Genomic DNA, 72,089 nt, shown 5'->3' with positions numbered 1-72,089 from the left:
GGGTTGGGTGCTCTGGGGCAGGGGGGCGCACTGCGGGCCCCCCCACCCCAGAGCACCCTGTCCCCATGTTGATGAGGACAGGACCTCTTCCCGACAACCCTTGCCATTGGTTGTCGGGGTCTGCGGGAGGGGACTTATCGGAATCTGGGAGTCCCCTTTAATAAGGGGGCCCCCAGATACCGGCCCCCCACCCTAAGTGAATGGATATGGGGTACATCGTACCCCTATCCATTCACCTGGAGGCAAAAAGTAAAATTTAGTAAACACACAACACAAGGCTTTTTAAAATAATTTATTATTCTGCTCCGGATGCCCCCCCTGTCTTCGTTATTAGCTCAATTAGCAGGGGGGGCTTCTTCTTCCACTCTCCGGGGGTCTTCCGCTCTCTGGGGGTCTTCCGCTCTCCGGGGGTCTTCTCCGCTCTCCGGGGGGGGCTTCTCCGGACTCCGGGGGGCTTCTTCCATCTTCTCCCCTCTTCCGCTGTTGACTCGGCGAACCCCGGTTCTTCTGCAGCTCTCCGGTGCCTTCTTCTTCAGCGCTGGCTGCCTGCTATGTTTGTGTGTTAGCTCGATTTCAAACAGGCAGCCGGCGCGGTCTTCTGTGACGTCAGGGTCTTGTCTTCTGTTCTTCCGATGTTGCCTCGTCGCCTGTTGTCGCTGTAATGATGGAAGCGCGCCTTGCATCACATTTATATAGGCATCACCGTCCCATCATGCTCCGGTAGGTACCCACGTGGTGGGTTCCTACCCATGTGCACCCACCACGTGGGTACCTGCCGGAGCATGATGGGACGGTGATGCCTATATAAATGTGATGCAAGGCGCGCTTCCATCATTACAGCGACAACAGGCGACGAGGCAACATCGGAAGAGGGGAGAAGACCAGAAGACCCTGACGTCACAGAAGACCGCGCCGGCTGCCTGTTTGAAATTGAGCTAACACACAAACATATCAGGCAGCCAGCGCTGAAGAAGAAGGCACCGGACATCTGCAGAAGAACCGGGGTTCGCCGAGTCAACAGCGGAAGAGGGGAGAAGATGGAAGAAGCCCCCCGGAGTCCGGAGAAGCCCCCCCCGGAGAGCGGAGAAGACCCCCGGAGAGCGGAAGACCCCCGGAGAGTGGAAGAAGAAGCCCCCCCTGCTAATTGAGCTAATAACGAAGACAGGGGGGGCATCCGGAGCAGAATAATAAATTATTTTAAAAAGCCTTGTGTTGTGTGTTTACTAAATTTTACTTTTTGCCTCCAGGTGAATGGATAGGGGTACGATGTACCCCATATCCATTCACTTAGGGTGGGGGGGCCGGTATCTGGGGGCCCCCTTATTAAAGGGGACTCCCAGATTCCGATAAGTCCCCTCCCGCAGACCCCGACAACCAATGGCAAGGGTTGTCGGGAAGAGGTCCTGTCCTCATCAACATGGGGACAGGGTGCTCTGGGGTGGGGGGGCCCGCAGTGTGCCCCCCTGCCCCAGAGCACCCAACCCCCCCATGTTGAGGGCATGCGGCCTGGCACGGCTCAGGAGGGGGGGGGACGCTCGCTCGTCCCCACTCCCATTCCTGACCGGCCGGGTAGCGTGCTTTGGATACGGGTCTGGTATGGATTGTAGGGGGACCCCCTACGTCGAATTTTCGGCGGAGGGGGGTCTCCTTACAACCCATACCAGACCTAAGGGCCTGGTATGCTCCTGGGGGGGAACCCATGCCGGTTTTGAATTTAAAAATTGCCGTGGAGTTCTCCCTCAGGAATGCATACCAAATGCCATCGCTGGAATGGGCCTTTACAAGGTTTGGCTAACTTTCCACATTATAAAACCAGCCCTAGTTTTGCGCCGGCAAATTCGGAACTTAGGCAGAAATCAAAGTGCTGAAATGCTTTGAAAATCTGCTTAAGTCCTCATTTGCATACGCAAAGCTGCATTTCAATGAGAAATGCCCCCAGTGGCGGATGCGGTACTGCATCCTAAAATCTGACCGTGTAAGTGTCTTACACATGTCAGATTTTCTGCCTAACTTTGGAAAAAGCCTTTTGAGAATCGTTTCCAAAGTTAGGCACAGGGATACGCAGGCTGAACAGCAGTTAAGTCTGCGTATCTCTTTTGAGAATTTGGCCCAATGGAAACTAAAATAGAAAAGAATAGAAAAACAATAGAACAAAATAGAATAAAATATAATATATATTATATTTTACTCTATTCTGTTCTATTGTTTTTCTTTACTATCCTTTTTTATTCTATTCTAATCTTTTCTATTCAAATTAGAATTCATTCCATACAAAGTTCAAATTTCTTATAGCATGAAATAGAAAAGATTATAATACATTAGTTTTGTATTCAAATTTAAAAATTTGAAATTGTAAACTATATATAACCATTTTCCAAAATTCAAATTTTGTAAAGAATGAAATCGAATTAGAATAGAAAAGATTAGAATAGAATAGAAAATAATATGAAAGAATAAACTGGAAAAACAATAGAACAAAATAGATAAAATATAATATAGATAGTATTTTATTCTATTTTGTTCTATTGTTTTTCTAGTCTATTCTTTTCTATTATTTTCTATTCAAATCTTTTCTATTCAAATGTATTCTATTCGAAATTCAAACTTCTGAAGCCATCTTCCGAAATTTGAATTTTGTATAGAATGAATTCAAGTTCGAATAGAAAAGATTACAATAGAATACAAAAGAAAATAATAGAAAAGGATAGCACAGAAAAACAATAGAACAGACTAAAAAAAAAATATGTTATATATATATATATATATATATATATATATATATATATATATATATATATATATATATATATATAAAAATTATTGTTTTTCTATGCTATTCTTTTCTATTCTATTTTAATCTTTTCTATCCAAAATTCTAATTTCGGAAGATGGCCTCTGAAGTTTGAATTTCTTATAGAATGAATTTGAATTTGAATAGAACATATTTGAATAGAAAATAATAGACTAGAAAAACACTAGAACAGAATAGAAAAATATATAATAAATATATTTATAAATAAACATCTGCCGAAATTTGAATTTTATATAGGATGAAATCAAAATTGAATAGAAATGATTAGAGTAGAAAATAATAGAAAATAATAAACTAGAAAAGCATATATTATATTTTATTCTATTGTTTTTCTATTCTTTTCTATCATTTTCTATTCTATATTAATCTTTTCTATTCTAATTCAAATAAAAATTGATTGAAAACAAATTCATTCTATACGAAATCCGAATTTTGGAAAATGTTTTTATATAAATATATATATATATATATATATATATATATATATATATATATATATATATATCATTTTTTTTACATTTTCCGAATTTCGTATAGAATGAATTTGTTTTCAATCCATTTTTAGTTGTTTTAATACATACATACAAATGTTCAAATTGTATCATTAACCACTTGGGATCCACGCTATGGACGAAAGACGGCCACAGCGTGGCTCCCAAGTGCCGAGTGGACGTCTTTGGACGTCCTGCTTGTTTACATTCCCTGTGTGCGCCGCTGGGGGTGCGCAGCGGGGAAACAACGTGCCCGACGCAGTGCTCGGGATCCGATGCGTGTGCCTGGCAGCCGCGATGTCTGCTAGGTACCCGCGATCAGCGGTGACAGCAGGGACGTGGAGCTCTGTGTGTTAACACAGAACTCCACGTCCTGTCAGGGAGAGAGGAGACCGATCTGTGTCCCTTGTACATAGGGACACAGCATCGGTCACCTCCCCCAGTCAGTCCCCTCCCCCCACACAGTTAGAACACACCCAGGATACACATTTAACCCCTTCCTCACCCCCTAGTGCCAGTCACATTTATACAGTAATTAGTGCATTTTTATAGCACTGTTCACTGTATAAATGTGAATGGTCCCAAAATTGTGTCAAAAGTGTCCGATACGTCCGCCACAATATAGCAGGCCTAACAAAAAAAATCGCAGATCGCCGCCGTTACTAGTAAAAAAATAAATAAAAAATCATAAATCTATCCCCTATTTTGTAGGCGGTATAACTTTTGCGCAAACCAATCAATATACGCTTATTGCGATTTTTTAAACAAAAATATGTAGAAGAATACGTTTCGGCCTAAACTGAGGTAATTTTTTTTTTTTTTTTAAATGGAATATTATTATAACAAAAAGTAAAAAATATTGTGTTTTTTTTTTCCAAATTTTCTGTCTTTTTTTGTTTATAGCGCAAACAAAAATCGCAGAGATGATCAAATACTACCAAAAGAAAGCTCTATTTGTGGGAAAAAAATGATAAAAATATAATTTGGGTACAGTGTTGTATGACCGCGCAATTGTCATTCAAAATGCGTCAGCACTGAAAGCTGAAAATTGGTCTGGGCACGAATGGGGTTTAAGTGCCCAGTAATGAAGTGGTTAAAAACAATTACATTTCATTCTGTTTACCTTTAAAAAACCTCCCATATATCTTATATTTCCTCTATGTACCTTGGGGTACCTTAAAGGGACGTTTTATCCTTTAATCAAGGAATTCTTCATTCCATTCATCCATCCACACTCTCCCACAAAAAAAAATGAAAATATTTCTTTCCCCCCCAACCCATGGAGGGTTATATTTTGTTCTACTTTATAAATAGTCTATTATTCCCTTTGAGGACCGAAATTCTTCCCATTGTTGCCATGTCTCTGGCATTTGATTATTTATATTTCCCTCTTCGCATATCTGTCTTTCCATATATAATATTTTGTCCAGTTCACATATCCACTCAGCTATAGTTGGACAGGTTGTATTTCTCCATTTATGTGCTATTACTTTTCTGGCTGCCATTGTCATGTGGTGAAGAATATCTGCTTTAATAGCTTTTATTGACCCTGGCATTATAGATAATATTGTGTTATTTATTAGATTTTATCCCCTTTCCGGTCACTTTATGATATATATCAAATATCTTATCCCAAAATTCTCTCACCACATGACAACCATACCAAATATGTTCTGTTGTCCCTGTTTAGTTCAAACATCTCCAAGTCTCTGAATTTTCCCTATTTATTTTATTTAATGCTACCGGACTCCAGTACCATCTCATCAAGATTTTGACGTTTCTTTCCTGATGTTTTAACGCTGACAATGCTTTTTGTATTGTTATAAATGCTTTCTTCCATTCTATCTCTGATATCGGGCTTTCTATGTCCTTTTCCCATTTTCTCATAACCACTAATTCATTGAGGGTTCCTGTAGGGAGTAACTGTTTATATATCTTCGACAGTTTATTATTTGTTTTTTTGTTCCTCTAGTAATATTTTTTCAAACTTAGTTATTGTTATTGTGACCCCCAAACAACGTGAGCTCGTCGCTAAACCAACTAGTGTTGTTTCTCCTGATGAGCGTGCTGCGTTTTGGCCCAAGTTTAATTTTTACCTTTGTTTGAGTCGTTCGGCACCTCCGTTCGTCCTTACTCTGCGCACACAACGTAGTTACGTCGTTATCATTATATACCCTGCGCATGCGTGAAACTCCACCCACGTCGCCCGCCCATGATGGTCTTTTTTGGAAATTCCCCGCCCCTTCTCGTTTGGCGCACAGTGGGAGATGACGACATGGCGTACTCCGCGACGCGGGCGGAGTTTCACGCATGCGCAGGGTATATATTGATAACGACGTAACTACATTGTGTGCGTGGAGTACGGATGAACGGAAGTGCCGAACGACTCAAACGAAGGTAAAAATTAAACTTGGGCCATCAGTGGCCTATACTGATTTATGATTATAAAGGCCTATATTGGGATAAGATTAGGACAATTTAAGCTGACCCTAGTGTTTATGTCTTGTGTTTTATCTTGTAGAAATAATGCATAAATTAAGGTAACCTGATATTATGCTTGCTTTTATCGAGAAATATAGAGAAATGAGAAGCCTATGGGAGGGCAAAAACAGTTTATACCACAACAGTGTGGTACGAAGGGCAACAATTGAGAAATCAGCTGAATATATGAAGACCTGGGTCCCAGAGGCAGACTATACCATGGTGAACAATAAAATTAATAGGGAATAGCTATAAGAAGCAGTACAAAGAGGTCCGCCAGTCCCAGAGATCAGGAGCAGCAGCAGACCAAGTACATGTGCCCAAGCTGTGGTACTACAAACACCTGCGTTTTCTGGATGACCAGATTGAAGCCAGGGAATCACTTTCGAGTCTTCTCTCCACCATTCCCTCCAGCGTTGCTTCCACCCTTCCCTCCAGCATTCCTTTCACCCTTCCCTCCACCCCTGCAGAGGGTGATAAGGAGCAACCTGAGCTGGAAGAGCCGGATGTACACATCTATAGACAGGAATAGTATTTTACAACATATTTATTGGTCTAGAATTATTGTTGGGAACTAGATGTTATTATTCCCAAATGAAATAATTACAAAAAAAAGACAGTAGTGGCCAGAAATGATTGGGACAGGAATGAAAACTGCTGGGGTCAGAATGAGAGTCTTTTCTATTTCTTTAACATTAAAATTGCAACAGTCATGAGCTGAAAAATGTGTGTGATTGATGAACCAAAAACTAAAACTATGTCCCTTTTTTATACACAGGGTGAGCTCAGCCAGGAGGACGAGGCTCAGGAATGTGGCAGCCAGAAGGAGGCAGGGCCAAGTGGCAGTCAGCAGGTGCCCAGGCCAAGTGGCAGCACCCAGTCACAGGTGCCTCCCCTCCATGTCAGAGCCAAAAGACCAAGGAGGATGATGCAAGTGGAGGAGGAATCACTTAAAATCATCAGGGACGCATCTGCCATAATGAGGGCCCCCCTCAACCCTGTAGAGGCTTATAGCTGCTACCTGGCCGACAAGCTCCATAAAGTGGAGGAGGGACAACGTGCCCTCTCTGAGGAGCTGATCTCCAGTGTCCTTCACAGGGCGGTGAGGGGCCAGCTGACAGAGGCCACACATCTGTGTGATCTGGCCCATCCTTCTCCTCCTCCTCCTGCCACATTCCCACCACCAGAGCCTCAGCATGCAAGGGGGCGTGGAGGGAGCCATAGAAGGAACGCTGCAGGGAAGCATGGAGGGAACACTGCAGGGAGCAGTGGAAGGAAGGCTACAAGGAAGACCAGAAAGTGATTCCCTGGCTTCAAGCTGCTCTGCCAGAAGACGCAGTTTGTTGGAGTACCATAGCTTGGGGACATGTATGACATATGCTGCTCCTGATTTATGTGATTTGGGGACCAGATTGTGATCCCAAGAGGGACTCCTCATGTTATAAATTTTATTTTCCATAAAATTCATGTCTGCCTTTGGGGTGCAAAATCTGCATATATTCATCTAATTTCTCAATTGTTTCCCTTCCTCTTTATTTTGTTTACCCAGAATAAATGGATATTTGATTTAAGTTAAATACTTACCTATGTGTTTTTCTGGTGAGTAGCCATAACATTTCATAAATACAATGTGTAATTAACAAAGAACACAACCTCCTTGAATGTTGTTGTGATAACTTGACAAAAAAAAATGGAGATCACAAGAAAATATTAAAAGCAAAAAAAAAAACAAGGAGATATCGATTGAAAAAATATTATGGAGATCTGGCTTTAAAAACAAATACGAATATTCATGAGATCACAAGAAACAATTAAGAAATAAGTTTGTCAGAACTCTGTATAAATATCAGCAGCAAAAAAACTTCTTTATTCTAGCATTAGAAAAAAGAAAACAATGCGCTGCATTAAACGATGCAATAATTTGCAGAATGACGAATGTGTCATCTCCATTACGAACGCTAGTTTTACCAGAACGAGTGCTCCCATCTCCTAATTTAGTCTGAGCATGCGTGGATTTTTGTCCGATGGAGTTTCACACAGACAATCAAATTTTTCTATCGTTTTTTTATCTATAGGAAAAATGTAGAACATGTTCTATTTTTTTACACCGATGGAAATAAAACCGATGGGCCCACACACGATCGGTTTGTCCGATGAAAACAGTCTATCGGTCTGTTTTCAGCAGACAAACTGATCGTTTGTATGCTGCTTAAGAGTCAGCAACCAAACAATTGTGATTGCCCAGTTTATTTTGGCCTTGCAAGGAGGGTCAGAATGGCAGGGGTCCTAAGGATAAAATATCTCAGCTTTTTGTGCACTCTTCATTACCAACTACTGACCTCTGCAATACTTTAATACTGACCTACTGACCTCTGAACTGTTCATTACTACCTACTGATCTCTGCATTGCCTATTACTGACCTATGCATTACTTATTACTGACCCATTGATGGCTGCACTTTGTATTACTTCTTACTGACTTACTAATCTCTGCATTGCTTCTTCCTGGCTTCTGTACTCTGCATTATTCCTTCAGATCTCTATGCTACTTATTACTGAGCTCTGGTCCTCTGCATTGCTTATTACTGACCCATTGACCACTGCATTACTTATTACTGATCTCTGCACTCTGCATTACTTATTAAGGACCTACTTACCTCTGCATGCTACATTACTGTCTACTAACTTTTGCAATCTGCATTACTTATTACTAACCTATTGACCTCTGTACTCTGCATTGCTTCCTACTGACAACTGAACTCTGCATTACTTGTTACTACTGACCTCTACACCAGGCAGGCTAGAACTAAGCCACAGCCAGCTAGGCCAAAAGGAAAGCTAGGCCAGAACTCAGACCAACCAACAAGGCTAAAACACAATGCAGCTAGCCAGGTCAGAACCCAGCCCAGTCAATCGGGTCACATTTTATTGAAAGCCAACCAGGCAAGAACTCAATGCAGCCAGCCAGGCCAGGACTTAAACCAGTCAGTCAAGCTAAACTAAAAAGGAAGGCTTGGTTTACTAGACAGTGCATTATTCCCCTTTATTTCCTCCTTCCTTCCAGAATCAAATTCTTCTAGTTTAGAATGTGCTTTTTTTTATATTATTTAATATCATTTTTGTACAGAATAATGAAAAGAAAGAATACTACAAAAAACGAATGCTAAAATCACAATATGATGTGGTGCAGTTAGGTCCTAATTTAGCTGAAATGCATTAACATATTCCCTCTGTCTACACGTTCACAGAATTTATACTTTTTAATTGATATAAAATGATGAATCTAAAACAATACATAGAATTAACAATTGAGATCATATTCTAAAATGATTTTCCTTTTTTATTTAATAATCTCATTAGCCTAATGTTTGGTTTGGCATCAGAAGGGTTTCTATAACTGTGGTATTGTGCATTGCAGAATTCTATTAATAATGAAAATATCTGTCACCTACAAACAACATGCATTCAAAATTTTATTTCAGAAAAAAAAAAAACTCTAGGATTGAATTAGTGGGCTTTGGAGAGAAATAAATAATTATCAAACATCTGTGTTCTAAATAGTACGTGCTTTATCAGAGAAACAACTGTTACCGTCTTATTGTGCAAAATTGCTTGGGGAAAATGCAGAATCAGAAAAAGTCTAGATCCTAAAGGAAACAAAGAATCGTGGTTAGCGGAGATGTTAAATGCTTGAAATGCCCAATCTGCCCTCTTTCTTTAGTTTTATATAATCTGTAGAAATGATATCCAACTTGAAGAGATTTTGCTTTAAGCTTTTAACTTCCAGTTACATGTAATTTAGGTTTTTTGTTGCTTAACCATTCAGAGGATATGCATATCTATTCTTCTGCACCATGTATATAAAACCAAATAGGTAGATTCAGAAAGAGTTAGGCCGGCTTATCAGTAGATAAGCTGACCTAAATCAGAATCTACGCCGACTTATGCTTAAGTGTATTCTCAATCAGAGATACACTTAAACATATCTAAGATACGACGGCTTGCGCCGTCCTATCTTAGGTTGCAATATTTCGGATGGCCGCTAGGTGGCGCTTCCATTGCGGTCGGCATAGAATATGTAAATTAGTAGATACGCCGATTCACGAACGTACGCCCGGCCGATGCAGTACTTTTACACCATTTACATTAGAGATAGGCTGCCTAAAGTTAGAGCTAGGCCCTAGTTAAAATAGTATGTTAAGTATGGCCGCCGTTCCCGCGTCGAAATTCAAAATTTTTATGTTGTTTGCGCAAGTCGTCCGTGAATCGGGATTTACGTCGTTTACGTCCACGTCGAAATCAATAGGCCCGTGCGGCGTACTTAGCCGCAATCCACACTGGGAAATGTAGGCGCATGCGCAGTTAAAAAAAACTTAAAAAAACGTAAGGTCAAGCCCCATTGACATAAAACACGCCCCCTTACACACATTTGAATTAGGCGCCCTTACGCCCGCCCGCTTTAGGCTACGCCGCCGTACCTTAGCAGGCAAGTACATTGTGAATCATGTACTTGCCTAGCTAACTTGCGGCGGCGTAGCCTAAACACGCTAAGCTACGCCGCCGCAAGTTTAGGCCAATGTACCTGAATATACCTAAAAATATCTAAACTGAAAAACAAAACTGTAGTATATTAGCTTGCCAGTTGTTAGATGTGCTGACTGCATTTGTTTTTTAACACCTTTTTTCCCCTTCATTTTCTCCATTACATTGAGGTAAGTTGCTTTGTAGTTCACAGAAGATAACAGGGAAAGCTAATAACAGTTTTTGAGACTTTAGTTAGGTCTACAGTAGGTTACAAGGACACACAACTTCTGACAGGATGAAGATAAATATTTCTGTTCTTAAAAAAAAATACTCAGCTTAAAAAATAAATAAACCAACACAACCATCACATTAACCACTTAAGCCCTGGACCATTTTGCAGCTAAAGGACCAGGCCCCTTTTTGAGATTCGGCACTGCGTCGCTTTAACTGACAATTGCGCGGGCATGCGGCATGGCTCCCAAACAAAATTGACGTCCTTTTTTCCCCACAAATAGAGCTTTCTTTTGGTGGTATTTGATCACCTCTGCGGTTTTTATTTTTTGCGCTATAAACAAAAATAGAGCAACAATTTAAACAAAGATGCAATATTTTTAACTTTTTGCTGTAATAAATATCCCCAAAAAATATATAAAGAAAATGTTTTCCTCAGTTTAGGCCAATACGTATTCTTCTACATATTTTTGGTAAAAAAAATCGCAATAATCGTTTATTGATAGGTTTGCGCAAAAGTTATAGCATCTACAAAATAGGGGAAAGTTTTATGGCATTTTTATTAATATTTTTTTTACTACTAATGGCGGTGATGAGAGATTTTTATCATGACTGCGACATTATGGCGGACACATCAGACACTTTTGACACATTTTTGGGACCATTGTCATTTTTACAGAGACCAGTGCTATAAAAATACACTGATTACTGTGAAAATAACACTGGCAGTGAAAGGGGTTAACCTCTAGGGGGCGCTGTAGGGGTTAAGTGTGCCCTAGTGTGTGATTCTTACTGTAGGGGGCATGGCTGGGCGTGTAACATCACTGATCGTCGTTCCCTATGACAGGGAACAGACGATCACTGGCAAGCCAGTAGGAAGAACGGGGAAAGGTTTCTTTAGTGGTTGAACAACTAGTAAGCTGCAATATGTTCAAAAATTGTTCTTGAGTTTCTAATATAATAACCTTGCAGTGACTGTAGTAACTAACAGCATTTACTACTAAGGTCAGCAAGGGTTCATGTATCTGCTCCTCTTCCTCCTTAGTTGCATCTTTTATTAAATCCTTGTTTTGTTCTCTTTTTCCTATCTTCCTTTCTTTACATGTTCTAAGACATTGGAGTATTTTTTTGGGAAAGACACGATGTTCTGTTGCTTATCTTAAAATAGCGTGCAATGTGATAACGTGATAACATATGCAGAGAACCATTCCTACCCTTTTTAGTTGTTTGTGCAACCCCAGGTATTTACCATGAAATTAAAGAACTGAAAAAAAGACTGAAACAATATAGGTTACGTGGTAAAGCCAAATGTTTGCTTTTCCTGTAATGTCAGCCATTGTTTTGCTCTCATGACAAGTAGAGGTCAAGTAATTACTTAACCACTTCCCGACGGCCGTACGACTTTATACGGCCGCAGGGTGGTTGTAATTCTCTGACTCGCCATCTTTTTACGGCCTCCGCTCCTCCTGGCCACTGGGGGGGCGCGCGAGCGCGTGCCCGCCGCATCACTGAGATGCCGATGCGCGTGCCTGGCGGCCGCTATGTCCGCCAGGCTCCCGCGATCGGCGGTTACAGAGACAAGGACGTGGATCTGTGTGTGTAAACACACAGATCCACGTCCTGTCAGGGAGAGAGGAGACCGATCTGTGTCCCTTGTACATAGGGACACAGATCGGTCACCTCCCCCAGTCATTCCCCTTCCCCCACAGTTAGTAACACTAGGCAGGGTACACATTTAACCCCTCCCTCACCCCCTAGTATTAACCCCTTCAATGCCAGTCACATTTATACAGTAATTAGTGCATATTTATAGCACTGATCGCAGTATAAATGTGAATGGTGCCAAAAATGTGTCAAAAGTGTCCGATGTGTCCGCCATAATGTCGCAGTCCCAATAAAAATCGCAGATTCCTGCCATTACTAGTAAAAAAATAAAAAATAATAATTCCGTCCCCTATTTTGTAGGCGCTATAACTTTTGCGCAAACCAGTCGCTTATTGACGACTTTTTTTTACCAAAAATATGTAGAATACGTATCGGCCTAGACTGAGAAAAATTTTTTTTTAAAAAATTGAGCTATTTATTATAGCAACAAGTAAAAAATATTATTTTTTTTTTCAAAATTGTCGCTTTATTTTTGTTTATAGCGCAAAAAAAAAAAAACGCAGAGGTGATCAAATACCACCAAAATAAAGCTCTATTTGTGGGAATAAAGGGACGTCAATTTTGTTTGGGAGCCAGGTCACACGGCCGCGCAATTGTCAGTTAAAGTGACGCAGTGCCGAATCGCAAAAAGTCCTCTGGTCAGGAAGGGGGTATATGTGCCCAGTAAGCAAGTGGTTAAATTAAAGTCATTACTGTGGAGGTCAAGTAATTATTTTTTTCACAAACTTTTGAAAAAAACATTTCATTAACGCCCTTTAGTAAATACTTTTCTGGAGCTCAGGACATGATCAAACCAATACTTTAGAATTGCAGCATACATGAGTGCTAACATCTTTGTGTTAGACCATTATACTTTTGATATTAAACACAAAGCTGCCAATCTATTCTTTTATTTTTAGCCACAAAGCCTGACCTGATTTTATTAATTTCATGTCTAAGAGCATGATTTAGTAATCTTGTCAAATAAGGAGCAAAGATGAGCTAATTTGAGAGTTTTCGCTGACATTTTGGATAAAATCAGGAGATTTTTTCAAAAATGTAACCATTTTGGAAAAGGGGCATTTCAATTAATTGGCAAGGTAAAATTAAGTTCTTTTTTTTGGTGTTTTTTAGGGATTCAATTAGGCTTTAAATAGATTAAGAAAACAATTCCACCATCATGTGACTGTTATTGTTTCAAATTAAAGTCCTTCAGTAACTTTTTAAGTTAAATGAAAATTAAAAAATACTAGCTGTGATGTCAGGCAGGGAGCTGTAGAGTCAGGTAGCCATGTGCTGGGGGGATGGGGGAACCCTATCTGGCATCACAGCTAGTATTATAGGTAACCCAGGAAGATGGGTACTACCTTATTTCCATCAGGAACTAAATATTAGAGTTTTTTGAGTATATCCTCACACAAAAGGGGACTTAATCCTCCTTTCTGTTACTATCCATGATGTTAACGGGTCGGTTTTGACCCGTGTCTTAAATCAGCCATAAAATACCCTCTGAACAATTATTTATCATCCAATTTGTTTCATACCTCTTGGTTACCTTGTTAGGCGTCTTTATCCTTGAAAAGATTGGTTTTAATATTTTTTGTGTGACCCCTTAGACCTTTCTTTTGATAGCATACCTCTCATTTTCAAATTTAACTACTTGGTAACCGCCCTATAGCCGAAATACGGCTACAAGGCGGTTCCCTAACTCTAGGAGGGCGTCAATATACGTCCTCCCAGAGAGTCACAATTGCGCGCCCGAGCGGGCGCGCACACGCGATCACCGGCGCTCGGCGGGTCCACGGGACCCGCAGCAACACGGATCGCGGTAAGGAGCCAATGGAAGCGGCTCCTTACCACGTGATCGCGCCGTCCAATGACGGCGCGATCACTTGTAAACAAACCGGCGTCATGTAATGACGCCGGTTCCTCCCTCTCCTCTCTGTACCGTTCGGTACAGTGTGAGAGGAGAGGGAGGGGGGGGGATCGGGCGGCAGCAGCAGCTGCCGCACTGTGGGCTGGATCTGTGACAATTGCAGTCACAGATCCAGCCATCCCTGCGCAATACTCTGCAAAATAAAAATAATGATGAGTGCAATACTCTGCAATACCCCACCCCATACTCTGCAATACCCCACCCCATACTCTGCAATACCCCACCCCATACTCTGCAATACCCACCCCCCCATACTCTGCAATACCCACCCTCCCATACTCTGCAATACCCACCCATACTCTGCAATACCCCCCCCATACTCTGCAATACCCCCCCATACTCTGCAATACCCCCCCCATACTCTGCAATACCCCCCCATACTCTGCAATACCCCCCCATACTCTGCAATCCCCCCCCATACTCTGCAATACCCCCCCCATACTCTGCAATACCCCCCCATACTCTGCAATACCCCCCCCCATACTCTGCAATACCCCCCCCCATACTCTGCAATACCCCCCCCCATACTCTGCAATACCCCCCCCCCCATACTCTGCAATACCCCCCATACTCTGCAATACCCCCCCATACTCTGCAATACCCCCCCAATACTCCGCAATACCCTCAATACTCCAATACCTTGCAATGCGTCGCCTATGGGGATTTTTAAGTAGCAACGTTTGGCGCAATTTCACGAGCGTGTGCAATTTTGAAGGGTGACATGTTGGGTATCTATTTACTCGGCGTAACTTCATCTTTCATATTATGCAAAAACATTGGGCTAACTTTACTGTTTTGTTTTTTTTTTAGCACAAAACTGTTTTTTCTTTAAAAACACGCGTTCAAAAAATTGCTGCGAAAATACCGTGCAAGATAAAAAGTTGCAACAACCGCCATTGTATTCTCTAGGGTCTTTGAAAAAAAAGCATATATAATGTTTTGGGTTTCTATGTAATTTTTTTGCAAATAAATGATGATTTTTACATGTAGGAGAGAAATGTCAAAATTGGCCTGGGTGCTCCAGAACGCCTGATGGTGCTCCCTGCATGTTGGGCCTCTCTATGTGGCCACGCTGTGTAAAAGTCGCACACATGTGGTATCGCCATACTCGGGAGGAATAGCAGAATGTGTTTTGGGGTGTAATTTGTAGTATGCATATGCTGTGTGTGAGAAATAACCTGCTAATATGACAGAAACTAGATTTTTTTTTTTTTTTTTACAGAATTTTCAGTCTTTTTTCTTTTATAGCGCAAAAAATAAAAACCGCAGAGGTGATCAAATACCACCAATGAAAGCTCTATTTGTGGGAAAAAAAGGACAAAAATTTCAGATGGGTACAATGTTGTATGACTGAGTAATTGTCATTCAAATTGTGAGAGCACCGAAAGCTGAAAATTGGTCTGGTGATTAAGGGGGTTTTCGTGCCCAGTGGTCAAGTGGTTAAAAAATGGTAAAATAAACCTCAATAGAATATTATAAATTGGTCCTATGTTTCTTTACTTTATTTAGAGAAGCAGACAAGCAGGCAAAGAGATAGGCCCCTCCCTAACTACAGCTCACAGGGTTGAGAGGTGATTGGCTGTCAGTGTTACTAAGCACAGAGAGTGTTTATGATTTCAGTTTTGGCACTTATTAGTGTCCTATAATCCTATATTATAACTGGGTCAGAATTGACCCTAACACCATAAACGTCTTAATTTTCACCACAGTATTTTATAATTTAGTGAAAAGGATTCTTTTTCTATTAAATTGTTTAAATAGAGGTTCCTGACAAAGTAAAAAAATCTTGATGCAATAAACAAATTTATGTGATACTTATAGACATTCAAAACCTGGAAACGGGTCGGTTCTGGCCCTAACACAAGAGGAGGGTTAACTAGACGTAAAAAAGTACCATCATCCAAATTAGCATAGAGAAACAGGGGAGTGTGGGACTAGAAGGGTAGTTGCTGAGGCTAACCCTACAAATAATTCCCGCCCAGTTGGGTATGGTTGACTATCTCGGTACTGATACACAACACTGAAATGTTAATATAAAATTAATTATCTATTACATATAAAATGACATACAAAATTCATAAAAAAAGAGAGAATTGGATAATCAATGAACAAATACTCCGAAGAGTAAGGATGAGCCGAACACCCCCCTGTTCGGTTCACATCAGAACTTGCAAACACACCAAATGTTCGTGTGAACATTAGAACCCCGTTAAAGTCTATGGGACTCGAACATTTGAAATCTAAAGTGTTAATTTTAAAGGCTAATATGCAAGTTATTGTCCTAAAAAGTGTTTGGGGACCTGGGTCCTGTACCAGGAAACATGTATCAATGCAATTTTTTTTTTAAAAACAGACGTTTTTTCAGGAGCAGTGAATTTAATAATGCTAAAAGTGAAACAATAAAAGTGTAATATTACCGTACTTTAAATTTCGTACCTAGAGGGGGTGTAAAGTCAGCATGTGAAAAAGCGCATGTTTCCCGTACATAGAACTGTCCCTGCACAAAGTGTCATTTCTGAAAGAAAAAAAGCCATTTAAAACCGGCTTTGCGGCTCTAATGAATTATCGGCTCTTTCAATTACAGAGATGATTCATTCATAAAGAAAAAAAAATGTGTGGGGGTCCCCCAAATTAAATTACCAGGCCCTTTAGGTCTGGAATGGATATTAAGGGGAACCCCGCCGTAAAAAAAAAAAAATTACGTAGGGTTAAAAAAATTACGTAGGGTTCCCCGCAAATATCCATACCAGGCCCTTCACTCCAAATAAAAAAAAATGGCGTGGAGTCCCCCTAAAAATCCACACCAGACCCTTATCCGAGCACGTTAACCTGGCCGGCCACAGAAAAGAGGGGGGGACAGAGTGCGGCCCCCCTCCTCTCCTGAACCGCAGGAAGGAAGTGTAAATAGTTAAAAAAAAACACACAGACACCGTAGAAAAAAATCCTTTATTAATAAAAAATAAATAAAAAGCCAGCGATGTGAATCCACTGTCTCCTATCCAGCGATGGATGATCTCTCCAGCGATGGATGATCTCTCCAGCGATGGATGATCTCTCCAGCGATGGATGATCTCTCCAGCGATGGATGATCAGCGGTCCGGTCCAGCGATGCAGAAGATCCATCCATCCAGAGCGCAGCAGGGGAGCTCCACTCTCCGCTGGACACAGCCCAGCGGAATGACGCACTGGAGCTGTGACATTACTTATATAGGGGAAGCTCCGGCCACCCGTCACGTGACCCCGCCCCCTCTGACGCACCCTCATACGTCACTGGGAAAGCCCTCAGGGTCTTTCCCAGTGACGTACGAGGGTGCGTCAGAGGGGGCGGAGTCACGTGACGGGTGGCCGCTATATAAGTAATGTCACAGCTCCAGCGCGTCATTCCGCTGGGCTGTGTCCAGCGGAGAGTGGAGCTCCCCTGCTGCACTCTGGACGGATGGATCTTCTGCATCGCTGGACCGGACCGCTGATCATCCGTCGCTGGAGAGATCATCCATCGCTGGATAGGAGACAGTGGATTCACATCGCTGGATTTTTTTTTTATTTTATTAATAAAGGTTTTTCTTCTACGGTGTCTGTGTGTTTTTTTTAACTATTTACACTTCCTTCGTGAAATGGTAGAGGTACAGTGTACCCCATTACCAATTCACATAGGGGGGGGGCAGGATCTGGGGGTCCCCTTTGTTAAAGGGGTCTTCCAGATTCTGATAAGCCCCCCGCCCGCAGACCCCCACAACCACCGGGCAAGGGTTGTGGGGATGAGGCCCTTGTCCCCATCAACATGGGGACATCCTCCCCATGTTGAGGGCATGTGGCCTGGTGCGGTTCAGGAGAGGGGGGGCGCACTCTGTCCCCCCCTCTTTTCTGCGGCTGGCCAGGTTAACGTGCTCGGATAAGGGTCTGGTGTGGGTTTTTAGGGGGACTCCACGCCATTTTTTTTTTTACGGCGGGGTACCCCTTAAAATCCAGACCAGACCTGAAGGGCCTGGTAATTTAATTTGGGGGACCCCCACACATTTTTTTTTCCTTTATGAATGAATCATCTCTGTAATTGAAAGAGCCGAAAATTCATTAGAGCCGCAAAGCTGGTTTTAAATGGCTTTTTTTCTTTCAGAAATGACACTTTGTGCAGGGACAGTTCTATGTACGGGAAACATGCGCTTTTTCACATGCTGACTTTACACCCCCCCTAGGTACGAAATTTAAAGTAATATTACACTTTTATTGTTTCACTTTTAACATTATTAAATTCACTGCTCCTGAAAAAACGTCAGTTTTTAAAACTTTTTTTTGCATTGATACATGTTTCCTGGGACAGGACCCAGGTCCCCAAACACTTTTTAGGACAATAAATTGCATATTAGCCTTTAAAATTAACACTTTAGATATCTCCCATAGACTTTAACAGGACGAACAATTATGGGTGTTCGCGGCAAATTCGAAAAGCCGCGGAACACCCCTAATTGTTCGTTGTTCGCCGAACAGGCGAACAGGCAATGTTCGAGCCGAACATGAGTTTGACTCGAACTCGAAGCTCATCCCTACCGAAGAGGTATTTGTTGATGAAGTGCGTCTCATAAATTGATCTTTCCTCTACTAGTTTCCCAGTACACACACCGCTTCCTCAGGAGGACTAATCTATAAGACAGATAATTGTATAAGGCACAAAACAAATAAACCACAATTCAATAATTAAAACAATTATAAGTCAGCAAATGACATAAAAAACTAATTACTCACCTGACAGGTCAGTGACCAGTTGTGGAGCCAGGAACTGAATATTGTAAAATAGGAAAACTTCCTCGAAGCAAAGTACATCATAACATTAACCACTTAAGGACCACTTCACGCCGATATACGTCATCAGAATGGCACGGCTGGGCACAATCACGTACCTGTACGTGTCTCTTTAAGCCCAGTAGTGGGGTCGCGAGCGCGCCGGCGCGCTCGTGACCCGGTCCTAAGCTCCGTGACCGCGCCCGCGGGACCCGTGGAGCCGATCTCCGCCGGTGTCCCGCCATCCGTCACCGGAGCTGAAGAACGGGGAGAGGTGTGTGCAAACACACCTTGCTTGTTCTTCACTGTGGAAGTGTCATTGATCGTCTGTTCCCTGATATAGGGAAAGACGATCAATGACGTCACACGTCCAGCCCCGCCGCCCCTACAGTTAGAAGCACACATGAGGTCACACTTAACACCTACAGTGCCCCCTAGTGGTTAACTCCTAAATTGCAATTGTCATTTTCACAGTAATCAGTGCATTTTATAGCACTTTTTGCTGTGAAAATGACAATGGTCCCAAAAATGTGTCAAAATTGTCTGATGTGTACGCCATAATGTTGCAGTCATGAAAAAAATTGCTGATCGCCGCCATTAGTAGTAAAAAAAAATATTAATAAAAATGCAATAAAACTATCCCCTATTTTGTAAACGCTATAAATTTTGCGCAAACCAATCGATAAACGCTTATTGTGATTTTTTTTACCAAAAATATGTAGAAGAATACGTATCAGCCTAAACTGAGGGAAAAAACGTTTTTTTATATATTTTTTGGGGAAAAACTATTGCATTTTTTTCAAAATTGACGCTCTATTTTTGTTTATAGCGCAAAAAATAAAAACCGCAGAGGTGATCAAATACCACCAAAATAAATCTCTATTTGTGGGAAAAAAAGGACGCCAATTTTGTTTGGGAGCCACGTCGCACGACCGCGCAATTGTCAGTTAAAGCGACGCAGTGCGCAAAATCGCAAAAAGAGGCAAGGTCCTTAACCTGCATAATGGTCCGGGTCTTAACTGGTTAAAGTATACAACAAAAAGGAAGACAAGGAAAAACACACATTTTGACAACTTTGCATTAAAATTGATTTTGATACTGTAAGATCACCCTACTCATCATTGGACAGTAAAACATTGTTGTCGGAGGAATCTGATGCTGTTTGGTTTGTTCCAAAGTAAAATGTAATAAGGCTAGTTTTTAGATTTAATTTAGAATTTTTAGAAAATTTAGAATTTATAGAAAATTTAGAATTAGGGAATTAGGGAAGTTGTGGCAGCAACTGCTGAGATTTTGTCTGGATGCACAAAAAATTCACCCACCCATGACCACTGTTAGTAATCACTGATGCCCTGTACACACGATCGGTTCATCTGATGAAAACAAACCGATGGATTTTTCATCAGATATCCAATTAAGCTGACTTTCATCAGTCTTGCCTACACACCATCAGTTAAAAATCTGATTGTGTCCAACGCGGTATCGTAAAACACTAAGACGTGCTGAGAAAAATGAAGTTTAATTCTTCGGGGCATGCGTCGACTTGATTCTGAGCATGCATGGATTTTTGACCGATGGATTTCCCCACAGACGATCGTTTTTTTTCTATCGGTTTTTTAACCATACGAAAATTTTAAACCAGTTTCTATTTTTTTTCACCGATGGGAAAAAAACTGATGGGGCCCACACACGATCGGTTCGTCCGATTAAAACGGTCCCTCGGTCCGTTTTCATCAGGCGAACCGATCGTGTGTACAGGGCATGATTGTGCAAACAGTTATGAATAACTCAGGCTGCTTTTTAAGGATTTCAACGGCTTAGCAGTCACAGCTATTCACAAACACCTAATATTCTCACAGATTCTTGCTGCTGGAAATCACAAGGAGTGTTAATTCCAAACATGGTATACAGTGTAGTGTATATTTAAAAACTATCAATCCTGATCTTCTGACTGATGTTCTCATTTCTTGAGCCTCTAAAATGCCAGGACAGGGCAAACACCACCACATGACTCCTTTTTGGGAAGTGGACACCAGGGGCGGATCCAGAGTCTAGTCTCGGGAGGGGCACTACCAGAAAATATGATTTTTTGCAGGCAATTTATCGGGGGAAATGGCTGGTGTTGGCGCTTCAATCATCACGGCACATGGTTGTTATGGTGTCAGAATGGTTGTATCGCATTATTTATATTATTACATTGTTATAGAAAATGAAATAGTTCAACTCAGCAAAATGAAGAATCAGTGGGAGCCCTGAGTGTCATTTGCCACCGTCGCCTGCTACACGTTGCAGATTGTGAATTGCCACATCACCTACCACAAGTTGCGGATTATCCACTTGCCACGTCACCTGCCACAAGTTGCGGATTGTCCACTTGCCACGTCACCTGCCACATGTTGCGTATTGTCCATTTGTCACGTCACCTGCCACACATTGTGGATTGTCCCTTGGCTCCTACAATTGTCCCTTGCTGTGTCATTTTCCTGCTAAGGTGGAGATTGTCACTTCCTGTGTCCCAGAGTCAGGCAACAGAGAGATGACGTAATCTCTCTGCTACCCATGGCTGCCTGCACAGTGAGTGAGGGCGAAACTGCTGGGATGCAGGGTGGGTGCCAGGTGGTGAGAGATGATGTCATCTCACTGCTCCCCCTACCGCTGATTGGCCAGATATCAGCTCATCCACTGAGCCTCCCAGCTACCAGTCTGTTCTCTCACCCACCCGCTTAGCTGCCCAGCCCTTCCGCTCTCTCAGCCACCCACTGAGCCGCCCAGTTGTCCGTCCCCCGCCACATCTGCCACACTCCTTAAAGTTGAATGGAGGGCCCAATTGGATTGGACTGATCATGTGAAAGGGGCCTAAGGCTGCTTTCACACTGATGCACTGTTGTTTACACACACCACAGGTGCAGCACAGTTCACCTGTGGCTTTCCTGCAGGTTAGCTGCACTTTGCCATAGACTTCTATTATATCCTGTAGGTGTGGTGAACTTTCAGAAAGCACACATAACTTGCAGGTAATAGAAGTCTTTGGCTCAGTGCAGGTAACCCGTAGGTGCACTGCTCTGCACCTGAGGATCAGTTTGACGGCATGCCCATATATACACTGTGATTTTAGTAATAAACTTACTTTAATAACATTATTCTATTCTATTTTATTCGAGAGCAGGAGGTCGCAGGCCACATTAGAGGGCTCTGCAGGCCACATGTGGCCCCGTGCCACTGGTTGGGCACCAGTGAAAACAAATGGCAACCATTACAATCTATAACTGGCAATTTTTGCAGCAAAGAAGGGCGAGGCATGTCAAAAAATAACAAACAAAAATTCCCACCACACTTGCCATCCATCCTGCAACAAGCCAAATTACACTGTACAACAGTATACGTTGAGACCAAGGGGTTTAGTTTGCACACATTTGCAAATGCATGCTTAAGCTGCAGAGACCACATCAGAGCAGCCAATACCAGACGACGTCCATTGGTGATGAAACACATAGGTGTGACTTGCAGGTCTGACGTCATCACGCCTCTCCAGACAGAGAAACACAGTACAGAGCACTAACAGACAGGAGAAGACTTGACGAGATGCTGCGCTTTCATCGGATGTTTTTATCACATTGCGCAATATTTCCACTACTTTGTAAGTGCAATTCTTCTTGGCAAATGACATTTATTTTTGTATGGTATCACGCTATGGTCTCCTTTTTGTTCTTATTCCTTTGAGACATTAGATACCATTCCTGATACTTCACAGTGGGTCTAGAGGGAGACCTAAAATCCTCATGTTTGCAGAGACCGCTGTCACGGTGGTCGCACAGTTAGGGTAATTAGACTACATTACCACTTCTGGGTGCCTTACTGGTGGATGAAGCTTTTTCTATTTCTTGATTCCTTCTATACCCCAATATGGTTTAACCCTTTAAGGACAAAGTTTGAATTTACCATCTTTATCTGTGATTTACCTGTCAACTCATTGTTGTGGGACTTTATTCATTCACTTATTTTCTCTCACAGTTGTGAACCACTTATTTCTTATGTATATTCATGTATTATATAATGTACTTTATTCACTGATATACATATTCTTGGTTTTTCACTAAATGTTATATCACTGAGTACCCATATGGTATTTATTACAATATCTATTCAATTCTAGATCTTTTTCACTTTGTTGTTTATCCTTAGCGCTGTACCTTTTATTACTTATGTTTTTGAATTTTTGTATCTGAATTTTTGGTACTGGCAGCTTTTCATTTTCACTATCATTTTGGTGTTTTTTGATTATTTTATATCTAGCACAGTGTTTTCCTTTTGGATTTTTTGAATACAGATAAAAGTCATTGAAAAAAATGGCAGGGGTTCCCCTTAATATTCATACCAGACTCAAAGGGTAATGTAATTTTTTTCTTCAATTACTTTTCTCTGTATTGCCGGGACCAACACTTCATGAATAGCCGCTATTAGTTTTAAATGACTTTTTTTCCTTCAGAAATGACACTTTGTGCAGTGACAATTCTAAGCACGACAAACATGCGCTACTTTACATGCATACTTTAGACACCCCCCAGGTACAAAATTTAAAGGAATATTTCACTTTTATTGTTTCACTTTAAGCATTATTAAAATCACTGCTCCCGGAAAAACTGCAGTTTTTAAAACTTTTTTTGCATTGATACATGTTCCCTGGGGCAGGACCCAGGTCCCCAAACACTTTGTAGGACAATAACTTGAAAATTAACCTTTAAAATTAGCACTTTAGAATTCTCCCATAGACTTTTACAGGGTGTTTCCAGTGGCTTTTCGAATTTACCGCGAACACCCCAAATTGTTCGCTGTTCGCTAAACTGGCGAATTGCCAATGTTCGAGTCGAACTCATGTTCGACTCAAACTTGAAGCTCATCCCTATACATAATCATCATATATGTGAAACAGCAGTCCAGGGATCAGAGCCAATCTAGCTGGATGCAATACAAGGGATTGACAATTCCAAGATAATATATTCATATGCACGATTCCGAAGAGATTTGGAACTATCGATCTCAGATATTATATTTAGTTGGGCATCCCCTATGAATATATAAGCATTTCTTGTAGGGTAAAGTGTTATTTATTTCAAGAATCCAAGATGTCAATTTGGGAGGTGTGGTACTCATTCATTGTCTAGCTATGAATTTCCTGACTGTAAACAGAGTTTTATGTAGACAAATTTTAGTAAATTTGTCCAAATCTGGAAATAAACCCAGTATACATTGTTTAGGGCGCAGAATTAATGGGGAACCCATAGTGTCATGAAGTTATTTGACAGTGTCTAAAAACAAAAACAAGATGACAGGACCAGAATAAGTGATAAAAGGTACCAGAGCTGAGGTGACACATAGGACAAGTAGTACTTTTATATCGGGCTAAGCTAAGCAGGATGAGGTAGGAGTGATGTATAATATACAAGTGGGTGAGGTGGTCTGACTACCTAGGTGACATCCCTTTGCAAGTGTTCAGGACTTTACCCCATTGTTTGTCATCTATGTCACCCACATATGCCCCCCACCATGTCTTAATCGCAAAGGCTAACTGGGATGAGGAGGGGAGGAGTAACATATCATAAAATGTTGAAATCAATTTGTGGAATTCTTTTTTTTTTAACCAATTCCATTAGGGGTTTGGGACTGACTGTGGGAGTGTTGAGGTAAATTGGGTCTGTAGGGCATGGCAGACCTGCAAATATCTAAAGAACATATGACTATGTAATGAGAACTCCTCTTTCAGTCTATTAAATGTTTTGAGAATACCAGAAGATAATAGATGACATAAGTAATATATGTCCCTTTTGCTCCATATATCTGTTTTGGGGATAGAAACGAGTTCAGGAAGTACAGTAATTTATTGTGCCATAGGCAGGGCTCAAGTCCTGCGGGAACGCGTGGGAACGGAGTCCCTTCACTTTTTCACAGCAGGAACACAGTTCCCTTTGCAAGACTAGAGCAGCCGAGAGCAGCCGAGCCGCCCGAGCCAATCCTTCACTAAGCGGCGATGCCCAGCTCGAGTCACTGTCAGGGGCAGGCGAACCTTAGTAATCCTTTATGTTACTGGCCGCTTCCTGTATATGGATTCATGGGGGAGGGTGCGGGTATTCCGTCACTTCCTCGATGCCGCAATGTCTCCTGGGAGCTTTTGTCATTGTTCCCAGGAGACATTGCGGAGGTCTGCCGCGAGTTATGGCAGGATTTAGAAATAAAGTTCTTTTTAAATGCCACGATAACTCGCGGCAGACCTCCGTACTGTCTCCTGGGAACAATGACAAAAGCTCCCAGGGGACATTGCGGCATCGAGGAAGTGACGGAATACCCGCACACTACCCGATGAATCCATATAAGGAAGCGGCCAGTAACATAAAGGATTATTAAGGTACAGTGGATCGAAAAAATCATGCGGTTTAGTAATTATGCATATGAGCGTATCATTTTTGTTTTTTGGTGGGGGAGTGCATTTTGGATGGGAGTTCCCACACTTTCTTCCCCAGGACTTGACCCCTGGCCATAGGGGAGTTTAATCATTATACTAAGAAAGGGTGGGTTTGTTAGAGGCTAAATCCCAAATTCCCCTATATTGGTATAAAAATGATGTTTGATCCCCCATAGAGTAAATTCCTGTTTTTAATGCAAATTGTTAGAAAGTGTAAATTTTTTGGCTATCTGATGTGTTCTGGGAAAAGTTTTGTTTTGTTTCCTTTGCACAAATTATTGCCAGGTGTACCTTACTTTAAAATCTGATTATAAGTTGGGGTGGTTGCCATTTTTGTTTCGTAATTGGAATCGGTGTGGTGCCATTGTGCTTTGCTGGGCTTCTGGTGTGTTTCTCACCTTTAAAGGGGGAATAGGCTGCCTTCAGGCATACCTGCCCTTAATTCATGTATTGCTATATTTACTGCACTTGAAGTTCCTCAAAGCAAAAAAAAAAAAGTTGTCTGCTTCTGGCTAGCTGGTAAGTATGCTGGAAGACTTTTGTTCTGTTTGTGCTACAAAACCCCTAAGATTTTACTTGTATTACATGTTTTTCTTCTAAATCCATTACTCTTCAATCGGTTTTCCTGGCCTATACTTACCACTGCTCCTGACAATCAGGAATTTGAAGTTAACCAAATATTGAACTTTTAGGACTTTCTTGACTGGAAAGAATATGGAACTGAGGAAAGGTCATGAATTCTTGCATCAGATGTTTTTGCACTGCATCTCATAAGAAAATTGGACCTGAAGTTCCTTATTAAACCCAGCCCTAGGCAGGTGGAGAGACCTCATAAGAGGGAGGGGTTGCTGTCACAGGTCAGCAGTAAAGCTACTGGTTATCTGTTACTTATGATTGCACAGACCACCATGCAAGTTATTACATGTAGTCCTATAGGTCAGCAGGAAAGTCAATATAGTACTTGTAGTTCCAGAGCTCTAACATGCAAAACTGCTCTGATTTTTGTAGTTCCACACCATGTGCTTTGTTCTTACCATGTTTCTGCACAGGGCTCACTGCTATAGGCATCAGGCTGTCTCACCTATTCAATATTATCAGCTACTTGGCTAATCCCTGCCCAGCCTGGCTATCTGTTTTTCTGTTTTTCTGCAGTCAATATTCTCTTCCTGTGAGACTGCAGCCAACCAGGAAGCATTCATTCTCTTGGTTTGCCTATTTAAACTTTGTGCAGCTCTTGACTAGCTGCTTAAACAATGATTTTGCAAGCTAGCTGCTGAGCCCTGTACCTGCCTACTATCCAGCCTACCTTTATTCACTGATTGCCATGTACCAACTACTGGCTATCTGAGTCTGCTATCTGAGTCTACTACAGGCCCTGACTTTTGGTTTCATTCCTAGATGTCTATGTCTTATACCTTTTCTCAACATTGGCTTTGTTCTTGGCTATCTTATTCTGCTACCTGCCATGAACCTTGGCTTTATTCCTGGTTATCCATGTCCACTTATAAACCAGAACTCCTACTACTACAGTGTCTACAACAATCTCTGTCCTTTGGATTATCAGCGCATTGGTACCTTTTTGCTTCAGACCTACTTCCTAGGACCATCTTGTCCCTGAGTACCTGGTCTTGAGTAGGGTAAACATGAGTGTTTTTAAAGCTGCCCAATATGACTGGGTCATAATTCATTTTTTTTGGTACAATTGTATGAACAGGCTCTCAGGAGGACTAAATCATCATTTAAAAAGGTGAAAGTTTGGTCAGATGAAGCTATAGATGCTTTGCAGGGTATTTTGAATGCACCACCATGGAATATGTTCAGGGAAGCAGGAACTGTGGGACATCCAAGCAAACCTGAGTAAAATACATCTGTAATCACTGCATACATCGGTAAATATGCTAAGGATGTAGCAACTTTTAAATCGATTAAATAATTTTCCAATCATAAATCTTGGATTTACAGGACGGTTCCTGTCATGTTAAAAGAAAACAGTGTGGACTTTAGATCACAAACTGAAAACTGCAAACTTAACCTGCTAGAGTCAGGTTAAACAATAGCATTAGAGAGGCTAAACGGAAATATGAGTTAAGATTTAAGAGGGTTTACATTCAAATAACTCTAAGGACATGTGGCAAATTTTACAGGCTGTCTCAGTGTATAAAGGGAACAAAGCTTCTGTGGGGTGGTGTGTATCTTTCTCCTGGATGATTTAAGTATTTTTCATACTGTTTTGGCTGTCTAAATAAAGACATGCCAATTGAATTCCTCCACCCCAAACTCGTCCATCCATGTCTTTATGGATCTTGCTTTGTGCACTGGTCCAAATCATTTGGTGGGGGGGGGGGGGGGGTGGGGGGGGGGGTTGTTTTTCGAGGGTTGGTCTTTGGCTCCTTAGTTCCAGTGAAGGGAACTCTTATGGTATCAGCATGCCAAGACATTTTGGACAATTTCATGCTCCCAACTTTGTAGGAACAGTTTGGGGGTGGCCTCTTCCTGTTCCAACATGACTGTGCACCAGTGCACAAAACAAGGTCCATAAGGACATGGATGCCCAAGTTTTGGGTGGAGGAACTTGACTGGCCTGCACAGAGTCCCAACCTCAACCTGATAGAACACCTTTGGGATGAATTAGAGCATAGACTGTGAGCCAGGTCTTCTTGTTCAACCTCAGTGCCTGGTCTCACATATGCGCTTCTGAAAGAATAGTGAAACATTTCCATAGACAAACCCTTGTGGACTGCCTTCCCAAAAGAGTTGAAGCTGTTATAGCTGCAAAGGATGGTCAAACTCAATATTGAACCCTAAGGTCAAAGAATGGTATGACATTAAAATGCATATGCATGTAAGGCAGGTGTCCTAAAACTTTTTACAATATAGTGTATATGTGGCTGCTCAGCATTAAGGCCCACCCATCAAGAGACCGCATATACAGTAGTGTCCAAAAGTTTTGGGAATGATACAAATATTAATTTTCACAAAGTCTGCTCCATATGTTTTTATGATGGCAATTTGCATATACTCCAGAATGTTATGAAGAGTGATCAGATGAATTGCAATTAATTTCAAAGTCCTTCTTTGGCATGAAAATGAACTTAATCCCAAAAAAAAAAACATTTCCACTGCATTTTAGCCCTGACAAAAAAGGACCAGCTGACATCATATCAGTGAATCTCTCGTTAACACAGGTGTCAGTGATACAGAGGACAAGGCTGAAAATAACTCTGTAATGCTGACTGAGTTAGAATAATAGACTGGAAGCTTTAAAAGGAGGGTGGTTCTTGAAATCATTGTTCTTTCTCTGTTGACCATGATTACCTGTAAAGAAACACATGCAGTCATCATTGCTTTGCACAAAAAGGGATTCACCGGCAAGGATATTGCTGCTACCAAGATTGCACCTAAATCAACCATTTATCGGATCAAGAATAACTTCAAGGATAGAGGTTCAACTGTTGTGAGGAAGGCTTCAGGATGCCCAAGAAAGTCCAGCAAGTGCCAGGACTATCTCTTACAGTTGATTCAGCTGTGGGATCGGGCCACCACCAGTGCGGAGCCTGTTTAAGAATGGCAGCAGGCAGGTGTGAGTGCAACTGCACGCACAATGAGGTGAAGACTTTTGGAGGATGGCCTGGTGTCAAGAAGGTCAGCAAAGAAACCACTTCTCTCCAGGAAAAATATCAGGGACAGATGCAAAAGGTACAGGGATTGGACTGCTGAGGACTTGGGTAAACTAATTTTCTCTGATGAACCCCCTTTTATATTACTTGGGGCATCAGGAAAAACCTTGTCCAGAGAAGAAAAGGTGAGCACTGCCATCAGTCCTGTGTCATGCCAACAGTCAAGCATCCTGAGACCATTCATGTGTGGGGTTGCTTCTCAGTCAAGGGAGTGGGCTCACTCATAATTTTCACGGATAAAGAATGGTACAAAAATATCCTCAGAGAGCAACTTCTTCCAACCATCCAAGATCAGTTTGGTGACGAACAATGCCTTTTCCAGCATGATGGAGCACCTGGCCATAAAGCAAAAGTGATAACTAAGTGGATTGGGTAACAAAACATCTAAATGTTGGGCCCTTGGCCAGGAAACTCTCCAGACCTTTATCCCAACTTGTGGTAAATCCTCAAGAGATGGGTGAACAAAAAAAAAGAAACACACATTCTGTGTACACATATGTGTATGTGTGTGTGTGTGTGTGTGTGTGTGTGTAATTGAATACTGTTACCTTGATGCTGGTCACCTTCCTTGCAAATGCAACAGACAGAGTCCCACACAAGATGTAGTTTAACCAAGGGTGAGATGTTTACTTGGTGAAGAAAATAGAACAGGCTGTCCCCTGTGTAGGCTGCGTCCATCTTCTCGGACGCTAGGACACCGGAAGTGATGTTTACGGCGCAAGTTCGCCACTCGCTTGTGGAATACATTGCACACTGTTTTGAAATTAAATGTGAGTACCTGACTTTTTGTTTTATGTGAAATAAACACCTGTGAGTTTTAAAACATACTACACTAGAGAGCCTTTTCTGCATTTCTCTACCCCTTTGGTTTGATACTTGGAGCAGCCATATTGCTGTTTGCACCAGCCTTGGAGGAAACCTTAACCCCTTAGGCACCGCATATACTGGGAAAATAAATCCTCAGGAAGAATGCATAGGAGATACCCCTCCTACCCCAGAAGTGACCCTACTGTTTTCTCTGAAAGCTGCTTACCTTGCAGCTGCAAGGTAATAATTTAGTACACCTGCGGGTTTTATCTACACCGAAGATCCACCCAAAGTCCCCTTGTCACTTGCTGTTGTCATTTAGCACTCCATTTTTGATCTGTGATCAGCTCCGTTTATTGATCTGCGATGTGCACCTTATCGCTTTTTCACTTTGCACCTGTTTTCGGCTGGAAGATTGCATTACTTCCGGACTAAGCTACATTTGCACTATTTGCAACTTCCTACTTGAACATTTTTGGAACTTTATTCATTTAAATTTACTGCTGTAATCTTTATTATTTATACACTACAGTCACTTTTTTTTGTAACACTTTGTACCAACTGTGATTTTTAGTATTTATACCCCTCAGTCACTGGTATTGTGTCCTTTGGCACAAAATGTATCACTGGTTCACCCACCTATTATTTATCTTACACTCATGCTTGATCCATTGTGTTAATTTTACCCTATTTTAGCATGACAATTTTATATATATTGGAGCGCAACACCATCTCTTGATTTTTCTCTATACTCTGTTATGGGTAATGTTTGGCTAATACAGTGTTTGCTGCACCTTTGCTTATCGATCTATTTAGACTCCTTAGTAGCGCGGGAATATCAATTTTACATACATTCATGTCACTAGTGACATCAGTGTCAGTTAGTGTATCTCCCACTGAGGGTCTGTTAGCTCCAGTTAGCCTGCCACACTACTACAGTCCCATTATAAGTCGCTGACCTCTGCCATTACAGTATAACATCTATAATGTAGATGCGTAAATTCCAGTATATATACCTGAGTTTGTAGATTGTATAACTTTCACGTAAAGCAATTACTATACACTTTTTGTTGTTGCTTTTTTTTTTTAACAAAGACATTTAGCAGAATAAATATTGGCCTACATTTATGATAAGGTTGCTTATTCTTTATTAGATATGTTTTTTAACAGAAAGTAGAAACTATATATTTTTTTTTTTTGGGGGGGGGGCTCTCAGTATTTTTTCCCTTATATAATAAAACAAAAAACAGTGGTGAATACAATAAAAAAATGCTCTATTTGTGTAAAACGAATGATATAAATAATATTTGCTTACAGAGTTGCAAGACCGTGCAATTGCCAGTTAGGGTAGCACAGGGCTGAATAGCAAAAAATGCCCTGGTTTTGAACATTCCCAACATTATGTGTGTGTGTGTGTGTGTGTTTGTGTGTGTGTGTGTGTTAAGAACTAACATTTTTTTATGAGACATAAGAAACAGAGAAATCACTGAAATAGACAAACTGTCTTGTTATGCCATTACAGAGCACATGCAGTTTTTAAACCCTCCAGTGCATACTTCTCATTCATTCTTGCTAATAATGCTAGTGGGTGTTTTGCTACCTTTTGAACAAGCGCTTGTCTCATCTTTTAGGTAACTGTGTTAAAATATCCTATTCCAGCTGTAACACTTGTTTTACAAGAGCAGTGTTTTTGTCTGACACAATATGGAACAACATTTGTCATTCGTTATCAGGGGTGATATATTTGTTAGCCTGCAGAGAAACATCTGCTGTGCTTTAATCTCCAGTGTGCAGGCCAATATTCATAGAATACAGCTGCATACAATCGGAGTATTATATTGGGCTGTCCAGTTTGACATGAAGACTAGTTGACAAGCAAATAAAAAATTATTTTTTTAGTTTTTTTATTATTATTTACCATCTACCTTTTACATATCTATTTATCGTGATCTCATAGATTTAGTCCAGGCTATATGTTATGCTTGTGTTAGTTAGCTTTTTATATTTAGTAGGAGCAATTAAATGATTAGCATAATTACATAAATTATGTGATACTCCTCAGTGTACTGTAAGGATGTTATAAAGATCCTGCTGTTAATAATAAAAAAAAAATGCTGTGAATTCATATAGCCTTTGTGTTTATAGATATCATGTCATGTTGTACAATAATATTCTTAAACTTATTTGGTAATTTACACATTTTTGGTTTTGTCTTTGAAAGCATTGTATTGATGTTTTATAGAAGGTTTTACAAATGGTTCAAACCCCATTGAGACAATAAGAGAAAATATTTGACTAAATTGGATACTTTAGTGCTGTACAGTGTCTTGTTAAGCACAGATAATGAATGATTCTAGTTAAGCACAGATACAGTGCCTTAAAAAAGTATTCATACCCCTTGACATTTTCCACATTTTGTCATGTTACAACCAAAAACAGAAATGTATTTTATTGGAATTGTATGTAATAGATCAACACAAAGTGGCACATAATTGAGAAGTGGAAGGAAAATGATAAATGATTTTCAATTATTTTTTTACAAATAAACATGTGAAAAGTGTGACGTGGATTTGTATTCAGCCCCCTTTACTCTGATACTTCTAACTAAAATCTAGTGGAACCAATTGCCTTCATAAGTCCCCTAATTAGTAAATAGAGTCCACGTGTGTAATTTAATCTCAATATAAATACAGCTGTTATGTGAAGCCCTAAGAGGTTTGTTAGAGAAACTTGGTGAACAAACAGCATCATAAAGGCCAAGGGACACACCAGACAGATCAGGGATAAAGTTGTGGAGAATTTTAAATCAGGGTTAGGTTCTAAAAAAAATATCCCAAACTTTGAACATCTCACAGAGCACTGTTCAATCAAATATGCGAAAATGGAAAGAGTATGGCACCATTGCAAACAAACCAAGACATGGCCATCTACCTAAACTGACAGGCTGGGCAAGGAGAGCATTAATCAGAGAAGCAGCCAAGAGGCCAATGATAACTCTGGAAGAGGTACAGAGATCCACAGCTCAGGTGGGAGAATCTGTCCACAGGACAACTATTAGTCGTGTACTCCACAAATCTGGCCATGTTGAAAGAAAGAAGAAGTCCCAATTGCATTTGTGAAAAGCCATGTGGGGGACACAGGAAATATGTGGAAGAAGGTGCTCTGGTCTGATTAAGACCAAAAGTGAACTTTTTGGCCTAAAAGCAAAATGATATTTGTGGCAGAAAACTAACACTGCACATGGATGGAGCCAAATACAGGGCAATCTTAGGCCGAGTACTCACGAGCAGACATGTCCGATGAAACCGGTCCGCGGACCGTTTTCATCGGACATGTCTGCCCGGGGACTTCTGTTCGATGGCTGTACACACCATCGAACAGAGGTCCGCGCATAAACAATACGCGGGGCGTGTCCGCGGTGTCGCCGCATCGATGACGCGGTGTCGCCGCGACAATGATGCGGCGACGTGGGCGGCCTGCCTTTAAAATGCTTCCACGCATGCGTCGAAGTCATTCGACGCATGCGAGGGATGGCGGGTGGCCGGACATGTACGGTAGGTCTGTACAGACGACCGTACATGTCGGGGGGACAGGTTTCCAGCGGACTGTTTTAAAGCAAGTCCAGGAAACAGTTGTCCGCTGGAAACCTGTCCGATCCGCCCGAAAATGGTCCGCTCGGGCCTACACACGGCCAAACATGTCTGCTGAAACTGGTCTGCGGACCAGTTTCAGCAGACATGTTTGGTCGTGAGTACGGGGCCTTAGAAGAAAACCTCTCAGAGTCTTCCAGCAGGACAACTACCATAGCATAGCATATTCATGTGTTAGAATGGCCCAGTCAAATTTGGACCTAAATCCAATTGAGAATCTGTGGCAAGACTTCACAGAATCTCTCTGTCCAATCTGACAGAGCTTGAGCTATTTTGCAAAGAAGAATGGGCAAACATGTCACTCTCTAGATGTGCAAAGCTGGTAGAGACATATTCAAAAAGACTTGCAGCTGTATTTGCAGTGAAAGGTGGTTCTACAAATTATTGACTCAGGGGGGCTGAATACAAATGCACAGCACACTTTTCACATATCACACATGTAATTTTTATTTTTTTACAATTTTGGTTGTAACATGACAAAATGTGGAAAATTTCCAGGGGTGTGAATACTTTTTCAAGGCACTGTAGAAAGATAGATAGATACAAAGATTGACTTAGACAATGATTTACATTGAAAATTAACTATTAGACAAAACATTTATCAAAGTGATGTAATAATTGTGATGCCGCGTACACACGATCATTTTTCGGCATGAAAGAAACGTTTTTCAAAAATATAATTTAAAATGATCGTGTGTGGGCTTCACATCATTTTTCAGGTTCTGAAAAACGACAAAAAAAAAAATTAGAACATGCTGCATTTTTTAACGTCGTTTTAAACAATGTCGTTTTTCGGGTTGTAAAAAATGATCGTGTGTGGACTAAAACGACGTTAAAAACCCATGCATGCTCAGAAGCAAGTTATGAGATGGGAGCGCTCGTTCTGGTAAAACTACCATTCATAATGGAGTAAGCACATTCATCACGCTGTAACAGGCAAAAAAGTGTGATTAGTCTTTTACTAACACGGAATCAGCTAAAGCAGCCCAAAGGCGAATGGAACTTCCCCTTTATAGTGCCGTCGTACGTGTTGTACGTCATCGTGCTTTGCTAGATAATTTTTTTAAACGATGGTGTGTGGGCAACGTCGTTTTAATGATGAAGTTGGGAAAACTTCATTTTTTCGACATGCTGAAAAACAACTTTTTTTTTCATGCTGAAAAATGATCGTGTGTACGCAGCATTACTGTTATAGAGGTTGGTGTATAATATATTCATATTTAAGATCCTGACATTGATTTCAATAAAAAAGATTTGTATAGCATTGCACTGAGAAAAGAGAATAGTAAACCAAACAGTGTAAAGAAACTTGGGGCCAGATTCATAAAAGAGATACGACGGCGTATCTCCTGATACGCCGTCGTATCTCTGAGATACGACGGTCGTATCTATGCACCTGATTCATAGAATCAGGTTACGCATAGATCTCTATAAGATCCTACAGGTGTAAGTGACTTACACCGTCGGATCTTAGGCTGCAATTCTAGGCCGGCCGATAGGTGGCGATTCCATTGCGGTCGGCATAGAATATGCAAATGACTAGTTACGCCGATTCATGAACGTACGCTTGCCCGTCGCAGTAAATTGACGCCGTTTCCGTAAGAGATATGCCGCGTAAAACTAAAGCTGCCCTCTAGGTGGTCTAGCCAATGTTAAGTATGGCCGTCGTTCCCGCGTCGAAATTTGAAATTTAACGTCGTTTGCGTAAGTCATCCGTGAATGGCGCTGGACGCCATTTACCGTGTTTCCCCGAAAATAAGCCCGGGTCTTATATTAATTATGCCAACAAAAGACACAGTAGGGCTTATTTTCGGGGTAGGTCTTACCATGTAATGTGCTGTTTTCTCTCCTCCTCTCCCTCCCTGCCAGGAATCCCCAGTGTGAACGGAGTTAAAATGCTAGTAAAATCCTATAATCCACTCTATTACAGTATTATATAATGTACAATGTGTGTGTTTCTGTAATATAATTGTGCCAAATACCTTTGTTATAGAGCCGCTCTGTGCTTCTGTTACCCGCCGGAGCTCTCTTCCCCCGCAATTATATTACAGAAACACACACATTGTACATTATATACTACTGTAATAGAGTGGATTATAGGATTTTACAAGCATTTTTAACTAGGGCTTATTTTCAGGGTAGGGCTTATATTGCAACCCTCCTGGAAAATAACACTGGGTCTTATTTTCAGGGTAGGTCTTATTTTTGGGGAAACAGGGTATGTTAACGTTGAAACCAATGACGTCCTTGCGACGTCATTTACGCAATGCACGTCGGGAAATTTTAAGGACGGAGCATTTGGCGTGGGAATGCGCCTAATTTAAATGGTCCCCGCCCCATTTGAATTAGGCGGGCTTGCGCCGGGCGGATTTACGCTACGCCGCTGCAAATTTACAGGCAAGTGCTTTGTGAATCAAGCACTTGCCCATAAAACTTGCGGCTGTGTAACGTAAATCTAATACGTTACGCCGCCACAGAGATGTGCCGATTCTACCTGAATCTGGCCCTTGAGATTCAGGTTGAACTTGAGTTGTCCATAAGTTTTGAAAAATGGTGGTGAACTATTGTGATAGTTCACTTAAATCACATCCAGTTACTAATTATGTACAGTAGGTGCACGCAATATTGTGTCAATCTCGCTCCCTTTCTCGGCGAGATCGAGCACCTACGAGCCCCATCGCGGGAGCCAGCGCCGAGCTGGCTTGCCGCGATAGAGACAAAGCCGTCATAGAAGCGACGGGAGATCCGACTTGGATTCCCGCCAATTCTACACGTGTGCGGCGTTTGTTATGAATCCTGAGGGGGAAGTCCCCGCCCGATTTTAAATAAAAATCCGGCATGGGTTCCCCCCTCAGGAGCATACCGGGCCCTTAGGTCTGTTATGGGTTGTAAGGAGAGCCCCCCCTACGCCGAAAAAACGGCGTAGGGGGTCCCCCTACAATCCATACCAGACCCGTATCCAAAGCACGCTACCCGGCCGGCCAGGAAAGGAGTGGGGACGAGCGAGCGCCCCCCCCCCTCCTGAGCCGTACCAGGCTGCATGCCCTCAACATGGGGGGGTTGGGTGCTCTGGGGCAGGGGGGCGCACTGCGGGGCCCCCCCACCCCCGAGCACCCTGTCCCCATGTTGATGAGGACAGGGCCCCCCTTCCGACAACCCTGGCCATTGGTTGTTGGGGTATGCGGGCAGGAGGCTTATCGGAATCTGGGAGCCCCCTTTAATAAGTGGTCCCCCAGATACCGGCCCACCACCCTAAGTGAATGGATATGGGGTACATCGTACCCCTACCCATTCACCTGGAGGAAAAATGTTAAAGTCAATAAACACAACACAAGAGTTTTTAAAATAATTTATTAGTCTGCTCCGGAGGCCGCCCCCTGTCTTCTTTAGCTCTGTTTACCAGGGGGGGCTTCTTCTTTGACGTCTTCGGGTGGGGGCCGCTCTTCGCCGCCGTCTGGTTCTCTTCCACCGCCGGGGGGGGGGTCGCTTTTATAAAAGCGCCCACTCCTCGGCGAGTTTCCTCCGACGTCTTCGGCGGGGGGTGGTGTGCTTCTTCTTCCGCTATCCGGGGGGGTCTTCTTCGGCTATCCGGGGGGTCTTCTTCACTCTCCTGGGGTCTTCTGCTATGTTCGCCGCTCTCCGCTGTTGACTCGGCGCACCCCGGTTCTTCCTCCAGCTGTCCGGTGCCTTCTCCTTCAGCGCTGAACGTCTATCTTCTTCTTCCGTGCTGTGACGTATTCTTCTTCTTCCGGGCTGTGACGTCATCTTCTTCTCTTCTCCAGATGTTGACACGCCGGCTCTTCTCGCTGAAATCACGTGTGCGCGGCTTGCATCGGACCTATATAGGCCTCACAGTCCCATCATGCTCTGTACCTACCCATGTGATACCTACCCACGTGGGTAGGTATCACATGGGTAGGTACCAGAGCATAATGGGATTGTGAGGTCTATATAAATCCGATGCAAGCCGCGCACCCGTCATTGCAGCGAGGAAAGGCGACGTGTCAACATCGGGAGAAGAAGAGAAGTGAAGAACATGACGTCACAGCACGGAAGAAGAACTCACAGCACGGAAGGAGAAGAAGACGTACAGCACGGAAGAAGAAGGCACCGGACAGCGAGAGGAAGAACCGGGGTGCGCCGAGTCAACAGCGGAAAGCGGCGAACATAGAAGGAGACCCCCGGAGAGTTGAGAAGACCCCCCGGATAGCGGAGAAGACCCGTCGGGATAGCGGAAGAAGAAGCCCCCCCCGCCGAAGACGCCAGGGAGGAAACCCGCCGGGGGTGGGGGCTTTTTTTAAAAGCGCCCCCCCCGGCGGTGGAAGAGAACAAGACGGCGGCCAACCACCCACCCGAAGACGTCAAAGAAGAAGCTCCCCCTGGTAAAAGAGCTAATAAAGAAGACAGGGGGAGCCTCCGGAGCAGAAAAATAAATTATTTTAAAAACCCTTGTGTGGTGTGTTTATTAACTTTGACATTTTTCCTACAGGTGAATGGTTAGGGGTACGATGTGCCCCATATCCATTCACTTAGGGTGGGGGGCCGGTATCTGGGGGCCCCCTTATTAAAGGGGGCTCCCAGATTCTGATAAGCCTCCCGCCCGCATACCCCGACAACCAACGGCCAGGGTTGTCGGGAAGGGGCCCTGTCCTCATCAACATGGGGACAGGGTGCTCTGAGGTGGGGGGGCCGCAGTGCGCCCCCCTGCCCCAGAGCACCCAACCCCCCCATGTTGAGGGCATGCAGCCTGGTACGGCTCAGGAGGGGGGGGCGCTCGCTCGTCCCCACTCCCTTCCTGGCCGGCCGGGTAGCGTGCTTTGGATACGGGTCTGGTATGGATTGTAGGGGGACCTCCTACGCCGTTTTTTTCGGCGTAGGGGGGCTCTCCTTACAACCCATAACAGACCTAAGGGCCCGGTATGCTCCTGAGGGGGGAACCCATGCCGGATTTTTATTTAAAATCCGGCAGGGACTTCCCCCTCAGGATTCATAACAAACGCAGCACACGTGTAGAATTGGCGGGAATCCAAGTCGGATCTCCCGTCGCTTCTATGACGCGCTTGCTGGGATGTGCTGTCACTATTCCAGTGAGTGCGAGATGTCGGCGAGATCTCGGCACCATGTCGCCGAGAATCAGCGCGATGCTGTCGTGCTAAAAACACAATATCACAAACACCTACTGTACTTTCTGGCCTTTGAAACGTGGTCAGAAAAGGGGAGTTATGACAACTTAAATGAGGCACATATGGCTGTGTCTCCATCCCTATTAATTTTTAAAAAGAAAAAAGGGGTTGGGACTTTGAATGAGGCACGTGCACAACAGTTGCCGACTAAATTGGCAAATTAACTCATCCTAAATATGTACACACATATGGTCTCACAGAAACAAATTGAATAACAATTTCATCAATGGTTTATATATATTGATACATACAGTACAGACCAAAAGTTTGGACACACCTTCTCATTCAAAGAGTTTTCTTTATTTTCATGACTATGAAAATTGTAGATTCACACTGAAGGCATCAAAACTATGGATTAACACATGTGGAATTATACATAACAAAAAAGTGTGAAACCTTTTGCAATAAGACAATGTAATCATATCACTAATTTACTATCTATCGACAATCCTCTCCTTGCTGTCCGCTTCTGTAACTTGTGAGCTGAACAACTCCCTTAAGTCCTTTCACAAGTAATACTGAGCACTCCGACTGGGGTCTGCAAGGATCCTCTGTAGTGATGGACGAACATCCGATGGGACGGTTTGCGAACGCTAACCGCAAACTTTCGCAAATGTCCGCGAACCGCAATACTTACTAGCTGTGCACAAATAGTCCCACAACATGGACACTGACCTACCAGAAGTATTAAGTGAAAAAACGGATACATAAGTAAGTGGCGGCCATTACAAGCCCCAAAAATTAGCCGACAGGGGTTCACCTGACAGCAAACAACTTTGTATTCTGTGGCTGGAAGTACATTAAGCTATTCACCGGATACAGAAGTAAGTGTCGGCCATTACAGGCCCCAAAAATTAGCACACAGGCGTTCACCTGACAGCAAACAACCTTGGCCCAGATTCAGGTACGACTTGCGCGGGAGCAAGTGTGATTTGCGCCGCGCAAGTACGGATTTGCTCCCAGGCAAATTTGCGGGTGACCCAGAAAGCAAGCTAATCCTGAAATGTGCCATTTTTTACACGGAGGCAGTTTCTCTGCCCCGGCGCAATTGAGGGGCAATTTTGCTCAGGGAGCAACTTGCGCTCTCATGGTTTTCCCTCAGCAAATATGCAAATGAGCAACTGCCACTGATTCATAAACTTGCGCGTGTGAGGAGCATTTTGCTCCCAAAGCGCGCAAGCTGTTTGGCCGGGGCAAATTTGCACTTTATAAAAGCAGGGGCAAGTTAGCAACTACAGCACTCCTCACCGTGTGTAGGGACTACAAACAAAAACAAAAAAAAAAAAAACTTTGAGCATAAACTAAATATAGAAAAGCTCCTAATCTGAGCAAAAAAAAAAATATCCCCCCAAAAAAAAAATATAAGCATAATCAAAATAAATAGAAAAAGCTCATTATATGAGCAGCAAGGGATAGGTACAAAAATACAAAAAATAAAAGGAAAATATATATATATTTTTTTTGGACATCCTTGTGCCAAGGGTGCCCCGGCTCTGGCTCCTCAGTCTACGTGGTTGAGCCTGTGGTGGGGATGGAGCCTGGGCTGAGGATGGAGCCTGTGGTGGGGATGGAGCATGGGGTGGGGGAGCATCAACCCCTACTTCCTCACTCCTGGCAGGTGGTGCCTGCATGCCCTCCATGGCGTTGGCCAGGCGGGTGAGCACGCTGTTGGTTTGGGCCAACATCCGCAGCTGCTGGGTGGTATTGGTCCTCTGCTGCCGCCGGATTAATCTCCCCTCCTCCCGCACAGCAGCAGTGTTGGCCTCCACCGCACCTGCCAACCTGCTCACCTCCGCTGTTAACAAAGCGATGGCACCCTGCTGCTTGACCATGCAGGTGACCATGGCTCCACAGTTGGCACTGACTTCCTCCAAGCTCTCAGTATCTCGTATCCCCCGGTCAGCATGCAGGGTGAGGGCCTGCTGCAGAGAGGAGGATGCCAGGCTGTCCGCCACCTGCCTCAAGTCTCCCACCATGTCCCCTATATGGCGGGTCTGCCGGGCCTGCTCCTCCTGCAGACCTTCACGGAGGCTGGAGGGTACACCCCTCGTTTTACATAGAGCCTTCCTTGGAGGAGAGGCTGGGGCATGAACTGAGGGAGAAGAAGGGGAGGGGGCCACACTGGAGGGGGGGACACTGGAGGGGGGGACACTGGAGGGACTTGCCCTGGAGGGGGATGACGTTATGGTCGGGGGGGTGGTGGGGAGGTCAGGGATGGTGGGATCCTCCTGGAGGTACACAGATTCATCCAGGTTGAGGATAATGGACTCCTCCACCACTTCCTCCTCCCTAGATGGACTATGGGCGATATCCTCCTCCACCAACATGCCCAGTATCTGCAGGGGGCCTGACTGGACCCCATGATGTTCTGGGGATGGCGTGGGTCGCCCTACAGCCGACGATGGCCCAGCCTCATCATCAACATCTGTGGATGACACAAAACAAAAATGTTGCTGGAGCAACACACTTATCACATGTTCCCTTCTACCCCCTCCCATGATACACAGCAGATATGAGAAAAAATACACTTGTTACATGTTCCCTTCTACCCCCTCATATGTTCACTTCTACCCCCTCCCATGATACACAGCAAATATGAGAAATAAAAACTTTTTACATCTTCCCTTCTACCCCCTCATATGTTCACTTCTACCCCCTCCCATGATACACAGCAAATATGAGAAATAAAAACTTTTTACATCTTCCCTTCTACCCCCTCATATGTTCCCTTCTACCCCCTCCCATGATACACAGCAAATATGAGAAAAAAAAAACTTACCAGTCCCCAAGTCCCCAACAGTGGAGTCATAGCCTGGGAGTCCCTCCACCTGCTCCAGCGCTAAACTCTGTGCGATAACCTCCTCCTCTGGATTTAATCGTAAAGAGCAGGCTGGTCCTCCTCCCGTGCCCCTGCTATGCTTTCTGATTAGGACAATTTTGTCCCTGACTCGACAACGCATGTCAGTAAAAAATTTTTGGATGTCCTCCCAGGACCTCTCCTCAATGCCCAGTGCATTTATGTCCAATGTAATAGCCTCATATATTGCCCTCCTTTGGGCTACGGTGGTATTCTTCCGCTCTGAACCAAAAAGAACGGCAGTATGGCGCGTCAGTGCCGAAAGCAGTATATCCATCTCAGCGGAGACAAAATTAGCTTTTCTTTTTTTTTTCTTATCAGGAGGTGCCATCTCAGAAAAAAGGGCAAAATTACCTTGCTCAGGGGGGGTGGAACAAGCAGGATGTAATTTTGCACAGGACCTGCGCAGGTCTGCCCCTATTTATTTGCTCAGTGCAAGCAGGTGGGCAGAATTTGCCCTGAAAATAGGCGCAAACCACTGCTGAGTGGAAAAAAGATCATTTGCATAGGGCACACCCACTTTCACTTGCACTGCCTTAGGCCCTGATTTTTGCCTTACAAAGGAGCAAGTTAGCAGACAAAAGGAATCCTGAATCAGGTGGCAATCTTTCCAATTTGCCCCAGCGCAGAGCAAATCAGCTGCTCTTCACATGTGCAACTAATGGGCAAATCTACCTGAATCTGGGCCCTTGTATTCTGTGGCTGGTGGTACATTAGGCATTCACCGGATACAGAAGTAAGTGTCGGCCATTTCAGGCCCCAAAAATTAGCCCACGGCGACAGGCGTTCACCTGACAGCAAGCAACCTTGTATTTTGTGGCTGGTGGTACATTAGGCATTGTAACAACACTGGTGAACGGAGTGAACCACAACTGTGGTTAGAAAGGAATTCAATGCGATTCTCTATGCGACAACTCAGTATTAGGCCCCAGGTGTCACTCCTCGCAATATGAGTTTGGGGGATCTATACATCATCTCTGTGTCACATAAAGAAAGGCGTTGAGCTATTACGCATGGACGCATTACAACATGTGACCAAGGCTGAGCGTTTAAAATTAGTTCAAGGTCAATATCCCAATACGCCTCTACATGCAGGTGATTATCAGTAAGGGACCCCAGGTGTCACTCCTAGCAACAGGAGTTTGGGGGTTCTCTACATCATATTAACCTTAGCATGTAGAGATGTATTTAGGCCACTAGGGAAGATGCTATTAAATAGCATCAACCCCTAGCTTAGAAAAGTTAGAGCGAACATGTTCAACAATTAGGACAAGGCCTATAAGTATTTTATACCTCTGTCAAGCAAGTAGTAAATTGTATTTGTAGTAACAAATATTAATTGCATACGAGAGATAGTGTAGCTCAGGTACTTTGAGGATACACGTATAATACACAAGTTGTGCTGGCAACTAATAGAAATGTATGAAAGGCAATATAGCTCAGGTACTTTGAGAGTGTATATAGTATTAGTAGTAACAAGCATTAATTGCATATGAGAGGCAATATAGCTCAGGTACTTTGAGAGTACATAAAGTATTTGTAGTAACAAGTATTAATTGCATATGAAAGGCAATATAGCTCAGGTACTTTGAGAGTAGATATAGTATTAGTAGTAACAAGTATTAATTGCGTATGAGAGGCAATATAGCTCAGGTACTTTGAGAGTACATATAGTATTAGTAGTAACAAGTATTAATTGCGTATGAGAGGCAATATAGCTCAGGTACTTTGAGAGTACATATAGTATTTGTAGTAACAAGTATTAATTGTGTATGAGAGGCAATATAGCTCAGGTACTTTGAGAGTACATATAGTATTAGCCCACGGCCACAGGCGTTCACCTGACAGCAAACAACTTTGTATTCTGTGGCTGGTAGTACAATAGGCATTCACTGAATACAGAAGTAAGTGCCGCCCATTACATGCCCCAAAAATTAGCCCACAGGCGTTCACCGGACAGCAAACAACTTTGTATTCTGTGGCTGGTGGTACATTAGGCATTCAATGGATACAGAAGTAAGTGTCGGCCATTACAGGCCCCAAGAATTAGCCCACGGCCACAAGAGTTCACCGGACAGCAATAAACTTTGTATTCTGTGGCTGGTGGTACATTAGGCATTCAACGGATACAGAAGTAAGTGCCGCCCATTACATGCCCCAAAAATTAGCCCACAGGCGTTCACCGGACAGCAAACAACTTTGTATTCTGTGGCTGGTGGTACATTAGGCATTCACCGTATACAGAAGTAAGTGTCGGCCATTACAGGCCTCAAAAATTTTCCCACGGCCACAGGTGTTCACCTGACAGCAAACAACCTTGTATTCTGTGGCTGGTGGTACATTAGGCATTCACCGGATACAGAAAAAAGTGTTGGCCAGTACAGGCCCAAAAAATTAGCCCACATGCATTCACCATAATTTGAATGAAACATGGTCTACTGGTCACATGTTTTGAATTCCTCCAAGATCCATGCTTCATTCATTTTTATAAATGTGAGGTAGTCAACACTGTTGTGAGCTAGGCGAGTGCGCTTATCGGTCACGACCCCCCCTCCTGCACTGAACATCCTTTCGGACAGGACACTGGATGAGGGGCAAGCCAACAGTTCCATTGCAAATTATGCAAGCTCTGGCCAGAGGTCAAGCCTGCCCACCCAGTAGTCCAGGGGTTCATCACTTCTCAGTGCGTCCACAATGGCTGTTAACTGTAGTCAGACACCTGTAGTCGGACACCTGTCGTCGGACACCTGTCGGTCTAGGCATTCTCTGATGCTGGATCTGGAGGACAGCTGTCGATGGGTCGGCTAAAAGATTGATCTCATATCATTAGTGACCAAGACATCTTCAAACCGCCCTCTTCTTGCAGGCGCTGTTGGATTGCTACCCAAAACTGTTTCTCTGTGAGTGAAAATTCCTCTGCCAGCGGACGCAAAAGCAGAATGCAGCATTTCTCCAAGCAAGGCCTGGAAGTGCTGCATTCTGATAGCCCTCTGTGATGGTGGTAACAATTCACCATGTTTTGTTTGTACTGGGGGTCTAAGTACGTTGCCACCCAGTACTGGTCCTTGCCCTTTATGCTTTTTATACGGGGGTCCCTCTTAAAACACTAGAGCATGAAGGCCCCCATTTGCACTAAACTGGAAGCGCTGTTCTGGCCTGGCTCCTGCTCATCATCCAGGATAATGTCGTCCTCGTTCTCCTCCCCCCATCCACGGACAACACCAGGGATCCTAGTAAGGTTTAAAGCATGCTCTTCTTGCTCCTCCTCCTCCGCACGGCACCATCCTCCTCTGACTCTTTAGACTCCCGATGTTGTAACTTGTCTCAGGTGGAGTAGCCCCCCTGGGAATTCATCCAGCATTGCGACTTTCTCGTCTTCCTGCTCCTGCTCCTCGACGGCTTGATCAATGACACGATGCAATGCACGCTTCAGAAAGAAGGCGTAAGGTACAATGTCACTGATGTCACTGATGGCGCTCTGGCTGCGACTGACCAGTTTGGTGATCTGAAGTAGGAAACCGGATGAGAAGCCGCAAGGCTTCACTGCTGATTTCCCTTACTTATGATGCTGGCGCCTGCACCTGGAACTGATTGAAGATTTGGCTTAGGTGAAGACATTGCTTGATTCATGGACAGATAGGTGTTCTTATATTATAAGTCAGAAGCTACAGTATTCCGCAGCTGCTGACTTTAAAAAACAAATTGAGTGGGGGGGGGGGGGGTCCTGGAGCTACACTTTAACTCAAAAAAGTTAATTCCATTGCTCTGTCCTCTAAGTCTCCATTTTTTTTTAGATTCTGTGATCTGACTTTCTTGTAGATGGTGGCTACATTTGTTCTCCATGGTCCCAATGATTGCAGGAATTTAGCCACCCTCTATTGCCCGCTTGATTATGGACTATTGATTATGGACTGTTTAGTGTGTATAGAGCAGTACACATGACCACAACGAACGTACACTGTGTGTGTGCATAGAGCAGTACACATGACCACAAATAATGTGCACTGCTCAACCCAAACAAACATAGGTGAGAAGAAAGGGAGAGGTTTGGGAGCTTGTAGAGAATGTTACAAAGAGGCAGAAAAACACAGTAAAAGTGATTTCAGATTAGAGAACCATCAACTAGTGGATGTGTATTTATTTCATTTTTCATTTCATTTAGTGTTACTTTAACTCTTCATTTAACATGAAATTCTTCAATAAACCCCAGTACTATTAATCCTAACCGTATTTGTAAATACAACCCTCCAACTAACTAACTTTATCCTTAACAAATTACTGAATGTTATATATGCATCCATGGATATGGAACTTACATTTGTTATCAAGTACATATGGCAAATTCAATAACAAATGCGATTTGTTAAGAAATTTAAATTGGCATGCTAGCATACCTAAAATAAAAATGCTATTTTTCTAAATGTGTAGATTATTTTTAGTATTTTAATGTATTAAAGTAATCTTAGCCTAGAAGCATTACACTATGAGGAAAGGCCTTGCACAAGTGCAATTGTATACTTTCTTAAAGTGGTTCCCCATACACCCAGTGAAGTGAACAGCCTCAGATGATACACAGAGATTTACCAAATCTCCCTACATAGGTTTTACATGTATATCTGCTGTCTTCACATGTATATACTGTTTTGAAAGTTGAGATCATGTTAGTAGATTTTTTCTTCATGGTTAACACAGAGTGTGATGTCTGGGCATACAGCCAAGATAGTTAACATTGCTGATTGGAGGAAAGGCACACACCCCCTCTCATCATAGGCAGAGACTCTCAGAGCTATTTTGTAATAGGAGCTGCTCTCTGCTAATATATTTTAGAAACATCCTTTGACAAAAGATTCAGGCTGCTTTTGTCTAAAAAGTAAAAATATATGCCAGGAGTTCTCAGGCCGATAACAGAGGAACTGTTCAGAAGAGAGCTATAAGACTTAGCTCATTTAAAAGAGATAACACAATACTGCAGATATATGTGCCCAGCTCAAATTTCATGAATCAGGTTTACATCCACTTTAATAGTTTAGTAAGGCCTCCCTTTAAGGAAACTTGTACCTCTTCGCTAAGACAAACAGAAGGGGAGTGAGTGAAATATCAGAAAATTATCCAATTGTTCTATTTTGTCTGTCTTCAGGTTTATCTTCCAATTTAAGTGGGGTGGTTGTAGGAGAGTATAATAATTTTCAGGTTACTTTAAATGGAATAAAGTTGCAATATGTTTTACAGCATTATTTCATTTAGTGTATTGTTCATAATTGCAATTGCCTATCAAAAGAAAAATTCTACCCAACATTGACAAATCAGCCTTGAATGGCATTTTGTACATTAGCAAACTCTACAGATTGTTACCCTTTATAATTTCATAAGGTTTAGATCATTCCAGTACGGCACCTATATTCACTTTAGATAAAGACTGTTGGTCTTTAGACCATTAACTGCTTGCAGACCAGCCGCCGCAGTTTTACGGCGGCAGGTCGGCTCTGCTGGACGAGAGCACGTAGATCTACGTCATCTCTCCCAGCAGCCAATAGGGGCACGCTCGCTCGCTGACTCCCGCACCGCCGGGCACCTGCGATCGCTCGTTACAGAGTGAGAACTGGGAGCTGTGTGTGTAAACACACAGCTCCCGGTCCTGTCAGGGGACAAAATGCCTGACCGTCTGTTCATACAATGCATTACCAGCGATCAGTCATTTCCCCTGGTGAGTCCACCCCCCCTACAGTTAGAAAACACCCAGGGAACATACTTAACCCCTTCCCCGCCCCCTAGTGTTAACCCCTTCCATGCCAATGGCATTTTTATAGTAATGAATGCATTTTTATAGCACTGATCGCTATAAAAATGCCAATGGTCCCAAAAATGTGTCAAAAGTGTCCGAAGTGTCCGCCATAATGTCGCAGTACCGATACAAATCGCTGATCTATTACCATTACTATTAAAAAAATATATTAATAAAAATGCCATAAAACTACCCCCTATTTTGTAAACACTTTAACTTTTGCGCAAACCAATCAATAAACGCTTATTGAGATTTTTTTTACGAAAAATATGTAGAAGAATACGTATCGGCCTAAACTGAGGAAAAAAAATGTTTTTTTATATATTTCTGGGGGATATTTATTATGGTAAAATGTAAAAAATATTATTTTTTTTCAAAATCGTCGCTCTATTTTTGTTTACAACGCAAAAAATAAAAACTGCAGAGGTGATCAAATACCACCAAAAGAAAGCTCTATTTGTGGGGAAAAAAGGACGCCAATTTTGTTTGGGAGCCAAGTCGCACGCGCAATTGTCAGTTAAAGCGACGCAGTGCCGAATCGCAAAAAGTGCTCAGGTCTTTGATCAGCAATATGGTCCGGGGCTTAAGTGGTTAAAATGAAATCAATTGTTTTGGATATACACTAATTAAATGTATTGTGTATAATTAATAATTGGATAAATTAAGTGATCTTTGAAATCCCATGTGCTTTCCTCTTTTGTGCAATGCTTTAGGGTTTAGTATTTCTTTGAAGGACTTTTTAGAGCTTGTGAAGTTTGGCAGGATCCATTTACTATTACTTTTTCCATTCCCACTCTACAGATTGCTGTTCCCACTCCACAGTGCATTGTATAGTTTTTTGTTTTTGTTTTAAAAAAAAATTAACCTGTGACAAAAGAAGGTAGTGGAATCCACAGACAACTAACCCTTAAGAACCATGGAGATACATCACAATATTGTGTGTTGTAATGTTCAAAATCACCCTCATTAGTAATGACCCAATAAGGTGATTTGTTTTTTTATTACATTTTAAATCTCCTGGATGTTTCCAAGAAAGCCCATCTAATCTGTGATAAATCATGTTATTTAGGAATCTAGTCAATCATGATTTATGAATTGCATGAATGTCAGCAAATGGACAACTATTCATACAATATAAAAAAGAAGGATAATCAATGAAACTGCAATTAACTAATTTGACTCATTTACCAAAAATTGTACTCTTTACTATTTATAACATCAGTGATAGAAACAAATGTGCATTTTAATCATACTGATACCATTTAAAGTGTATGTAAAGCCAAAATGTTTTTATATCATTTTTGATAGACTAGGGAATTGTTAATACCCTTATCAGGTTATGTTTTGCTAAACTTATCAGGTTATGTTAATACCCTTATCAGGTTATGTTTTGCTGTGTCATTCTGGAGGGATTTTCGTTCATGTCCTGACTCAGGGATTCAACAGGAAGTTAGAAGAAATCTCCCCCAAGTGAGAGGAATGCTCATTTTAGAAGTTGTCATCAAAACATTTGTTCCGACTTGGTTTCTCCTCAACTCTTGCTCTTATGACTGACTTGACATTTTGGACTTTCCTTTACTTTCTGCCTCAGTGACAGTGGTCACCAGAACAAATATAGTGGTGTATCTCCCAAGCAGGGACACAGATAGCAATAAAAGTTGGCAGGTGATCTAACCCTTTCCTACTTTATTTAGAACTAAGAATGATTTTCCTTCATATATACTTTAATTGTTTTGTAAAATTATAGAATAGATACTAGTTTAGCACTTTATGACTAAGGGAACTTTCACACTAAAACTAGCGGTAAAGTGACGTTAGTTTTAGCGGTGCTTTACTGTTGTTTTAGAGGCACTTTTTGGGCGCATAGCGGGCGAATAAAGGGTTAATAGCGGGCACAAAGCGCCACTGCTGTGGCGCTTGCATGCGCTTTGCACGCGCTTCGTCGGTGCTGTCCATTGATTTAAATGGGCAGGGGCTCTTTAGGAGCGCTATAGCGCTATAGCACCTGTAAAGCACCTCCGTGTGAAAGTAGTCTAAAGGTTCGGAAGAAGGGCATTTTAAGGAAACAGGCCATGACAGGAACATAGAGAATGGTAGTTACACTTAAGTCTGTGCTGAATATACTGTATACTGTAGCAGTTTTCTTTGAGTAGTTTTAGTGATATGAACAACCAACAATCTTTGCAAACTGTAAAAGGTTTGAAAGTGTATTGAAAAAGTAGGAATTACAACAAATTTGAAGATAGAAAGTTAAAGTGATACTAAACACAATGGCCCAGATCCACGTACCTCGGCGCATCTTTAAGTCCAGCATAGCGTAGCTCAGATACACTACGCCTCCGTAACTTACAGCGTATTTTCCGTATCCACAAAGATTTTGCGCTGTAAGTTACGGCGGCGTAGTGTAACTGTGTCGGCGCAAGGGCGCGCAATTCAAATGGATAAGATGTGGGCGTGTTGTATGGCAATTCCTATTGACCCCACGTAAATGACGTTTTTTTTTTAACGGCGCATGCGCCGTCCGTGGGGGTATCCCAGTGCGCATGCTCGAAATCACACCGCAAATAGTCAATGCTTTCGACGTGAACGTAATTTACGCAAAGCCCTATTCGCAAACGTTTTACGCAAATGACGTAAACAACAGAAAATTCAACGCTGGCCCGACGTCCATACTTAACATTGCGTACACCTCATAGACCCAGGGGTAATGTTACGCCGAAAAAAGCCTTACGGAAACGACGTAAAAAAATGCGCCGGGCGTACGTTTGTGGATCACCGTATCTAGCTCATTTGCATACTCTACGCGGAAATCAACGGAAGCACCACCTAGCGGCCAGCATAAATATGCACCTAAGATCCGACGGCGTACTAAGACGTACGCCAGTCGGGTCGAGCCCACATTTAGTTGTATCTAGTTTTGTGGATACAAAACAAAGATACGACGAGGCATCGTAGAAATTACGCGCCGTATCAATAGATACGCCGGCGTAATATCTTTGTGGATCTGGGCCAATGTTTAATTATCCCTTCTCCTTGTCAGAAACCATGAATCAGACCGAGACAGAAGTACAGTTAAATCACACTTGTTTAACTACTTGAGACCCGCGCTGTAGACGAAAGACGTCCACAGCGCGGCTCTCAACTGTCCTTTTATTTGCATTCCCCGCGCGCGCCGCTGGGGGCGCGCAACAGGGAAAAAATGTGCCCGGCACATCTCTGAGATGCCGATGCGTGTGCCTGCCAGCCTCGATGTCCGCCAGGTACCCGCGATTGGCAGTGACAGAGCAGGGACGTGGAGCTCTGTGTGTAAACACAGAGCTTCACGTCCTGTCAGGGAGAGAGGAGATCGATGCTGTGTCCCTTGTACATAGGGACACAGCATCGGTCACCTCCCCTAATCAGTCCCCTCCACACACAGTAAGAATCACACCCAGGGAATACATCTAACCCCTTCCTCACCCCCTAGTATTAACCCCTTCCCTGGCAGTCACATGTACACAGTAATCAGTGCATTTTTATAGCACTGATCGCTGTATAAATGTTAATGGTCCCAAAATAGTGTCAAAAGTGTCCGATATGTCCGCCGCAATACCGCAGGCCTGACGAAAAAATCGCCGATCGCCGCCATTACTAGTAAAAAAAAAAAAAAAAATTAAATTCATAAATCTATCCCCTATTTTGTAGGCGCTATAACTTTTGCGCAAACCAATCAATTTACGCTTATTGGGATTTTTTTAACAAAAATATGTAAAAGAATATGTATCGGCCTAAACTGAGGAAAAATATATATATAAAAAAAAATTGGTATATTATTATAACAAAAAGTAAAAAATATTGTGTTTTTTTCCAACATTTTTTTTTGTCTTTTTTTGTTTATAGCGCAAAAAATAAAAATCGCAGAGATAATCAAATACCACCAAAAGAAAGCTCTATTTGTGGGGAAAAAATGATAAAAATATAATTTGGGTACAGTGTTGTATGACCGCGCAATTGTCATTCAAAATGCGTCAGCACTGAAAGCTGAAAATTGGTCTAGCAGGAAGGGGGTTTAAGTGCCCAGTAATGAAGTGGTTAATAATAAAAATAAAAAGGTAAACAGAGTAAGCATAGTCAAAACATAGCCAGAATTCAGTAACCGGATCGGTAAGTCGGCCAAGCCAATGTCCAAGAGCCACCGATAAAGGTAGTAGTACAGCAAGCAGGATCTGTAGCCAGAGGGAACGTCAGTCAAGCAGGTCTTCAACTGGAACGCAGGAGAAAGTCCCTTGTGATGTTAACACAGGCGAAGGCAGAGAGCAAATGAACAAGAAGGCTTTAAGTAGGCAGAGCTGATGAGCAGGATCATCAACAGGTGGATTACTGTGGAGATATGGGAGCTGGCCATTAGCTGACAGCTGAGCTGCCAGCACGAGAAGGAAGGGCTGAGCCCAGCCCTGACAATCCTTCTGTATGGGGATAATGGTACTGTAATTATTTTATAAAAAAAAAAAATTGAAGTGCCTTTTTTCCTAATATAAATAGATATACAGCTGTCACATGACCCAGCTCTTTCCCAGTCTGTGTGCAACTTCTTGTCTTGTCCTCTGTTACTGGTCACATATTCAAATTAAAACAGCTGTTGGATATAGAGTAAAAATAAATAATTATTATCAATAAATTGTTTCCAATCTTTATACAAATATACATTTGAAATCAAAGCTTTAATTATTTTTGGCAACAACATTGTGGGGTGGATTTGTGCCAGTCATAGGCTGTGTCACACCCCTCTAGCCTGTTCTTTGAATAACCCGGAGGTGAAGTTTCCATCAATCAAGATGCAATATCCCACCCTCATTGTGTTTAACTGTTTAGTGGGCATGGAGGAGGAGGGAGGGAGGGAGGGAGGGAGTGGCTGTCATTTACCAGAGTATATACGCCCACATGTGTGACTCTTTAGTCACATGGGATGCTCAGGTGCAAGGCCGCTGATAGAAATCATGGGGCTCCGTACAGCCTACCTGAGGGGGCCCCCCTTAGCCCCACCCCTGGCCCCTCCCCAGACCCCACTTTGAAACTGTCTCTGCAGCACATTGCAGCATAAGTGGCACTGTCTCTTCAGGCAGCACATGTGTTATGGGCCATAACGCATGTGCTACCTGCAGACAGTGGCACCCATGCCGCCAATGCCATATTGTGCTGCAGACAGTGCCACCAATGCCGCCAATGGCATAATGCTATTGGCAGCATGGGTGGCACTGTCTGCATGCAGCACATGGGTTATGGCATTAACGTCATGGGTGGCACTGTCTGCAGCACATTACGGCATTGGCGGCACTGTCTCTGCAGGCAGCACATGATATGGGCCAAAACACATGTGCTACCTGCAGACAGTGCCATACATGCGGCCAATGCCATATTGTGCTGCAGACAGTGCCACCCCTGACGCTAATGCCATAACGCATGTGCTACCTGCTGACAGTTCCACCCATGCCGCCAATGCCATATTGTGCTGCAGACAGGCAGCACATGCGTTATGGCATTAGTATTATGGGGTGGCACTGTCTGCAGCACAATATGGCATTGGTGGCATGGGTGGCACGGTCTGCAGATAGCTTATGCGTTATGGCCCATAATGCATGTGCTACCTGCAGACAGTGCCACCCAATGCCGCCAATACCATAATGTATAGATGCTGTATAGATCTTGAATCCAACACCCCCCAAGCAAGCACACACCTGTTAGCCAGGCCCCAGGAGTCACTTCCTCCCTGATCCTGCAGTGCTGCTGCCTGTGTCTGTGTCACACTCACAAACAGTCAGAGATGCAGCTTATTTTTTTTCTTCTGCCAAAGCCGCCGCTCGTCTGTTTCACTGCTTCTTCTCTCAGCCGAGTGAACAACAGAGCAGAGCACCAAGAGCAGAGGGAGAGGAATCACTCCGTGGCGCCAGGGAAGGACACGCTGGCCGAGACTTGAGCCAGCATGAGGAGCGGGAGATAAGAGACATTCTTCTGCGCCCGAAATAGAAAAAAATGGCCCTTACTGCATGAACCGAACACTGCAGCTATCGAGGTATCAGAAATCGCTGCGGGTACTTGTGGCAGATAACGATGTTCGGTCAGAGCTGTAGAGTTTTTTTTTATTTTTTTCTACATTAATTAGTACTCTGTGGAGTTTTCCCGGGCCCCCCTGCTGGCCGGGCCCGGTACAACAGGGCCAGTTGTACTGGCCTATCAGCGGCCGTGCTCAGGTGTGATCAAGGAAGCAATGTTTAGCATAGAAACACACTGAAAACTGAGCAAGTGCACTAGCTGCCAACCCTGCTCTGCAAAATCCCCAACTCCAGTGGGGACATGGACAGAAAGGGGAGATAGAGAACAGCAGGTTAAACCAGTTTCTTTACAGATTACAGAACATAAATCCAATAGTGACTGAGTGAGTATAAACAGCATGTAATACAGCATTTATTGATGGTTTTTAATTATGTTGGTTTAATGACACTTTAAACGCATGTGGAGATCATAGAATGAGATCAGTTCCAGAATATCATCTTCTGCTCTAACATGAAGGCTTTTATATTCTAACTCATGCTGGCTGCCACATAGGTCCCACCTAAATATAAACATTTCACATATATAACCATACACTTAGAAATTACAACACAGAAGTCCAGGAACCCAGAAAACAAAAATCTATCTGAATAACATTTTTCTGCCAATCCATTCTAGCAAAACAAACCAGTTATTATAGTATATAAACAACCTAACATTGGAAAAATAAGCACTTAGCAGTAATATGAATGTAACCATTAAATAAATAATATATGTAATATATATATATATATATATATATATATATATATATATATATATATATATATATACACACACGCAGTATCTCAAAAAGTAAGTACATCCCTCACATTTTTGTAATGTTTTATTATATCTTTTCATGTGACAACACTGAAGAAATTACACTTTTCTACAATGTAGTGAATGTACCCCTAAGTGAAAATGTCCACATTGGGCCCAAAGTGTCAATATTTTGTGTGGCCACCATTATTTTCCAGCACTGCCTTAACCCTCTTGGGCATGGAGTTTACCAGAGCTTCACAGGTTGCCACTGGAGTCCTATTCCACTCCTCCATGATGACATCACCGAGCTGGTGGATGTGAGAGACTTTGCGCTCCTCTGACTCCTGTTTTAGGATGCCCCACAAATGCTCAATAGGGTTTAGGTCTGGAGACATACTTTGCAGGTCCATCACCTTTACCCTCAGCTTCTTTAGCAAGGCAGTGGTCGTCTTGGAGGTGTGTTTTGGGTCATTATCATGTTGGAATACTGCAGTGTGGCCCAGTCTCCGAAGGGAGGGGATCATGCTCTCCTTTAGTATGTTACAGTACATATTGGCATTCATGGTTCCCTCAATGAACTGTAGCTCCCCAGTACTGACAGCACTCATGCAGCCCCACCACCATGCTTGACTATAGGCAAGACACACTTGTCTTTGTACTCCTCACCTGGTTGCCATCACACATACTTGACACCATCTGAACCAAATAAGTTTATCTTGGTCTCATCAGACCACAGGACAGTAATCCATGTCCTTAGTCTGCTTGTCTTCAGCAAACTGTTTGTGGGATTTCTTGTGCATCATCTTTAGACAGGCTGACCCCCCCACTCCTTCTTTAAATGGAGAGGCCTGTTCTGAGTGGAACATGTCCTGTTAAACTGTATGGTCTTGGCCAACATGCTGCAGCTCAGTTTCAGGGTCTTGGCAACCTTCTTATAGCCTAGACCATCTTTATGTATAACAACACTTCTTTTATTCAGATCCTCAGAAAGTTCTTTGCCATGATGTGCCATGATGTGCCATGGGGTGGCTGCAGATGGGAGGAGGGGGTCTGAACTACCGCCTCACTTCGCCACAGGCATAGTGAGCTGGAAGTGGTAGCTGATACCTGACAAAACCAGGTACCCCGCTCCCCTCTTCCCCCAAATGTGGCAGTGGAGGAGGGAGGAGGCAGAGAAGCGGAGCTTCCCCTTTTGGGTGGGGCTCCACTTTAAGTGCTGATCATTTGGTCATGGATCAGTAGTTTCGAGCACTGGATTTTTCTTCTTTTGCTTTGGATTGAGACCATCCCTCAGTATCTTGAAGGTCTTGTATATTTGTTACTGTAACCCTTTTTATTTGTACTAACTGTGTACTATTTGTTTTGTTGAAAACACCAATAAAGATAAAGTGAAAGAAAAGCAAGGTATTAACCATTATTCAGAGTATTGTATACCCAAACTTTCTGTGGCCATAGTGAATGTATCTGCACTTTGGAGGAATCAGAACTTCATGCTGTTTTGTATCTACATGAGATATGCACACACAATCCCTAACAGCTGTCAGATAGATAAAAAATAATTGGAATAATACCATTTTTCTTTTAGATACATCACAACTAAGCCTGGGAATGTTGAGACACTATTACAAACCAAATTATGTAGCCTATTTCCAATGAACATTGGAGGTGCTAATAAAATACTGTGAGGATATGATCTGGTTGCTCTGGAAAAATCAATAGCTGGCATATGCACAGATACACTAAAACAGGCCCAATGTCTACATTTGTTGAAAAGACTACCCAGGAACAAAAATGCTGATTCAGAGGTCTAGCTTCAGTTCTTAGTTTGCTCTCTGCATGCTTTTTTCAGGCTTGGAAATTGGCAAAGCCAAGTAGAGCCAGATAACTAGCCACCAGCCACATATTCCAACTCTGCTTATGACTATAGGAATGCCATCTTTGTTAATAAATGTGCATTGTTTATACTTGTGTTGGTAAGATAATTATTGATTAGAACCCTTAATGTTGTCTTAGTGCCAGGTTGTTATCAGGATAGGAAGTAAGTGGATATCTCTTTATATTTTTTTTATCCCACATTTTTATCTAAACCATAGATTAAAAAAAAATAAAAAAATATCTGCACCCCTACTTCCTTTCTAAAGCCCTCCCACAATTTTTTTTATAAATAAGATTGTGTACATACCTTAAATCCTGCAGTCTTCAGGCAAATCCATTGAAGTCATGGCTCCTTGTCCTTATTAGTGGCAGTTGGTAGCAACTCTGGACAGAGTGAAGCACACATGTAGACAGGTAGGCACAACTTAGTTCAAGAGAACAGTAAGCCCAGGTTGTATTATGACACATTTCCAGGTGGTGTGGCAATTACAGTCTGGGTGCCCAGGAAGTAAGTTGGATAACCCTGACTGTCATTCAGTCTGGAAGGAGGATGACCCTGGACCCCTCAAAATTATAAATCTGCAAAAGGAAACACGGAGGATAAGGTGAGTATTGCAGAATAAGCTTAGAAAGCTGTTTTTTTTTTATTCTAAGATTTGCAAATCAGCATATCTAATACAAAAAAGTTGTATTCCACTTAAAAAAAAATACATGTTTTGTCTGGACTTGGTCTGCTTGATTATAGTTTGAATGCTTTCCCAAAACATTTTCTAAAAAATGAAATGTAAAAACAAAAATATGTAAGCCAGTAATTTGGAAACAAAATGGTTAAAACAGATGCACTTAATTGTGTACCTTATAGTGATTAGTAACTGAAACCATCTATAAAAATAAATATGAATTAATCATACAAATGATCTGTGTTCCCCCTGGGACTTTTTTCTTGAAGACACCATTAGTGTCTGTAATTTACAAGCACAAATGTCTAATTCTTATTAAGAAATTTAATTCTATATATGCATCACGCTGTAACATAAATGCATTCAGTGAAAGGAATAAACTAATAAAGCTATTGTATTTGGAAAAGCATATTTACATATTATCTCATTTAAATGCATTTATAATGCATAATATTATAATTATAAAGAAGGTTCCCGTAGATAGAACATAATACTTTTAGCTAAGAATAGTAGTAAAATCTGCAATATAATTATAATGTTTACAGCCTGCCTCCAGCTATAAGAAGTCTATTGTATGCATATCTATGTAAAGACTGCTAGCTTGGTACCACTGCTCAGAAGTAGTATGTACATGTCTATTCCAAGTATACAGCATATAAAGCAGGGTGTACAAATATCTGCGCTAACTTTTAGAAGCAAGAAAAAAGCAGCTAGCATAGTCTGTTGATTTAGCAAACACAAATATAATAGTCCAAAATGCAGCGCTTCAGTAAAAATAAATAAGAAATGGCAATGTGATAGTCCATATAAAAAAAGTCAATGTGCGATAAAACTGATAAAAAGGCAATGTGAAACCTCCACCAAGCTTCAGTGTGCAAAGCAAAAGCACACCACACCAAAGTGCTATCAATCTGGTTACCAGAAAGATAAGACAATAAGCAATGTAATTATACAATGCAGAGGGTCAGTATTAGATGGGACACTCCAGACTTGATGGATCAATCAAATAATATCCAAAATCGCCAGCATCAGAAAGACCTCCAGGACTCACAAGACCAAGTGGGTATATTATGCAATCATCAACGGGAAATTACCCAGTATGAAGAGAGAAGCAATACGAGTGAAGCCCGTAAAGGTAAAAGCATACAATATTTATTGTAGTCTACTTACAGGAATATAAGAACATCATGACATATAAAACTCTGCGTCTCTTAGCGTCCTTGTATCAGCCAGCCTGACATGTTTCATCCTATGTGGATATCATCAGAGGCGCATCTGATAAGTGTAAGTATAAGTTTAAGTTTAAAGGGGTTGTAAAGGTACAACAACAATTTCCCTAAATAGCTTCCTTTACCTTAGTGCAGTCCTCCTTCACTTACCTCATCCTTCGATTTTGCTTTTAAATGTCCTTATTTCTTATGAGAAATCCTCACTTCCTGTTCTTCTGTCTGTAACTCCACACAGTAATGCAAGGCTTTCTCCCTCTTGAGGGGGGAGGGGGCGAGCAGGAGTGTCAGGACGCCCACTAACACACAGCTCCTTTCTCTATCTGCAAAGTAGAGAGTGTCCTGACCCTCCTGCTCGCCCCCTCCCCCCTCAAGAGGCTTTCTCCACACCAGGGAGGAAGCCTTGCATTACTGTGTGCAGTTAAAGCCAGAAGAACAGGAAGTGAGGATTTCTCAGAAGAAATAAGGACATTTAAAAGCAAGATCGAAGGATGAGGTAAGTGAAGGAGGACTGCACTAAGGTAAAGGAAGCTATTTAGGGAAAATAATTTTTACCTTTACAACCCCTTTAACCACTTGCTTACTGGGCACTTAAACACCCCTCCTGCCCAGAGCAATTTTCAGCTTTCAGCGCTCTCACACTTTGAATGACAATTACTCAGTCATGCAACACTGTGCCCAAATGATTTTTTTGTCCTTTTTTTCCCACAAATAGAGCTTTCTTTTGGTGGTATTTGATCACCTCTGGGTTTTTTATTTTTTGCGCTATTAATGAAAAAAGACCGAAAATTTAGAAAAAAAATGATTTTTTCTTAGTTTCTGTGATAAAATTTTGCAAATTATTAATATTTCTTCATAAATTTTGGCCACAATTTATACTGCTACATGTCTTTGATAAAAATAACCCCAAATTTTGGGAAATTATTTGGTCTGTGTGAAAGTTTTAGAGTCTACAAGCTATAGTGCAAATCATAAAAAATTGTCACATCTGATCACACCTGATGTATTGAAGGCCTATCTCATTTCTTGGGACCCTAACAAGCCAGGAAAGTACAAATGCCCCCCAAATAACCCATTTTTGGAAAGTAGACATTCCAAGGTATTTATTAAGAGGCATGGTGAGTTATTTGAAGTTGTATTTTTTCCCACAATACTTTGCAAATTTAAGATTTTTATTTTTCATTTAAAAAATTTCTCAAAATTTTCATTGTAATAGCTTATTTCTCTCACATGGCATGTGCATACCACAAATGACACCCCAAAATACATTCTGCTACTCCTCCTGAGTAAAACGATACCCCATGTGTGAGACTTTTTCACTGCCTGGCCACATACGGAGGCCCAACATGCAGGAAGCGCCATCAGGGGTTTTAGGAGCATAAATTGGGTCAGCAACGTCCAGGCAGGGATACTGTCCCGTCAGGGTTAGTGCAGGTGGTCAGTTAATGCAACAGGCAGAGGCATGATGGCATAGGTCCTACAGGCAGCAGGCAGAAGTAGGGCCTCGTTCAGGACAGAATGGGGACAGGGGTAGAGGCTTCTCCCACCCAAATCTCTTTGAAGCCTCCGGGCAACCAGACCCTAATCTAGGATGAGAAAATAAAAAAGTTTTCTTCATCCAGAAAAACTTTTCTGGAGCCCCTCACATATGTGAGACCCCTGTGTTCCCACTAGTCCAGTAGCAGGGTACAAGATCAGTCCATGAGGCAGGCAAAAACATGGTCAAACAGTCCGAGGTCAGTTCCAGATCAGGCAGAGGCAGTACAGAATCGTTAGGCAGAAGAATGGTCGAAAAAACAGTCCAGGGTCAATTCCAAATCGGGCAGAGGTATTACAAAATCATTAGGCAGAATCGTGGTCAAAAAACAAGCCGGGGTCAGTTCCAGATCGGGCAGAGGTATTACAAAATCATTAGGCAGAATCGTGGTCAAAAAACAAGCCGGGGTCAGTTACAGAGCAGGCGGTGGCATAAGGGGTGTGAAGGTGTGTGAAGGCAGGAATGGAGGATTAATAATTTAGTTTGGTGTGGTAACGACGAAAACATTCAGTTATACAGAGGCCTGGTTTGGAAGGACAATCAGCACAATGGTAAGCTGTGTCTCGTCTGACTCCTTCACTGGCGCATACCTTGCATCGTTTTTGACGTCGTCGGCCTGTTTCTATGGGAGGGACTTTATCGGGAAAATGACACTCGGCGAGACGACTTAATACATCAGATCGGATGGTTTGGGGTGCATCGTTCGGGAAAATAAGGGCAGTGATAAGGTCCTCTTGGTAGCCAAGGAATCGTTTGGGGTTTTGGGTGGAGTTGCGGTAAATTACAAAAGAATTATATATGGCCAATTGAAAAAAATAAATGGCAACTTTTTTGTACCAATGGTACGTGCGTCTTGTGGCAAGATAGGGCTCAAGCATCTGGTCATTGAAGTCGACCCCCCCCATAAACAAATTATAGTCCTGGATGCAAGTGGGCTTTCGGATGGTGGTGCCACGCCTTCTGCGGGTTTCAACAATGGTGTCATTGTGGATAGTAGATAGCATATAGACATCCCTTCTGTCCTTCCACTTCACCGCCAGAACCGCATTGTTTCTCAGACTTGCTGATTCTCCTCTTTTCAACTTTTTGTTCACCAGGCTTTGAGGAAAGCCTTTCCTGTTGTTTCTGATGGTGCCACATGCTGGCGTCTGCTTCCGGTGCAGGTTGTGGAACAGGGGAAGCGAGGTGTAGAAGTTGTCCACGTACAAATGGTACCCTTTTTCTAATAGGGGGTTAATGAGTTCCCAAACAATTTTGCCACTTGATCCCAAGTAGTCTGGGCAATTAGGGGGATTGAGCTGGGTGTCCTTGCCTTTGTACACTCTGTAGGCATACAGGTATCCTGTGACTCGGTCACACAATTTGTACACCTTCACACCATAGCGGGCTCTTTTGCTGGGGATGAATTGCTTTATTTGTAGTCTGCCACTAAATTTGATACGGGACTCATCCACACAGATGTGTTGGTCCGGGGTATACAATTGGGGGAATTTCTCGGAAAAATAATTGAGTAAGGGCCGGATTTTGAAAAGCCTGTCATGTTCTGGATGATTTCGGGGATGGCACTGGGTATTGTCGTTAAAATGTAAGAATCTCATGATGGTGAAGTATCGGGATCTGGGCATTACGCTGGAGAAGATGGGCATGTGGTAGATCGGGTTTTTGGACCAAAAGGCACTTGAAGCATTTTTTGGGTTGAGTCCCATACAAAATGTGAGGCCTAAAAATTTTTGAACTCGTCCAATGTAAGGTCTCTCCACTGGAAGGGACGGGCATAATATGACGTGGGATTATTTTCAATAAATTGCTGTGCAAATAGGTTGCACTGGGCCACAGGTGGGCACTGATTGGCAGCACAGGTGGGCACTGATTGGCAGCACAGGTCTGCACTGATTGGCAGCACAGGTGGGCACTTATTGGCGGCTCAGGCAGGCACTGATTGGGGGCACAGGCGGGTACTGATTGGCGGCACAGGCGGGCACTGATTGGCGGCACAGGTGGGCACTGATTGGCGGCACTGATTGGCGGAACAGGCGGGCACTGATTGGCGGCACAGGCAGGCACTGATTGGCGGCACAGGCAGGTACTGATTGGCGGCACAGGCAGGCACTGATTGGCGGCACAGGTGGGCACTGATTGGCAGCACAGGTGGGCACTGATTGGCGGCACAGGCGGGCACTGATTGGCGGCACAGGCAGGTACTGATTGGCGGCACAGGCGGGCACTGATTGGCGGCACAGGCGGGCACTGATTGGCAGCACAGGTGGGCACTGATTGGTGGCACAGGTGGGCACTGATTGGCGGCACAGGCGGGCACTGATTGGCGGCACAGGCAGGCACTGATTGGTGGCACAGGTGGGCACTGATTGGCAGCACAGGCGGGCACTGATTGGCAGCACAGGGGACTGGGATGGCACTGGGATGGCTGGCACTGGGATGGATGGCACTGGGATGGATGGCACTGGGATGGATGGCACTGGTGGATGGCACTGGGATGGATGGCACTGGGATGGATGGCACTGTGATGGATGGCACTGGGATGGATGGCACTGGTGGATGGCACTGGTATGGATGGCACTGTAACGAACTGTAACGAATCACTGTTGTCACTCACAGATCTTTCCCTCCTCACACGCTGTCTCTGTGTGAGGAGGGAGAGGCGGCAATGAGAGATGATCTCATATGTTTACATTGAGATCTCCTCTCATTGGCCGCACAGATCGCATCGCAAACGGCCACTCTGATTGGCCGTTTGCGGCGATCTGTAATTGGCTGTGTCCAAGGGACACGGCCAACACAGAATTTCCCCGCTGCGCGCTCTGGAGCGCGCGCGGGGACCGCCCAAAGGGGCGGACGTCAATTGACATCGTGTTGGCTTTTGGGATCCGCGCTGTAGCCGTCAATTGACGGCAGGCGGATCCCAAGTGGTTAAGGAACACAGTAGAAAAGAATGATCAGCAATGATCCTGTGTGGAACTCAGGTTTAAATAGCCCGCTTGGTGCCAGTGGTTGTGCCTGCACACCTGCATGTACTTTGTGATGTGTGCATGCTGCTGCATGTAGATGTGACCACCATCATGTAATTAGGCTTCTATGTCCATCAACACGTGTAAGCTTCTGCACACCTGCATTAGCCTAGCGGCTGGCAAGATGCTCCTAACAGATCTATCTATGAAGGTGACAGTGTATTTTCCAGTATGACATTTCAGTAAAATATTTTTGTTTGTTGCTCCGATGAAGAATCTTTTTCTAAAGAATGAAATGTATCATCCAAAGTTATGTAAGTTTGTCACTTGGAGACAAAATGGTGGGAACAGATGCACATAATTGTTTACAGTATAGTAATTAGTAACTGAAACCATCTATAAAAATAAATATAAATTAATCATACAAATGATCTATGTTCCCCTTGGGACTTCATTCTTCAAGACATCATTAATTCTTGCAACTTACAAGCACAAATGTATAATTCTTATTAAGAAAATTAATTTGTGTACCACACTGTAACATAAATGCATTCGGCAAAAGGAGTAAATTAATAAAGCTATTTAGAAAAGTATATGTACATATTATCTCATTTAAACGTATTTATAACGTATGATTTTATACTCATAGAAAAGAGTCCTAAACATGACTCCTTTAGCTAAGAATGCTGTTGAAATTTGCAATATTAACTGTAATGTTTACAGCTCCTGTCTCAAGCAAAAATATATCTATTGTATGCATATCTAGGTAAAGACTGATAGCATGGTACCAGTGTAGACGTGGTGTGTAAAGGCCACGTTTCACCTGGCAATAATGTGAATAACACCTCACTGTCCCTACTCTGTTCACTTCTCTGCTGTATTATCTATGGGGGCAGCCATAGTTGGAACCCAGGCTGGACTTCAAATAAGAAATACATCATACAACAATGCACAGACTAAGCAAAGCTGCATGGCTAAATGGTGGTACCATAAAAAAACTTAAACTTTAAACTGCAGAAAAAGCCAGCAAACATTTTACTGAAGTCTCATATCAGAAAATAACACAACATTTTGAGGGTGTGACCTGCTTTATTAAGGTGACCATGTATATTCTGGTATGGGACTTCAGTAGAACGTTTCCATCTGGAGTTTATTGGAATTTCATGGGGGCTGGTGAGATTTGTAGTTTACAGAACAAAGATGAAATTGCTATATGCTTTCCAATATATCTCACAGGAAGGGGGAAAAGACACTGCATTTCTGGCAAAATTAACAGGTAATGCCAAAGAAAACTGCTCCAAACTCCTAAAACAGCCTCTTGGAAATGGCACTGCTCTGGGCTTCTCTAGCTCAATACATATAGCAAAATTGAAGAACAAGACAGCATTCCACTGAAATCCCACTGGTAACTTTTTTGTGTATAGCTTGGTTTAGGCTCCGTTCTTAGCTCACACACCTCTGACATATTTCACCCCACCTTGCGCTTCTGATTAAGCCATACGATTGGCAAAATTTGGTAAAGGAGCATGACCTTAGGGCGACGATTATGTCTACAATCAGATATACACAAAAAACCTACCAGTGGGATCTCTGTGGAGTGTGGTCTGTTTTTTTGATTTAGCAAAATTAACAGGTAAAGTATTTATCTTTCGTTAGATGCTTAAAATGTTCTTGGCCTGATTAAAGAGGCTCAATGCAGTCACAACATCCAAGGACTGTTAATTTACAATATATTACATTTTTGTTATCCTTTTTTAAATGAGGAAGACTTGGCATGATGGTAAAGGTAAGGTAAGGGTTAGCATTAGTACTAAAGGCAGGGATAGTGTAGGTGTTAGCATTAGGATTACAGGAAATTTTTGTGTAAGGGTTAGCATTAGGATTACAGGTTTAGCATGATGATGGCCTTTAGGGTAGGATAAAGCTTTTTACACTGGTAAACCTGCATTGAAACTACCAGCTTTTTTTTAGCTCCATTATCTAACTAGACAAGGGGCCTGTAGCTTCCAAAACCATTCCATAAATATTTCATCCATTACTGCTCTGTAAAACATAGGCATTCATTTACTGAAGTAGACTGTGTATTTTGCAAGTGCAGTTGCAATCTGCAAGGGCATTTGCTCCAGAGCTTAGTAAATTAGTAGAACGTCTGCTTACTTCCATCATCCAGTCACGTGTAAGCAAAAATGCTGTTTTTTGAAAAACAATTATTTTCATGTGACCGGGTATAATTTATAAAGTTCTGGAGCAAATGCCCTTTTAAAGTGCAACATTACCTACAAAGTGCACCATCTAATTCGCTATAGTAAATCTGCCTCTCAGTTTTTGAGCCTGAAACTTCTGGCTCAAACATTCCAAATTGTAGAGGTTTGCAAATTTTTTAAAAGTTCAACAAAACTATATTTTCATATGTAAATTTCCTGTTCTGACATAATCCAGAAAGAGAGGATAAAAGAAATAAGAAGAAATATTTTGGGGCTGAAAAAAAAAAAAAAAATTCAAGAAGTGGAGAATGCCCAAAACAAAAATATTGCAGCTGTCATTTCCCTTGTAAAATTCTGATTAGCTTAGTTTGGGAAATGGCTTTAGGTTCTCATTTCTCCAACACTACAGCACACCTGAAATACAATAAAATGTTCCTGACTTTGCAAAGTCTTTTTAGTAAACATATTTTAACAATTAGGCCTCGTACAGACGACTGAACAGTCCGCTGAAAACGGTCCGCCGGACCATTTTCAGCGGACAGTCGTCTGCCCGGATTTCTGTCTGATGGTTGTACACACCATCAGACAGAAATCCGCGCGTACACCATCCGCGGTGACGTGGCCGCGCCGTCGCCGCGACGTGCGCGGCCCTGGAAGTACAATGCTTCCACGCATGCGTCAAAGTGATTCGACACATGCGAGGGATGGTGGCCGATCAGACATGTCCGGTGAGTCTGTACAGACGACTGAACATGTCCGACGGACAGGTTTCCAGCGGACATGTTTCTTAGCATGCTAAGCAACATTTGTCCGCTGCAAAACGGTCGGCTGGACAAATGTCCGCTGGAAACCTGTCCGGTCGGCCATACACACGACCGAACATGTCTGTTGAAACTGGTCCGCGGACCATTTTCAGCAGACATGTTCGGTCGTGTGTATAAGGCCTGAGACGTACATTGAATTTTAGCTCATAGATATGAACCCTTTTTGGTTTTAGTGTAAAAGTTATTAAATGTTCTATGCATAATTCATTAAATTAGAAACTAAATGTAAATGTTTAGATATTAGATATTGAATATTTCCTATGGGGGTATATGAGCTGCTTTTTTGAAAATACCTACAATACTAATAACTTGACTCTTTAATAAAAAAAGGGGGAAACATGCAACATTTAGACATTTTTGCCAATAATTTGTCATTACTGCCTTCATTTTTGTGTATTAAATACTAATTACTTTCTTTATTGTTTAAAGAGATTAAACGTTAATAGGAGAAACTAAATAAACAGAACGCCTTTCTGCACAAAGTATATAAGCTTGTAATTAATTTGTGGCCTCCTCTGAGCTAATTAACTCATATAAAGAAATGAAGTTAATGAACCATAATTCTAGTCATACAAGTGTAGATACAAGCAGTTTGACTTAATGAATTAATAAGATATTTTGATTCTTATAGGTTTTTTATTAGCATTCTCAGTCTGTAGCCATCATGATGCTGACATACAGTTTAAATATTCCATAAATGTTCTAGTTGTCCGGTCATGTATGGAAATATAAGCTCATTTAACTAAGTTAGGTGCTAGGTGGAATGCTCACAAATACTGTAATTTAATCATACAGAGCAATGATGAGCCAAATGTGTCTGTGTTCAAATCAAACGATGTTCATTGAACAGTTGCATTGAACTATGAAAGTTTCCAAAAATTCCCTCGTATTGTAAGGGGGAAGAATCCTGCAAAATAATTTTGCCTGTTTTTAAGGCAAGTAGGAAAGGGATTGTCAAACAAAGGGCATGGGGAGCTGGACACTGTCAGGGGGAACATGTACCAATGTAAAAAACCCTTTAGCAGAACATTGAAAATGTTGCAGCTAGCATGCTCCCCCACCGAACAATACAAGGACACATGCACTCAACATGGGGAGGAGTGGATAAGTAAGTAATAGTACCTATGGTTAAGCAGTCACAAAAAATGTAAATAGTAAATAAACACACGCACACACAAGAGTCTAGAATATAAAGTCATTTATTAAAATAATTATAATATCTTAAAAAGTCCAAAACATTATCCCATGATAGCCAAAAAATAAGTGTCCCACAATGTCCAAAAATGTCCTATGATGTCCAAAAAGTAATGCCCCATGAAATAAATTGGCAATGCTTTAAAAGCCACCTAAAGGTCATCAGGTAAGTGTTATGGAGGAGGTCTAGAAATATTTTGCTCACTCTAGCAATATGCAACACATGTATCACAATCAATGTTTTCATGCGTATGCGCCCCCAACGCTGCATTTACAATCATGTGTATGTGTGGGTGGGGGACCTCAAACATATTATGTGCTTGGATGCAACTCACATTTTTTACAATACATTTTTTTTATTTTTTTTACTTAACTTTTTATTCATCACATTAGGGGGAAAAAAATGTTTTTGGGTGATAATTCCTTTTTGTGGAAAGGTGAGAAATTGCCATATGTCCTCTGAAATTGCTGTGCATTGTGTGGATGATGGGTCAGGAAGCTAATGATTCTTGTGTAGGTAAAGCCTGAAGTTTTGGGTATTCTGTACATCTTTACTAGTGTTTTCATGGACTTTGGGGTACCATTCTGAAACCATTGCGTGCCTGCCTCTCTCCAGTGTCAAATCAAGACATTAGGAATAAGGAGTTCCAGAATGTCTATTGGGAATTGTATAATATGTGTGCAGGGTCCCTGATCTGGTTGGAGCAGCAAATTTCTCCAAGCCAGTTCTGAGACCCTTGTGGTCAATAGGAGTTGGTGTAGATTCAGTGGTTTCCAGGTGTCCATGAGGAGGATATTGTGTAGGCTATGGGGACCAGTGAGGGAGGATTCAATATTCACCCACAGAGCATCGGGTGCCTGCTGAAACTTGTACCTAAGTTGGGCCAACTGTGAGACACTGAAGTAGTGCTTAAAGTCTGGAATGCCACTCACTTTCCTGTGTTTTGTAAGGTAACAGTACGTGCATCGGGTCCTTTTACCACTACAGAGGAAGGTGCACAGTATAGATCTCAAGGTTGAGAGATATGAAGAGGTTAATGAGATCGTAAGCATACAGAGTATTTATATAAAGAATTTTTTGGTAATACCTGCATTTTAAATGATGCAAACCCCCCCACTTATGACAGTTCTACATGGGTCAAATGCTGCACGTCCTGCCATATAGTTATGATGAGAGGTTAATAATTAGTCTCCACTAGTTTTGCCATAGTCGCTTTCAGTGTGATGTCTAGGTAGAGGATACTGTGGTTTTTCCACGTGTAGGGTAGGGTAGTTATGGTCTCTGCATGTACTCCTAAAGTTAAGATTTAGCAAAGGTAACTTTGTAAAAGGATATAAAACTGAATGCAGTGAGAGCCCAAGGAAATGGGAGTGAAACTAGGGGTCCAGAGGAGGTTCACGTCAGTCATCCATTAGGAGGGTTGTCAGAAACCCATTATATGGGGATTATATGAGGATTATATGAGGATGAGTTCAAATGGTTTCCACCAGGGGTTTAATCATAAGATTGAAAATTGAGGGAGACAGAGGGCACCCCTGGTGGATTCCATTAGAGGTCTGAAAGGATTTAAATAAAAGGGCTGAAGTATAAACATGTGCTGAGGGTGTGGAGTAATGGGCTAAGATTGTGCAGAATGATGTTTCGTTATGTGGTTAAGACCACAGATATTAAGATACAATAGTTTAAGTCCCATAGTGAGTTAGCCAGTTGATGGTGAAGGCAATAGCTGATGCATGGGAAGGTTGTTTTAGCAAGGCACTGGCACAAAAATCAACTTGTTTTGTAGTTTGAAAGCATGGTGTACATGGTATCTTGAGCAATTCATGAAGACAAGCGACAGAGTGTGGTTATGCCTTTAGACATACAGTAGTGCCACTAAGAGTAGCTCACTGCTGGGCTAAACAGCACAAAAATAAACTTCCTTCACAGAATAATATGTCTGCAGGTATAGGGAAACATAAAGGGTAACAAGCAGCCAATTGCTGCTAAAACAAAGATAAATAAAAGGATCCTTAGAGAACTGACTTGCACAGCATGCACTGCCATTCAATGCCAGGGTTTGGAGTATGGTTACAGATACTTTGTCTGACTTCAGAAATCCAGCTCTAAAAAGAATCTGGCATAAGCCATACATCTGAGGCCTCTAGACACTTTTGGAGGAAGATTGTTTTCTTAGTAACTACTTGTTGGTCTGAGTTGACATGGGTAGGCATTTGGCATGGAGAAGATCCAGTAGATATCTAAGTGTCAGGTATTATTGCCCAGAAAGAGTTTGAGGCCTTCTCCCAAGGATGTAATAAGATAAGATGAGCCCCTGTAGTGACACTTAGTTTAGCTGTATACTTCCATTTGTAAACGACTTTATGATTCCATAGCACCTTGGTAATGGAGCTTAGATTTCTTCTTAGTTGCAAGGTGTGTTGTGAGAAGTCTGGAAGGACCTCAAGGTTGGCAGCTTGTGCATGGAGTTGTTCCACTATCCTGAAGGCCTCTAGCAGCTTCTCTTTAACTTAAAAAAAAAAGCACTCGAACTAGGACATCATAAGGCTGGTTTTGGGAGGTCAACAGATGTATAGTTACATAGTTATTCAAGCTGAAAAAAGACACAAGTCTGTCTAGTTCAACAAAAAAAAAATACTATCTCATATACACAATCCTTTACCCACAGTTGATCCAGAGGAAGGTGAAAAACCCCAGCAAAGCATGCTCCAATTTGCTACAGCAGGGGAAAAAATTCCTTCCTGATCCCCCGAGAGGCAAACCGATTTTCCCTGGATTAACTTTACCTATAAAATATTAGTACTCAGTTATATTATGTACATTTAGGAAAGAATCCAGGCCTTTTTTAAAGCAATCTACTGAGCTTACCAGAACCACCTCTGCAGGAAGTCTATTCCACATTTTGTCAGTTCTTACTGTGAAGAAACCTTTCCAGGTTTGAAGATTAAATCTTTTTTCCTCTCGGTTTAAAGAGTGCCCCCCTTGTCCTCTGGGATGACCTTAAAGTGGATAACTCAACACCAAGTTCACTATCAAGGCGCAAGGTGGGGAAGAAGCTGGCACGAGTTGACCAAGTCAAGCAGAGGTTGAGCTGTCCAGAGAACTGCAGGTCAGGGCTGGGAAGTGCCTAGGGTCTGCCATAAATGGTTGCCATGCCCCCATTTTGGAAACTTGTTATAAACATTCTAATGTAGATATAACAGGGATATTACAATTCTATTCATTACATACAGTAGATGGGCTCCTGTCTTATCAGGGTCTTAGAAATGCTAGTATTGGCAAAAGAGTTAGTATAATGTCAAGGACATTGGTTGCAGTGGACAAAAATATACAAAATTAAATACATGTAGACAGAGAGGAATCAAAAACACAACGACGTTGTGAAAAAAATGCAATTCAATGCTTCCAAGCATGCGTCGACTTGATTCTGAGCATGCATGGATTTTTAACCGATCGTTTTTTTCTATAGGTTTTTTATCCATCAGATAATTTTAAAACAAGTTCCTATTTTTTTAACCTATGGATAAATAACCGATGGGGCCCACACATGATCGGTTTGGTCTGATGAATGCGGTCCATCAGACCGTTTTCATCAGACTAACCTATCGTGTGTACGCAGCATAAGAGTGAACTGCCATGCTTATAAAGGAAAATACATTTTGTTATATACACTGTCCTGTGATAAAAACTACATTACGGTGACATTTGTCTGATGACCCTATTATTATATATAGATTGAGTCAATGAATTCTGGAACAAATGGGTAGCCTTACTAGCCTAGATATCGATTGTATATGTCACAATTCTTTTGCTGGGCAAAAAAACAACTGGACCATTTTAAACTGATGAATTTCAATCCTGGCATGCAGCATTGCTTCATGTATGTATACTGCCCTGTAATGGAAACAACATTGTTGTGACATTTGGCAGATGGACCACATTATTATATATAAACTCTGGAAGAAGGGGGTAGCTATATTTTTCTAGCTACTGGTTGTTACAGTGTTACAGTGCTTTTGTTGGCTGGACTATTTGAACTAGTAAATATCAGACTTGGCATACAGCATCACTACACTGATATTTTATTGCATTGATGAACCATAATTAGTCCACCTCTGTGTAGTTATGGATACAATTTCATACCCATATGAACTAAATGTACTTTTGTTTTACCATTCCTCGTGTTGGGTGGCATTCATATTTAAGAGATGACTATGAAAGTTCCACTGTTGGATGAGAGACCTTGTCACACCTCAACACTGGATTTCTAGATATAGTGATTAATTTAATTAGCTATTTGCTGTATATCTGAGAGCTTTCCCTCAGATCTACAGCGATCTACAGCGACTTCACTTACAAGTGCACTTGCATTGCACTTGTAGTGCAGAGGGGATTTACCTTTAGAAAATAAACCCCTTGGTGTACCTTACACACAAGGGAGCCTATAACTGTGGCCATACACCATTGCTCCCACAATTAAAAGTGTAATATTGATTATGTGTGTACAATCCTATGGTGACATGTATTATATGTTTCATGCTAGTTGAAAAAAGGGGTGAGTATGGTCTCTTTTATAATAAAAGTATACAAGGTAAACAGGTGCCTACATCCCATTTAGTATGTAAAACAAAAAGACCCAAATAATTAGGACAACATTGGCTGCTTGGGGCCGAACGTCTGTCACTAATTAGGTCAGGGGAAGGGGGGAAGGGGTTTTGGTGGGGACTTTTCACGGCACTGGTTGGACACGGTATAGTAAAAAGTAACAAAATGTTTATTGAACATAAAACAGGTATCATAAAACAACATTTAAAGACAATCCCCACATTGCACATCAGAAAGTTATAAACAAACTATGTCTGAATGTAAGGAGTCGATCGCCTCGACCGGTTTCGCGGTAGTGTACCGCTTCTTCAGGAGGGGGTTTATCTACAAGATATGCATAAAACATATAAATATACAAGCAAGTTTATACAGTAATTGTAAACATTGTAAGACATAATCCAAGCAACACGCCTTATAGTGGACTGGTCAAATGATCGAGCCCGGAGCCCAGTTGAAGCCCTCTGTGGCGCAAGGAGGGGGATATATTTATTTAGGACGGGCTCTATTAAGGGATAAGGTTGATGAATTATATGCAGCAAAATTATAAATTAATTGATGGGGTTAGGGTCACCAGTGGGTGCGTGGGGAAAGTGTATCACAGTGGCGAAAATTAGGAAAAAATAAGAAAATGGAAAGAGGGGGGGGAAAGGGGGGGGGGAGGCCAAGGCAAGGGGGGGGAGGGGGGGGGAAGAGAAGAGGGAAAATGTTGGAGGTGGGGGGAGAGAAACATGGAGCATGACACTCAAGTATAATGTAGATAAATGAGAGGGAAGAATGAGGGGGGTGGAGAAAGGGGGGGGGGGGGGGAAAGAAGGGCAAAAGAAAAGGGGACGAAGTG

The sequence above is a fragment of the Rana temporaria genome, chromosome 5 (genome assembly GCF_905171775.1).
Source record: "Rana temporaria chromosome 5, aRanTem1.1, whole genome shotgun sequence".
In the NCBI taxonomy this organism is placed as follows: Eukaryota; Metazoa; Chordata; class Amphibia; order Anura; family Ranidae; genus Rana; species Rana temporaria.
This window is presented reverse-complemented; position numbering follows the sequence as displayed.